The sequence below is a fragment of the Dermacentor variabilis genome, chromosome 3, assembly GCF_050947875.1.
Source record: "Dermacentor variabilis isolate Ectoservices chromosome 3, ASM5094787v1, whole genome shotgun sequence".
NCBI lineage: Eukaryota > Metazoa > Arthropoda > Arachnida > Ixodida > Ixodidae > Dermacentor > Dermacentor variabilis.
Genome location: NC_134570.1, coordinates 222994841 through 223066929, shown reverse-complemented (window position 1 = coordinate 223066929; position 72089 = coordinate 222994841). Strand labels below are relative to the sequence as shown.

At 45.1% G+C, this 72089-nt stretch overlaps 1 protein-coding gene across 1 annotated transcript; it reads left to right on the top strand.

Moving 5' to 3' along the window:
• The first annotated feature begins 19209 nt into the window (after window positions 1–19209).
• LOC142576658 (prostamide/prostaglandin F synthase-like) lies at window positions 19210–68378 on the top strand. Its single transcript, XM_075686883.1, has 6 exons — window positions 19210–19653; window positions 21176–21380; window positions 30002–30053; window positions 32121–32184; window positions 52184–52262; window positions 65900–68378. The coding sequence occupies exons 1-6, from the start codon at window positions 19510–19512 to the stop codon at window positions 65992–65994; spliced, it is 639 nt and encodes a 212-aa protein (XP_075542998.1). The 5' UTR covers window positions 19210–19509; the 3' UTR covers window positions 65995–68378.
• The last annotated feature ends 3711 nt before the right edge of the window (window positions 68379–72089 follow it).

Genomic DNA, 72089 nt, shown 5'->3' with positions numbered 1-72089 from the left:
TTACTGCGCCCCGCGACTTTTTACAACATATGCAGCCCAGGCTCTACTACGCTCGCTACTAGATGCTCCCACAGAAACATCTGTGATGTTATTTACGATGTACATCGCCGTAAGGCGCGAGAAAGCTATGATCCGCCAAGACTGACTCGAGACAGAATCGAACAGACTGCGAGACAGTCTGTCCGACACAGCGATCGCCAAATCGGGCGTCAATGCCCGCTGCTTCACCTATTTTAACGCACGGCAGCCGGCAGCCGGCATCCGAGCGTACTCGACCCCACTCCGCAAAGCCGGCACGCCTAGACGACAAAGGCATACAACATAAGAAACCTCCTCCGTAGTGCCTAGGTAGAGTCATATATTCCAGGAGCAAAAGCCCCCAGATTTTCTCTCGCGCTCGCTCTTACTCGCGCCTGCGCAGAAACGGCTGGCAATCCTTCAAATGAACGTCTCGTTGGAGAGTTGTCAGGAGGAGGAGGAGGAGGGGGAATAAACTTTATTTGTGCACAGCAGATTTGACACCTAGGCCTCTCTGCCTAAATGACGGCCTCGAGCCCTTGGGCCCTGGCGGCATCTTCGGCCTGCTGGATTGCCTTGAGTTGGTCTTCCGGTGCACGGCTAAGCAACGCGGTCTCCCACTGCTCTCTGGTCTTAATTATTTTATTCTGTATGGGTGTACGAGGACAAGCCCAAACCATATGTTGTAGATCCGCCCTTTCTTCACAGAATCTACATCTATCCGTGTAAATGTCCGGGTAATAGCGGTGGTAGGCCACCGGGTTCGGATATGTATCTGTTTGTAAGAGGCGCCATGCCGTCGCTTGCCGTCTACTTAACGAGGAGTGTGCCGTGGGGAAATGGGCCCTTCCCAATTTATAGTGTTTGGTGATCTCGTTAAAGCTGGCCATCCGGTCTCCCTCCGTTCCCAGTATTTGTGGCGTGTCACCTGCTCGGCCTGTCAGTTCCCGAGGCAGGTTGTGCGCTATTTCGTTCCCGGGAAGGGAGGAGTACTGTGCGGGTGCCCATATAATGTGAATGTCGCGATCTTCAGGAAAGTTGCTTAAATTCTCAGTGCTTCCGGCGAGATTCTTCCTTTTGCATAGTTCTTGACGGCTGTCTTGAAGTCGCTTACTATGATGTTAGCTTTCGTGGAGGTTATTGCCAGTGCTAAGGCAGCTTCCTCCGCCACCTTTGCCTTCCATGTTTTTACCGACCAGCTAACTCTGCAGTCACCCTCTAGACTCGTAGCAACTATCGACATACTCTGTGCATTTGCGTACTCCGCCACGTCCACATAGACCACGTCCCTGGCACTACGGAATATTTCGTGGAGAGCTCTCGCTCTTGCGATTATTCGATCTTGGTGAAACTCCGGGCAGTGTTGCCACGACACATAAAACAATTGCAGTAGATTTTATCGCAAAAAATCAGTAGAAATCAGAGATATCTAATTTCGATTTTTGCACTCAGTTTCATCATCATCATCATCAGCCTAGTTACGCCCACTGCAGGGCAAAGGCCTCTCCCATACTTCTCCAACTACCCCGGTCATGTACTAATTGTGGCCATGTTGTCCCTGCAAACGTCTTAATGTCATCCGCCCCCCTAACTTTCTGCCGCCCCCTGCTACGCATCCCTTCCCTTGGAATCCAGTCCGTAACCGTTAGTGACCATCGGTTATCTTCCCTCCTCATTACATGTCCGGCCCATGCCCATTTCTTTTTCTTGATTTCAACTAAGATGTCGTTTACCCGCGTTTGTTGCCTCACCCAATCTGCTCTTTTCTTATCCCTTAACGTCACACCTATCATTCTTCTTTCCATAGCTCGTTACGTCGTCCTCAATTTCAGCAGAACCCTTTTCGTAAGCCTCCAGGTTTCTGCCCCATATGTGAGTACTGGTAACACACAGCTGTTATACACTTTCCTTTTGAGGGATAGTGGCAACCTGCTGTTCATGATTTGAGAATGCCTGCCAAACGCACCCCAGCCCATTCTTATTCTTCTGGTTATTTCAGTCTCATGATCCGGATCCGTGGTCACTACCTGCCCTAAGTAGATGTATTCCCTTACCCCTTCCAGTGCTTCGCTACCTATCGTAAACTGCTGTTCTCTTCCGAGCCTGTTAAACATTACTTTAGTTTTCTGCAGATTAATTTTCAGACCCACCCTTCTGCTTTGCCTCTCCAGGTCAGTGAGCATGCGTTGCAATTGGTCTCCTGAGTTACTAAGCAAGGCAATATCATCAGCGTATCGCAAGTTACTAAGGTATTCTCCATTAACTGTTATCCTCAATTCTTCCCACTCCAGACCTCTGAATACCTCCTGTAAACATGCTGTGAATAGCATTGGAGATATCGTATCTCCCTGTCTGACGCCTTTCTTTATAGGGATTTTGTTGCTTTCTTTGTGGAGGACTACGGTGGCTGTGGAGCTGCTATAGATATCTTCCAGTATCTTTACATATGGCTCATCTACACCCTGATTCCGTAATGCCTCCATGACTGCTGAGGTTTCGACTGAATCAAACGCTTTCTCGTAATCAATGAAAGCTATATATAAGGGTTGGTTATATTCTGCACATTTCTCTATCACTTGATTGATAGTGTGAATATGGTCTATTGTTGAGTAGCCTTTACGGAATCCTGCCTGGTCCTTTGGTTGACAGAAGTCTAAGGTGTTCCTGATTCTATTTGCGATTACCTTAGTAAATACTTCGTAGGCAACGGACAGTAAGCTGATCGGTCTGTAATTTTTCAAGTCTTTGGCGTCCCCTTTCTTATGGATTAGGATTATGTTAGCGTTCTTCCAAGATTCCGGTACGCTCGAGGTTATGAGGCATTGCGTATACAGGGTGGCCAGTTTCTCTAGAACAATCTGACCACCATCCTTCAACAAATCTGCTGTTACCTGATCGTCCCCAGCTGCCTTCCCCCTTTGCATAGCTCCTAAGGCTTTCTTTACTTCTTCTGGCGTTACCTGTGGGATTTCGAATTCCTCTAGGCTATTCTCTCTTCCACTATCGTCGTGGGTGCCACTGGTACTGTATAAATCTCTATAGAACTCCTCAGCCACTTGAACTATCTCATCCATATTAGTAACGATATTGCCGGCTTTGTCTCTTAACGCACACATCTGATTCTTGCCTATTCCTAGTTTCTTCTTCACTGTTTTTAGGCTTCCTCCGTTCCTGAGAGCCTGTTCAATTCTATCCATATTATAGTTCCTGATGTCCGCTGTCTTACGCTAGTTGATTAACTTAGAAAGTTCTGCCAGTTCTATTCTAGCTGTAGGGTTAGAGGCTTTCATACATTGGCATTTCTTGATCAGATCTTTCGTCTCCTGCGATAGCTTACTGGTTTCCTGTCTAACGGAGTTACCACCGACTTCTATTGCGCACTCCTTAATGGTTCCCATGAGATAGTCGTTCATGGGAACGTTCATGAGATAGTCGTTCATGGGCCCACAAATTCAGCGCTTATATTAGTACTCTGTTGTAGTACTGTAGCTTCTAAGAAAGAGTACAAAAATTGACCCCGAGATTCTTGGCGACACTTTTGAAAAACCCGGGGATCCAGAGAGCCATTGTCAAGAACGAATTAAAAAACAGTGAAGCCCTCCGATGGCCTATTCAAAGGCGTCAGATGGTAGTTAGTACCTGAAAGCTTTAGAGCATAGTATCTTCCAGACAGGGGTAATTGGAGATCGCTGGGAGAGGCCTCCGGGCTGCAGTGGACATAAAAATAGTTTGATCATGGTGATGATGATGGTGGTTTCGTAGTTGTGGGGTACGGTAGCGCACCCACTTTCACGGATTCACCGCCTCACCTTTTCCCATAGAGTTTCATATTATTTATTTAGAAACATTATGCCTTTTCCCCACTTCGCTCAAAGACAGAGGTAGCACCACGATTGAGAGTCTGGAAACGCAAGAATGTATGTTAACCTCGGTGCCTACCACGTTTTTTTTTCGCTCGCTAGGTGGCATCACATTAATATAAACTCTGCACTGAAAAAGTAGCAGCTTTTGCTCTCGTTTCAGTAGAAAAGCAAGAAAATCAGTAGATTCAAGCGCTTTATCACTGAATCAGCAGAAAAATTTAAAAATCAGTAGATCTACTGATAATGCAGCAGCCGTGGCATCACTGACTCCGGGTGCATGTTTCTGGGGATTGGGGGTATGGGGCTCTTGCATTGCCCAGGGGGCGCTGCGAAGGATGGATGGGGATGGATATTATGAGCGTCCCTTTGGAACGCGGCGGTGGATTGCGCCACCAAGCTCTTGCTACTATACTGCCTTATATACTATCTAGGTTAAACAAGAAAAAAAAACACTATGAACTACCACGCCCAAATTTTCTGATCCCCTATTGCGAACTGTGCTATTGTACGTCTCCGTCTTTTGTCGTTTCCCTACTTTTTTTCCACTAATTCTCCAGTCGCCTCTTACTAATGCTTATTGCGGACATGCTTGCTTTACCACTGCTCCCTCTGTACCCAAGGGCTTCAAGGAGGCCAGTGGTGCCTAAATCGACCGCTGGGTAGACGTCTTCACATTCTAATAAAACATGCTCTGTAGTTTCCCTAGCTATACCGCAGCAAGCACATGCTTCTTTATAGGTGCGTGTTTAAGGCATCCCGGTCTCGCTTCGAAAAGTAATGAGCTTCCCTTTGAGTTATCATACATGGTTTCTTTCCTGATTTCGTTTTTTCCTCTTAAGTAGTTACTCATGGCAGGTTTCTTTTCCATTGCCGCCACCCATGAGATTAATTCAGCCTCTCTGACTTTCCGCTTGACCTTCTTTGTTGCTGTGTTGTCCACCCTACAGGCCGCGTACTTGCTGGTAAGCTTCCTAGTTCTGTTCCTCCACTGTGAATCGATGTTTTTCCTGTACATATGCCTCAACACTCTCCCAGCCCATTTACTTTATTCCATATTCCTCAGCCGTTCTTCATATTCAATTTTACTGCGAACTTCCCTCACTTCAAAACTAGTCCAGCCCATATCACCCTGCACAGCTTCATTTCTAGTCTTCCCGTGAGCGCCCAATGCGAGGCGACCCACTGAGCTTTGGTTCCCGTCGAGTCCTGATTCTACCCCTGATTTATAGCAAACAACCGCATTTCCAAAAGTAAGTCCTGGAACCATTACACCTTTCCACATACCTCGGAGGACCTCGTACCTATTGTATCCCTATAGCGCTCTGTGCTTCATTATGGCTGCATTTCTCTTCCCATTGACTGTTATGGTTTTTTCGTGTGTTTCCATATATCCATTGCCTTCGTTTATCCATATACCAAGGTATTTATATTCTGTTACCCGAGGTATTTCTTGGCCCTGTATCTCCACTGTCTGTTCACTGTTTTCATTGAATACCATAATACCTGATTTTCTAACACTAAATTTCAAACCTAAATTGTTGCCTTCCTGTCCACAGATATTAGCCAGACGTTGCAAATCACTTTGCTTGTTAGCTAGCAACACAATGTCGTCCGCATAAGATAAACCTGGGAGTTGCTGCTCTATTACTGTACCCGCCTGTTTGTATGAGAGATTAAACCCGATATTACTTCCTTCTAGCGCCCTCTTCATCTTCACCATGTACATCATAAACAGCAGCGGGGATAAAGGGCACCCCTGCCTCAGTCCCTTGTTGATATGAACTTTCTCCTCGCTGCTCATCCCTTCCCATTCAACGCAAACGGTATTTTCTAGGTAAATCTCTCTCAAAAGCTGTAGACAATCGTTACCTAAGCCTTCCCCTTCCAGAATATCCCACAAAATGTTGCGGTCTACGTTGTCGTAGGCTCCTGTTATGTCCAAGAAGGCCACATACAACGGTCTGCTTTCTGCTTTTGATATTTCAATACACTGAGTAAGAACAAGCAAATTATCATTCAAACGCTTACCTATTCTGAAGCCATTCTGAAGCTCTCTCGAAATGCCATTATTCTCTGCCCATGCTTGAAGCTTTACTTTGATTGCCTGCATTGCTAGCCTCTATATTACCTATGTAATGGTGAACGGCCTATACGAGTGAATTCTGTCTTTCTCCCCCCTACCTTTACAAATTAAATTAATTCTACTTTGTCGCTAACTGTCTGGTATTCGCCTATCTTTTAAAGTTTTTTTCCACTGCTTTCACCAGAGCTTCCTTACTTTTTGGTCCTAGTTCATTTATCAGCCTAACGAGAACCTCGTCTCTTCCGCTTTCTTCCAATTTACAGCACCAGCTCCTTTTGCACCTGGGTCTTTTTCATGCTCTTTCTTTCTTCAAATACAACCTTGGAAAGATTCGGCTGTTGCTTTTCGGATGTAATTTATTGCCGCTTCTCCTTCCAGTCTGTTTTCATCTTCGTCTAGGATATGTTGTATTGTTGTTGACGGCCTGCCTAATAATTTTATGTGGTTCCAAAATATTCTAGGTGCGGCCTTCTTTTTCTCACGCATTTCTGACAACCAACGTTCACTTTCACCTTTTAATTTTGCTTGCACCATTATTTGAACCATAGACTTTTTCTCCCGGTATATTTCCCATTTACTGTTTACTTCATCCTGTGGCAACGGCGCCTTCCTTGCCTGTCTGTGCTCTCGAGATGATTTCTGTCGTTCGGCGATCGCTTCTCGTATCTCCTTCTTCCACCAGCTTTTCGGTTTCTTTTTTCTTTTCCAACGAACATGTTGTTTGTCTTTCCGTATTTCTGTCGTTATTACACTTAGAAGCTCACCATATTCCCGCTCTTTACTTGGCCATTTGCCAAGTTCTTCCTCAACCCTAGTGACCATATTTGCTATTTGTTCAGTGTTCAAATTTGGACTGGCCATTGTGATTTCCTTGCTCTCTTTCCCAACTACATATCCCATTTTCAAAATGATGCGTTTATGGTCACTCCCTATGCTGCTAAACCCTTCCTCATCGATGACCATTTCTCTCAACTTATCATGAATTCCTTCTGTCATCAGACAGTAATCAATGGTCGATTGCCGGTTTCCCACTTGCCACGTGATCTGTCCTTCACACTTAGGCGCTGTATTCACGATCACGAGGTTATGTTGCTCACAAAGGTCCAGCATTGACTTTCCGTTGTTGTCAGGATAGCCATCTAAATCCTGTGTGTGGGCATTCGTGTCACCTAATAGTAAAATTTCAGCACCACTCCTGAAACCCGTAATATCAGCGCTTATGCATTCTACTAACTCTTTATTCTTCTCTGTGCAATTTTTTTCCGGTCCACAAATACGTAACGCCCAGCCAAGTTTCTTTCCCACTCATTGTACCTGATAACCAAAGATGCTCTTGACATTGTGAATTTACTCTTTTCCATTTGGCTCCCTTATGAATGAGCGTTCCGACTCCCCCTCCCTTTCTTTTCGACTTAGTTCTGTTGCACCCCCTTCCCAAACATAATTCATGATAACTGGCGCCTCTTCTGAGTCTCTAAGGTGCGTTTCTGTAACCGCATACACCCCCATTTGTTCTCTGTGTAATTGCTCCTCGATCTCTGCCCACTTTTCCTTTCTTCTGCCGCCCTGCATGTTTATGTAGCCTATTGCATGGCGAGCTCTTTTTCTTGTTTTACTCCTTTTTCTGTTACCGACGGCGATGCTCTTCTGATGTTCCCCTAGGGGACATTCCTTATTACTATCTACTCTGACCTCCTGAGCGCCCGCGGGCCCCCTAAAAAAGCAACAGCGCGACCACCAAGTCGCCCGCCGACTTCTCGTGCTAGCCTGTAATTGAAGTGGATCCTGTCTCGTTTAAAACCACCACAACTTCTCACTTCCCTGTTTACTTCTACAACCTCGAAGCCTTTCTCTCGGCTCATTTTCCATACTGCCTCATTAGCAGCCCCTAAGGCTCTTTGTGCATGACTGTCACGCACAGGCACCTCCGGCACCGTGCACACCACGATCTGCACCTGAGGGGATAGCTCGCGCAAGTCGTCCACCGCCTTCGCCAAGCGCTGGGCTAGTCTTGGCCCTTTCCTGTTAAGGACGTCATTTAGGCCACCCTGCTACTATGACGAGGTCGCGCACGTGGGCATTTTCCGTGAGCTTTTCTTTTGCTCGCTCCATGACAGAACTCAGTGTCCGCCCTGGAAATGTCCCTACCGCCACTTTTTTGTCGCCTTTCACCCTCTCCACAATTGCTTTTGAGCACCCAGCCAGGTTTGAATCGCCAGCAATAATCACCCTTTCGCTCTGTCCTACATCTCCCTGCTTTCTTTTGTCATTTTCCCCGTGATTCGGACTCGACAAGGGGCACTGTCCCCTGGGCTCCTGCTTTTTCTGCGTGGGGGCCTCAAGGTAGGTGCCGCTCTTTCCAGCTAACCCTTCATCACCCTGCCTGCGTTCCACGCATTTCTCTGACCCTCCCGCGCCTGTCGCGTCGGGGGTCTGCGTTTCATTGTCACGCACATTCTCGGTCACAATGGCGGTCCTGTTCAGCTTTTCCTCGGCTGCTTCAAGTCTCTTTTCAACTCCCTTCCGTGCCTCACGCTCCCTGTTCAGCTCATTTTTGAGCTCTTGCACCTGTTTGAGTAGCTCTTCCTGGAAAGCCTCCATTTTCTGCAGCCAATATCGACATAACATTGTGTGCCGGTTGATTCGACACCCTCTCCATTCTCACCCGTCTCCTCATCTGCCTTGAGGGACCCCCCCCCCCCCGCCCCCCCTATGGTGCCTGCTTTACCGGCTTTCTCGCCATGTATTGCACGGCTTTTTGCAAATACTACAATACTATATCAATGTAGAGCACGTGCCTTTTAGAAAAAACCGATACGCACAGGATCCAAATCCTCAAAATGCCGCAAATCAACTCTCACCACTGTTTCATAAACAATCAATGCCGCGGAGACCGAAGGTATGACACGCTCTCGCACGCGCTCAACCACGCGGCCACGCTTTTACTTTTCTACCAAACACGCACAGTAAAACCACTAATAGCGTTTTGTCTTGCCACTTCCAAGCTACTATTTGAAGACTACAAACACTCAACGTCCCACCCGGCTGCACGTGTTGGAAAACGTGGCACGAAAGGACGCTCTAATCATCCTGAAAAACAAATGTACACGAAGCACACCCGCGCACCCGAAATACGAGAGACAAAGAAAGGAAAGAAAAGGAAAACCCCCTAATTGCTATTTAAATGCAAAAAAACAGCAAATAAAAACAGAAGCAAGCTCAAAGCATGCACAAAAACTTATGATTTCTTCGTCGCCACGGAGTCCCGAAAAGCACGTCCATTCGCCACAAAATCCAAACTCTTTAATGGATGGATGGATGGAGGGTAGGAGCGTCCCCTTTGGAACGGGGCGGTGGCAGTTGCCACCATGCTCAGATTTTTATTTTGCCTTTTATTTTTATCTGTGTTGTGTGTTATTGAATTTCTCGATTTTCTTTAAATACGTCTTTCTACCCTTTTAACCTTATGTCACCTCTCTGCTTTTGAGCCACCAATCCTCCAATCGCCTTTTGCTAATTTCCACCACATATTTATTTACATGACTATCATCTCTGAACCCTAGGGCCTCAGGAAGGGTGACTGTGGCCGCATCGACATCGGGATTGATACCATCACATTCTAGTATGAGGTGTTCCATCGTTTCTACATATTTACCACACACAGTACATGTGTCTTCTTCTTCGTTAAATTTCTTTTTATAGCTCCGCGTTCTAAGACATCCTGATCTAGCTTCAAAGAGTAGGGCACTGCCTCTTGAGTTATCATAAAACGCTTCCTTCCTGATCTGCTGTTTCCAGTATCGATATAGTTCTACACTATGCTTCTTTTCCATTGAATTTATCCAATTTTTACCTTCCGCATTTTAACCTGTCGTTTAATGCTCTGTCCTTTTTCGTCCTCGTGTCTGGCATACTTACTGGTTAGCTTCCTAGTTCTTTTCCGCCATTGTGAGTCAACGCTCTTTCTGTATAGGTATTTAAACACCTTAGCTGCCCACCTGTTATCATCCAATTTCCTCAGACGTTTTTCGTATAGGATTTTACTCTGAGCTTCCCGTGCTTCGAACGATGCCCAGCCCATATCTCCCTGTACTGCTTCGTTTGTGGTTTTCCCGTGGGCACCTAGTGCTAACCTTCCCACAGCTCTCTGATTTACTTCTAGTCTCGACTGAACCTCTGCCCTTAAACACAGGACCGCATTCCCGAAAGTAAGCCCCGGCACCATTACTCCCTTCCAAATGCCTCTCAGTACCTCATACCTGTTGTAACCCCACAATGCCTTATGTTTCATTATCCCGGCATCTCTTCGCCCTTTTGCTATGAGAGACTGTTCGTGCTTTTCCGTGTACATCTGCCCTTTGTTTATCCATATCCCGAGATATTCGTATTCGGCCACTCGGGGTATTTCATGGCCTTGTATTGTAAGCTCCTGATCAGTGGTATCGTTCAAAACATCCCACCGGACTTAGCTGCATTAAAACTGAAACCTAAACTGTCTCCTTCATCTCCACAGTAATTAACCAGAGTTTGCAAATCTTCCTAGCTATCTGCTTACAGTACAATATCGTCCGCATATATTAAACCCGGTAGTCGTTGCTCAACAACCTTTTCGCCTAATCTGTACGACAGATTATACCCTAGATTGCTTCGTTGTATCCTTCTTTCCACGCTTATCATATAAAACATGAACAGCAGCGGTGATAGAGGACAACTTTGCCTTAATCCTTTGTGAACCTCCACAGTTGACGTACTCTTAATTCCTTCCCATGTTATTTCAACATTATTTTCTCGATATAGTTCCTGTAGAAAATCAATTTGCTCATGACCGATACCTTCAGCTTTTAATATGTTCCATAGGAGTTCCCTGTTCACGTTGTCGTATGCATCACTTATGTCCAGGAAGACTAAATATAGAGGTCTATTTTCCGCCTTAGCTATTTCTATGCACTGGGTAAGCACGAACAGGCTATCATCTAAGCGCCTACCACTTCTGAACCCGTTCTGAAGTTCTCCGAGTATTCTCTTACTTTCTACCTATGACTGCACTTTTAATTTCACCGCCTGCATCGCCAGCCTATATATAACTGATCTTATCGTAATTGGTCGGAATGATTTTATGTTCTTCTCATCACCCTTTCCTTTATAAATCATATTCATTTTACTATGTTTCCAGCTGTGCGGAATTTGCTTATTTGTTATGACTGCCTCCAATGCTTTTATCAGCGTTTCCTTGCTTCTTGGGCCAAGTTCATTAATTAACTTGATTGGAATTTCGTCTATATCCGCGGACGTGCATTTTGAAACATATGCTTCCGCCTTTTCCCAGTTAAGATTGGTCAATTCTAAGCTGTTTTCTATTATGCTATTCTGTGTTGCTCCCTCATTTGGGGCGATTACCCTATCGTATTTCCTAAATGACTCTGCTATGACTGAACCAATGTAGTTCACAGCGTCATCTCCCTCTAAACAATTTCCTTCGGCATCGTGAATCTGTTCCTGTTTTCTGTGATTAGCTTTACCCAGCCAGCTTATATGGTTCCAGAATCTTCTTGACCCCCCTTTAGTTGCATCGCGAACTTCAGCCAGCCAGCGGTCAGAGGACTGCTTTATTTTAGCCTGGACGAGGACCTGCACTTGTTGTTTCTTTTGTCGATAATATTCCCATTTTTGGCCTATTTCCTCTTCAGATAACTGCGCCCTCTTTGCTTCTCTGTGTTCCCGAGATGCCCACCGTCGTTGTTCGATGGCCTCTCTAATTTCCTTATTCCACCAACTTCGTGGCTTCCTCTTTCCTCTCCAGCGGTTTACTCCTTTTACGTCTTTTATTTTTGTACTAATGAGTAGTTCTAACTGATTATAATCCCACCTTTCCATGGGATGTTTCTCTATTGCTTCCTCTATGCCAGCCGCTATTTGCGCTATTTGTTCGCCATTTAATTTTGCGTACTCTTTTTGACTTCCCTGCATTTCTCTTTTGAGTAGGGCTCCCAACTGAAGACTAATACGCTTATGATCACTTCCGAGGCTGTACTTCCCCTCTTCGTCTATTTCGATTATTGCGAGCTTGCTATACAACCCCTGCGACATTAAGCAGTAGTCAATGGTCGTTTGTCTGTTACGGGACTCCCACGTGATTTGTCCCTCACACTTAGTTTCTCTATTTACTATAACTAGGTTGTGTCGCTCACAGACGTCTAGCATCAACTTCCCATTACAATCTGTGTATCCATCCAGATCCTCGATGTGGTCATTCATGTCACTCAGCAGACAAATATCGGCACCTTCTCCAAACTGCTTTATATCGTCATCGAGACACTTCACTAGATCTTTGTTCTCTTGCCTGCATTTGTCCCCTGTCCCTAAATAAACTACTCCTATGTCTCTTTACCGGCAATTGTACCTGACACCCAGACATGTTCTTTGCAAGTTAACTTTATTCTTTGCCAATTTGTTCCTTGGTGTATGAGCATACCTACTCCTCCTCCCTTCCTCTCCGTTATTGTTCTATTGCTCCCTTCCCAGACGTAGCCTTCAATAAACGGTGGGTCTTCTAAATCCCTGAGATGTGTTTCGCATAGCGCGTATACACCTACTTCTTCGTCCTTTAACTGCTGTTCTATTTCTAACCACCTCGCTCTCTTTCTACCGCCTTGCATGTTTATGTACCTGATCCTGGTGTTAAATTTCTTTGTAGTTTTCTTCCTGGACCTCCTAGTGGCCATTTTATTGGCGTCAGCCTCTATTGTTGCACTTTCTACACTGTTTCTACCTACTCCTACACCCTGAGGCTCAGCGGACCCCCTAAAAAAGCTACTGCCCGACCTGCGAGGCGCCAACCGATCTCGGCTCCTGGCCTTCCATTAAAGTGGATGCCATCTCTTGTAAAGCCTCCGCCAAAGCCTGCTCTATGCACTTCTCTGTTTATGTCTGCCACTTCAAATCCTTTTTCCTGGCTTAGCTTTCTTATCTCACGATTAACAGCCACAACGTCCTTGGCAATTGCTCCGTTCCTTCCTTGCACCTCCGGCACTGTGCATACCACGATCTGGACTTGCTGTGCTATCGCCCTTAAATCGTCAACTCCCTCCGCTAATCTTTCCACTACTTTTGCAGCTTCACCATTCAACACATCATTTAGCCCCGCCGCTACCACTACCAAATTGCGCTCTGCAACATTCTCAGAAAGCACGCTTTCTGTTTCTCTCTGTACTGCGTCCATTGTCCTGCCTGGGAACGTCCCGACTGCTACCCGCTTATCACCCTTTGCACGCTCCATTATAGCTCTTTTGCACCTCCTCATATTTGAATCACCACCGATAAGTACTAGGGCATTCTTTCCCTCCCTCCTAACTTCCAGGTTGTGCTTATCATTGGCTACGAGCTCATTCCTTGGGGTTAGCTTGTTCCCCTCCTCTCCTCGCGCTCGCTGGCGCCCCTGTGGCTGCAGCGTCGCCTCGCTCGGGGCGTGTTGCGCTGCTTCACTATAACTACACCGATTCACCGGCGGCGAGCCGACTCCCGCTTGCTCTGGCTCCCTTCCTCCCACTTCGCCTGTAGGGTCTACCCTACTTTCTGTGCTTTTGCCACCGGCTGGGTGTCCCGCGGCCCATCATCCCCCGCTGCCCACGTGTCAAGCGCATCGAGCCGCCTATGCAGTTCTGCTCTCCTTTCCCTCTCTTCTCCAAGCTCGGCCACGCTTCTTACTAATTGCGCGGCCTGGACCGCTTCCACCTTGACCAACTCGTCGACTTTCGCCTGCAAGGCTACCCGCTTATCCCGCTCCTCCCTCAGGTCTGCTTTCAGCTCTTCGAACTTAGCTGTCCAATTTCCTTCCAGTTTTTGGACTGCTTCCCTGACCCCTTCGCACAGCCTGCACGTAAAGCTAGACCCCTCCGCGTCTGCTAAGCTCTGGAAACTGGTCTCGTCGAGGGAGCACCAGCGCAGGCACTCGTCGCACTGCACTTGCTCCGCGTCCCCCGCGGCCTTCCCTTTCTTTGGTTTCATCGCTAGGCCTACGTCCTTAGGCTCAACGAGCACGTCCGCCAAATCACTTCGAAGAGCTAGCTGAGATAGTTAAATAGGCCTATCAAATAGGTCCCGCCTAGCACCTAGGCCTAACGAGGGAAACCGCCAGACCTAGACAAAGCCGGTACGTTTACCATGCTTACCACGAATTCAAAATTTGCGCTCCTGCTCCATGCAAAAGAAAACACTTCAAAAACAATAGTTAATAAAGAGAAAAGAAGAGTACTTAGCTACGAACGAAGTCGCTGAAGCCTCGACACAGGAGCGTCCGCGGCATAAAATGGTGCTAAAAAGCGCCCTCTGTCCTGAACTGGGTAGTACCAAGCTCGGTCGTCTGCTTCGGAAAGCACGCTGACACCACTTTGACCCGCCACTTTCGGTTTTGTTGTACCATGGCTTGCAGCGAATATCGGGCGCCGAAGATTTTTTCAGGGGTGGCACGCTGCGTGAAGGCAATAAATTATGCAACGCCGAATACGTGTGCGCCGTTCCAGAAATAATCGGTGAAGTTTTAGCGCGGTGTCAATCGCAAGTGAAGCGAGTCGCGTACGAAGTTGAACTTCAGGTAAGGTTTGTACGCTGCTAGATTCAGGCGCACAAACGCGAGGACATGCTTGCTATAAATGAATTCACAGCAGCGATAAGCAGACATGTTTACGGGACTGCTCTAGCGCACGACGGTACGCGCCGCGACGGCAGCGGTCTTTCGACATGCCGCGAAACGGCAGGCCTCCTGCAATCTTTGTTGACTGCATGCTAGACAAGTAGTTATGCTTGCACTGTAGTAGCGGTCATCTGTCCCTTTAGCAACTGATAAACAAGTGATGCAATGCATATGAGCTCGCAGTAACGTACGTGCGAATCGCGCTTGCAGCGCGAGCTCGGGCGCTGCTCGCTTGATGGTAACAATAAAATTCAAACAGCGCTAAACCACAGGACCAGAATGATCGAGGAGACAAACACGCCGCAGCCTGTGTTTGTCTCCTCCTCATTCTGGTCGTGTCGTTTAGCGCTGTTTGAATTTTATTGTTACCATGCAACACCAACTCGCCCAATCCGCTGCCCTTTTGCAGTTCATCGCTTGATGTAGCTTTTAATGACAGCGCTCGAACATCAATGTGCTGCAATCAATACTACCTTGCTGCGCTGCCTCAACGTGCTGGCTTGAGGTCAAGGATGAGCACATCTAACTCTTTAACCTGTGCTGCTTGCAGTGGTGTAGTGAATTGTCACCGTATCAGCCCGACCATTTGTGGTCATTTGTGCACACACCTGGACACTTCACCACTTCGCACCAGTCGAATTGTTAGTTCTCGCTGTGGCCGCCGCGGGTCTCGAATCGTGAATCACCAGTCATGCCTGCTGCTATGTCGGTCTGCCGTCGGGACTGTAGGTGCAAAAGACTGAATTTTATAACACAGACAATCAAGCAAGCTTCAAGTCAGGCGAAGCAGTCAGCATATGGCGCGAAGTTTCGCTTAATTACCCAGCGCCACGAACTGCAGCTATCCGTGCGCTCCCGACGCTCCGCTTCCTGAGGCCTTGAAAGAAAACGGTAGAATCTGATGTTGGGATTCAGGCCTTCTTGTTCATGGCAGCCCACGACGCAGAAGTAACGACGGTGACGCTTTTTTAAGGCTGACCTAGGTCTCTCCGGATCGGCGTCGCCGATTCCTTCTGCTTCCAGCATATTACGTCTCACGGAGAGTCCGTTTCCGTTAAACTATGGGCTGCGGCTAGCTCGCAGCGTGGTCGGCGTGGTCTGTGAGAAGTGACGAGCCTTTTCGCACTCGCAACGGGGCAGAACGAAAGTGTGAATCGACGCAAAACTCGGGCTAGAAACGTGCTTCGCCACAGCCAGGGCTCAATACTACCCAAGCCGGTACTTTCCTTGGGATGTCTCTCCGCACTCAGTGCTGTGCTTTGTAGGTTATTCCAATGTCATCTAAGATGTGTCTCCCCGTCAAACTCTGTGTAAGCCTTTCATACTGTGCTACTCTCTGTCAGTCCCTGTAAGTTCCCTCTGGTTCCCGCCATAGAGCTTCATATAATATTGTCGGAAACTGCATGTTTCACGCGCTCTCTTGCTTCCCATGGCGTCATACAAGGCGTCAGTGAGGTAATGATGATGATGGGGGGGGGGGGGGGGGACCTTGATGAGTGGCGCATACCCACTCACGCATAGAGTTTCTCACTACGTTACCTAGAGGGAAATCTGGCGCTGCTGCGCTGTGGTATGCATGGGAATGCCGGTATGTTGTGACTTCGGGTTGGCATCGTTCTCGTAGAGGCAGGACACCTTGAACACGCGCTTAGCAAGTACCGTTCCGTCTGTCACAATGATTCATTTTCTACTAAAACAGCACGTAAAAAGCTGTTTTAGCTTTATTATTACGCGAAAACATGTTTTGTTTAACTATGAGAACTTGTTATTGTGTGTACGACTACATGTTACGTAAAAAGTATCAGCGGGCCGCTAAATTGAAGGACAGACGACAAGGTTTGCGCTCGCTTTGAAACAGTTGGTCGTCTGTTCTTGCTTTTCTTCGCTTGGTCATGCATTGTGGGTGAGTAATTGAAATTGAAATTGAAATTGATTTTATTCATTATAGATTACAGGTTGTAAAAACAAATAATATACAGAAGGAGGTCCCATAGTCAACGACTGTATCGGGACCTGCGAAAAGATGTAATATGGGTGAATGGAAACATTTTATGAAGATTTTACTTTGAGAACGCGTTATTTGCGTAGCCATATCCACGTTTTAGACGAAGCCTCTTACAACACCAGCCAGCACGAGCTTCTAGAAGGGGGTAGCGGGCTCAGGAGCCGGAGCGCCCTATGCATTGCAGCGAGGCGGCGAGTGTGGACGGGACGCGGATTTCGGTGGCGGCGCTGTAGTCGCGTGGGCTGGCTCCCTCCGCTGCTTCGCCATAGAATAAAGTGCTTCGCGCGCTTGTTCATGCGGGCTTGATTCGCGACGTTGACTGTTTTTTGGTGTTTTAACCTACCGTTCGAGTCTGTTTCGCGCGCAGTCGGCCGAACACGTGAGCAGTAGGAAGGTCGAAACGTCAACGACAGCGACCCTGCTTCGCTCCCGGCTGTGAAACAGGATATAAGTGGAAAAAAGAAAAGCAGCCGTCGTTCACCGCGCCGAAAGATTAATAAACAGCGAATTTGGGAACGCAACTTGCACCGCCAAGACAAAAAACTCGACGAAACATGTGCGGTTTGTGTGCGAAACACGCTAAAAGAGTAGGTGGATTTTTAAGCGATTCAAGTGCAGATGGCCTAAGGGTGACGATATCTAGCACATTATCACTGCTGGATTATCTTGCCAGCCAGGGATTTAGGTATGTTATGACATACAGGTTAAGCCAGGATTCGCTGGAAAACTTTTTCGGTATAGTCAGGCAATCATGTGGGTCCAGTGGCGTAGCAACAGGGGGTCCGGGGGGCCGTGGGCCCCGGGTGCAAGGGGCCAGTGGGGAGGGGGGGGGGGGTGTCATATACGTCTGAAGACACCCTTTCCGCCGGCTACATCCGGGGCGGGGGTGACAGAAGACCTATGGGCCCCGGGTGCCAGACGACCTAGCTACGCCACTGTGTGGGTCTAATGTCCACCCAACACCAACGCAGTTTCTAATTGTCGTTAGTTGCCTATCCTTTTATAACCTTGCGAAAATAGTACGCTCAGGCAATGCTGACCTTAATGGAGCTAGTGGAGAAATGAGTTCTCTCCTGAGTGCGCAAGATGGTCCAGCTCAATAAGCCAGGGCTGCTGCAATCGACCATCTCATTGAGGAAGGAAACCTAGCTTCAGCCGAGCGCATGCTTCGTAGTATTCCTGCTGAGCACAGAGAGTTGGTGGAGCAGAAGAGCGACGACCGTCTAATGCATTACATGGCAGGATATGTTGCTCGAAAGTTTCTGGTGTTATGACTGCATGTCTTGCAAGGCCTTTCTTATGGAACACCCCCCCCCCCCCCTTTACGGAAAGCAGAAACTCTGAGTTCACTGTGACATGCGACTAGGGAGGGTTGTTATATCCTTCGCTGGAGCTTTTCAGGGCAGTGAAGAAGTTGGAGGACATCTTCACTGTGTTCTTCAGCCGAGAGAAACTCTGCAGTGACAGCATAGTGGATGTAATGTTGCTAGTGAAGGAGAACTTCGGCTATGCCTTAGGCTGCAGCCAGCACTAAGATGCGCTCACAAGAGTTGACGAAGTTCTATGTGCTGACCAGGCTGCACTTCTATGTAAAACGGATCAACCAATCGCGACAGGAACGGCGTAAAAAGAAATTGCACGCGAAGATAAGCCGTTCCTCATAGTGCCTCTCTCGTAGCAGCTATGCACTTTGAGAAAGGAGTAGCTGCCCATCTTTTGTACCAATAAAGAGTTGTTTGTGGCTACCACGAGTTCCCTTTATTTTGCTGTGTTACGAAATTTCTCTATCCCTGGTAACCACTACGATCGCATAATAGTGGCATCACCATAGGATTAACTCCCTAGCTTTCAGTGGATATATGCTTTCGTAAACAAAATCGCAGTTAAAGGAATAAAACCTCATCATATCTGGCCTCTGTTCCGAATGTGTTAGTACACGCGCCGCAATTGTTTGGCTCACTTGAACTTGGTAATGCAATTGGGTCCTGACCTGTATAAAAAGTGTTAATGGCAAATGAATTAAGCAATTTACCCATTCACATATTTACGTCTTCTGCGGTGTTCGCGAGCTTTTAGTTTAGAATTCAGTCGCATCGTTGTGCGGCCGTTAGTCTGCACTCGTTGGGTCGGCTTTATTTTCACGCAAGCTTGAAGAACGTCCGTCTTTTCACCTTTCTCTGTGCCTTGTCTTAATTTCAGATGAAGTTTTCAGAAAACATGCTACGGAGCTGCGCGCTTTCTTTTTTCGGCGTGACACGAAGCGCTTACGGCTTTCTCTACGTTGAAAATGCTCAGTTTCGCGTTCCGTACAGCCCATGCTCTAGTGGCGCCATCTGGCGGCGTCGACGTGAGATGCCACACCCGCGGGCTCTCCCTGACCCCACTACCCACTTTTAGTTCACTATACATATACCGTCATTCCCATGAAGGCACGGTGCCCCCATAGACGGTGGCGCCAGATTACCCTTTAAACTCTATGCACTCACGGGGATTTGCCAAGAGGTATTCCAGGCGCTGAGGAGGGAAATGAGTTATTTTCTTCCTCCGTATGCTTTCGAGCTTGATTTCAGTGCTTTTATATCCATTTTGTTACTCCTATGGCGTAAACACGGTGTAATTAAATCGTGTTTTATTATGTGCGCAACGCCGCACTCTGCTATTTGCGCGTCTACTACTCTCGCAGTTCGTAGGCTTCTTCACGCTAATCGAAACCGAAATAAAAAAGAGCGCTTGGCGATATGTCCCTGGGGCCGCGTGCCTCGCGACGACGGTCCGTGTTTACGTTCTCGCCGGTATAGCTTATTTCCTGGTGCGTAGCAGACAACGTAAGCGAGCGGGAAAGAGAGAAGGTATGGCCTTCGCAATGAGGTTGTCATTCCCTTTCATCTACCGAGGCCTGATCCTCTTCGCCGACGTGTCGAAGGCGCCTGACGAAGAGATGAACGCAGCGCAGCTGATCGGCAAGTTCACCATCAAGGAAGTCAGCTCTGGCAAGGTGACAACCTGAACTACTCAAAGTTCATATTCTCCATTAGCAGCCAAAGACGCGTATATTCGAGCGTGTACGCGCAGCTCGCTTACGCAGCCGGGCGCTGTGCCGTTCGGCGAACTACCCCCCGGATGGCCGCCTGGGCCGAGAGGAAAGTCTTTAATTTTTTCTGCATCATTCGGCATCTGAGAGCTTTTTGGTCCTGACTACGCTGTGAACATGCTTTTGAAGTGCGAGCTGACGTGCCAATTTAGTTAGGTCCTACAAGATGTTATTCATAGCCGACAATCGATCGACAGCTAGCTAGCTGACGTGCCTGGGCTCGCACTGTAGGTTGATCGTGTGTAATACAGGTGTCGCTAGGCATACGTACTTTCGATCCCGATAGAGCCCGATCGGGATCGAATTTCTAGGTCGCGATTGGCTCGCATCGTTTGCGTAGACTGAGGGAGGGAGTCAATCGCAGTCGTGAATTTCGAACCGGATCGGGCTCGGACGCGGTCGAAAGTGACCGTGCGACACCGGTATAAAGTTGTGGTGAAATTAGTGATAGACCTCCCGCTTTTCCATGTAAAATTGTTCGTCATTTACCTGTCGGCTAGGATGTCAGATATGTTACGGCTGGTTAAATGGCAGCACGTATACTTTATCCTGTGCGAAAAAAAGAAAGAATTGAAAAGAACCTAGCATGCATGGTCATTTAATTCAGTATGGCCATGTCATAAAACCAAGCATAATTAAATGCATTATATCTAGTTCCCAGTTAAGCTTACTTAAAAATGCAGTACACCTTTACATACAAAAAAAAAGAACAGAAAACGAAAACCTGCTTGTAGTATTGTGCAGACATGCAAGAAGGACGAACAAAAATCTAACAGTAAAACGGTATAGAATCCAGTTGCCCTCCCCCCAACCAAGTAGGTCAAATTCATGTGTGTGCAGCACCATCTGCGGGAATGCTGCTACAGCTGTCATCTTGCTAAGTGCAATTTATGTGAAAAGCCTTCTGCTGTGTGTGTGGGTGTGTGTGAATGAAATGCCACATCCAAGTTAGTGGTGCCCTTCAAAGATGGGAAATGTTCCCCGAGATGCACACGACATGAAGGACACTACATTTATTTTATCAAATGCACCAGGGACTATGTAGGCATAAACAATTAAGGGGCATAAAATGACTGTGGCTGTCCATTCTGTATAATGTAACTGGTCCTGAATCCAGAATTCTAACTGAAATACTTGTACGTGTGCTAGCATGTGCTCACTACTACTGTCTCAAACACAGCATAAAGGTTTAGCAACAAAGGGCACCTTTCTGAAGGCTGCCAACTAATTACCACTACTTAGTGGTTGGCAATTAGGACTTGTGCTGTTGGCCCACATTTTCATTGCATCGATTGTTGCGTCAGTCAATCTGTATGTCCTCTTTTGTGAGTGATTGCATTTCAAGGCATCCTTGATGTATGAATGGTCATTAGCGCAATTTTGTCCCCAAACTCGTTCCTCTTTGACTTGCATGCTTGTGCCGCAGAGCGTGACGGTGGAGTCGCTGTGGCGTGAGCAGACATGCGTGCTCATGTTCTTCCGCCGTTGGGCGTGCCCCTTCTGCCGCCTGGACGCTGTTCGCCTCAGCCGCATCAAGCCGCAACTGGATGCCGCTGGTGTGCGCCTTGTTGGCATTGGCCATGAGAACATTGGCCTCGATGATTTTCGCCAAGGCGAATACTTTAAAGGAGGTACACCCACTCGCTGCTTGCATGGCTAATACTGTCCGCTTCCTCTGGACAAAAAGCAACTAACCAAAATGTGGTGGAGCTCGACAGTTTCCAACAATGAAATCTTTCACACCAGTAAACATTACAATGTGTACTATTGCAATCCAGAGGGAAAACCTGGTGGTGGCACATTGATTGCTGTATCAAAAGAAATTCCATCATTTGAAGTACACATGGTGTCACATTTTGAAGGTCCATGTGGGGGTTTCTTTATAAATAAAGAGATGATACTAAGAGTATATTTCCTGCACGGTCATTCTCTTAGGGGATTTCAATTTCCCAGGTATGGTCCGGTGTTTTTCCTATAATAAGCTCATCTTCCACCCAGTGCCAGTCAGTTCTTAGATATGTCCAACCATTGCTTCCATTTCACGCAGCTTGTGAGACAACTGATAAGGATTACAAATGAATCCTAGAAAACCTTGGACTTAATTTTTTCATACACACCCAGAATTAATTTCTCCTATATCATACCACCCTGGTTTGAGTGATTATTTTCTCATGCACTTTATTCATTTATTTATTTATTTGAATACCCTCGGGGCCCAAAAGGCATTATAGAGGGGCGTAAACTGTGTTCTTACAATTGTAATAACTGAAACAACATTGTTATATATGAAATAAAATAGAAAACTAATAATTGACTGAGCAGGTTATTCTGACAGAGGTCAGTAACAGAGGTCTTTAATGACAATACCATAAGCAACAGTATTGTACATATATAAGAGGAAACAGGATTAACAAATAGCAGCACAGGTTATTCCAAGAAGTGTTCAACGACGGTGGCCTTTAACTGTGCATCTTCAATGTTGGTGATGGTGCTAGGAAGGTGGTTCCATACTGAATGGGTCTCGGGTATAAATGAATCCTGAAACAGGTTAGTATGGCAAAAACAAATGGTGACTTTATACCGGTGATAAGTGTGGGATGGCAAATATGATGGCTGTGATAAAAGTTCTCATTTCAATGACTGGTTCAAGAAAAAAACTTAATGGGAGACAAAGACGTAATATTTTTCTTCCTAAGAGCAAGTTAGGAAGGCCAAGATTAGGTTTCATCAGTGAAACACTGGCAGTACGGGAATAGTTTGATACAATAAAGCAAGCTGAAACAATTCCTGAACAGATTCTATTGTATCTGCAAGGCTACTTAAGCCCAGATGCCAGACAGCAGATGCATACTCGAGTTTAGGTCTAATCTGTGTTTGATACAGTAATAATATTAAATGCCTTGGTGCTTCAGAAAAATTGTGGCATAGGTATACTAGTGCGCAATTAATGATAATTAATTAATGATATACTTAATGCGAGTATGCCATGAGAGGTCGTTTGGTATCTGCACACAAACATACCTATAAGAAGTAACATGCTCTAGTAATGTGCCATCAATTTTATAAGCAAGAAATGCACTGGGGTTAGAACGGCGAGAGAATGTCATACTCTTGCATTTATTAGTATTGAGACTGATGAACCATTTGCTGCACCAGTTCGAAATATTGTCTAAGTCAGAGTGGAGGACAGAGTAGTCAGATTCGTTAGTTATTTCACGACAAACAACACAGTCGTCAGCAAACAACTTTATATTGGAAGTAACAGTGTCGGGAAGGTCATTTATATTGTAATGCACAGTTGAGTGACCGTACTTTAATCACTTTACGTTGGGTGAACTTGTGCCCGACAAACAGCTAAGCGAGAGCCTCGCTACAATGTCCACAGTTTTTTCACAAGAGTCCCGCACCTCTTCTTCTTCCCTTGTGTCTCGCACTGATGACACGTTGCTCCGATTGCGCATGCCTTGTGAGCCAGTGTTGCCCGCTTCACTGCCGCTATCTTTCGCAGGTAACAGTAAACAACTGAACAGACGCAAGAGGCAACTCGTGCGCATAATTTTAAATCATCTTGTGTCATTGTCCCCCTTGCATCGTCCCAATGCTCATACAGAAGGCGGTGGTTTCTAGGCTGTCATTTGCAATGCTTTTAGGCGGATGCAGTTATTGTCTGTCGTAGTATGGTTTCATTTGGACTACATGAACGATTTCTGTTCGATGCCGCCGTCGTGATGAGGTTACTTGACCTTCTGGAGCAACTTCATAGTTCAAGGGACTAATTCGGCGAATTATCCTATACGGGCCAAAGTAACGACGAAGAAGCTTCTCAGATAGGCCGCGCATAAGTACGGGAGTCCATACCCATACTCTGTCTCCAGGTGCGTACTGGACGTCTCTTCGTTGCAAGTTGTGTCGATCTGCATTGGTTTGCTGTTGCTGCTGAATACGGTGTCGCGCCAGCTGCCGTGCTTCTTCAGCTCTTTGTGTGAAGTCGCTGATGTCATGGTCATTTTCGGAGGTCTCATCTACAGGTAGCATTGCATCTAAAATTGTGGTGACGGTCCGGCCAAAAACGAGTTGGAAAGGTGTCATTTGAGTCGTCTCTTGCACAGCGGTATTGTATGCGAACATTGCGTACGGTAGTATCCTGTCCCATGTTTAGAGCTCCATGTCCACATATATTGACAACATATCAGTCAGTGTTCTGTTAAGTCTTTCAGACAGTCCATTTGTCTGCGGATGATATGGGGTGGTTTTTCGGTGACTGGTGTGCGTCAATTTCATGATGGACTGCGTCAAATGGGCAGTAAATATGGTTCCTCGGTCCATGATGATAACTTTAGGAGCGCCATGCCGTAGTACTATGTTAGTTACGAAAAAATGAGCTACTTCACTGGCTGTTCCCTTGGCAAGAGAATGTCTCGGTATATCGAGTTAGGTAGTCAGTTGCAACTACGATCCAATGCTTTCCTGATGACGATGTGGGAAAGGGGCCAAGTAAGTCCATTCCCACTTGTGTGAATGGAGTTTCCGGAGGCTGTATTGGTTATAAGAGACCTGCTGGCTTGAATGGTGGTATGTTACGTCTTTGGCAGTCCCAGCAGGTTCTTACGTAGTGTTGCACAGAATTCAATCACTTTGGCCAGTAATACTTCATGCGGATGCGTGCGAATGTTCTGCTCACTCCTAAATGTCCTGCTGATGGGTCATCGTGGCATGCTTCCAATATCTCGAGTCGTAACTTTGAAGGTACGACGAGCAGAAATGTCTCTGCACTATGTTCAAAATTTCTTTTGTACAGGACATTATTTCTCAGGACGAACGACGACAAGCTACGGACAAAAGCTCATGGAATGTTGACAGGGTGTCCTTCTAGGTAATCAATGAGCAGGCGTAACTCCGCGTCAGATCACTGATACTGAGCCATTTGCGATGTTGTCACAGCTCCTAGGAACAGGCAATCCTGTTTATTTTCCCTAAGCGTAGATTCCGTGTATTGAATCGGTGCACGTGACAAGCAATCAGCATCACTGTGCTTGCGACCAGACTTGTGTACGACCGTTATATCGTATTCCTGCAGCTGCAGACTCCATCTTGCCAGCCGTCCAGATGGGTCTTTGAGATTCGCCAGCCAGCACAATGAATGATGGTTGCTGATAGCTTGGGATGGTCGGCCATATAAGTGTGGTCTAAACTTGCTGATGGCCCATATCACCGCGAGGCATTCTTTTTCTATTGCTGAGCAGTTCACCTCAGCCTTCGAAAGTGTTCAACTAGCATATGCAATGACTCATTCTTCTCTGTTTTGCGACTGAAGGAGTACGGCACCGAGGCCTAAATTGCTTGCGTCTGTGTGAATATCAGTTTCGGCTTCCTCGTCGAAATGAGCAAGAACTGGGTGGTTCTGAAGATGCTTTCGGAGCTCATTGAAAGCATTCTCCTCCTAATTCAACCAGACGAAAGGCGCGTCTTCCTTTGTTAGCCGCGTTAGTGGTTCGGCGATCCTTGAAAAATTTTTGGCAAAGCGTATGTAGTAGGCGCAAAGTCCTAAGAATCGCCTAACAGCCTTTTTGTTCTTCTGAACTGACGAGATGGCCGAGGAAAAGAAGCTCGCAAAAGCCGAAATGACGTTTCTGTGGTCTTATCGTCAGACCTGCTGATCTAATAGCTTTCATCACAGCCCGCTGTCGTTCTACATGTTGCTCGAAGGTGGTAGAAAAAACCAAGACATCATCAAGATAAATGAGACAGGTTTGCCATTTGAGACCGGTGAGCACAGTGTCCATCATCCGCTGAAATGTGGCAGGTGCGGAATAAAGGCCGAATGGAAACACTTTGAACTTGTACGGTTCATCTGGCGTCACAAACGCGGTCTTTTTACGATCTCGTTTGTTCACTTCTATCTGCCAGTAGCCGCTTTTGAGGTCCAGGGAGGAAAAGAATTTAGCATCTCGAAGTCTATCTAGGGTGTCATGGACTCTTGGAAGTGGGTACACATCCGACTTTGTGATGGCGTTCAGCTTTCAGTAATCAATGCAGAACTGCAAGGTCTGGTCCTTTTTTCTTACAAGTACCGCAGGCGATGCCCATGGATTTGCCAACGGCTGAATTACGTCGTCTTTAAGAATTTCCTAACTTGACTTCCGATGGCTTCTCTCTCTTTTGGTGACACTCAGTAGGGATGCTGGCAACTAGGCCTCACTGATTCGTCGACAATTATACAATGTTTGGCAATAGATGTCCGCCAGACTTTGGATGACACTGAAAAACATTCGGCGAATTCTCTTACGAGGGTCTCTATTTGCTCCTTCTGTCTGGGCGATAGACCTGGCTCGATGTCGATGGCTGCAAGGACAGAATCCACATCTTGGAAATTCAATGGTGAAGTTTCTGGAATGCTGAGATCTGTAACTTGGACAAAGTTATTAAGGCTGGCAATAACAGTTCCTTTCGTGACATCTTGCACCTAATTTCCAAAATTAGGGAGGAAAACGTTGGCACATCCGCCATGCAGCTGAACAATGCCTCTTGCCATGCAGACCCCTTTTACGAGTAGGAGACTGGTGTTGCTATCTGCAATTCCTTTGTAGTCACTGAACGCGTCGCTTCTTACTGCAACGGCTACGCTGGATCTCCGAGGAAGCATCACGTCGTTATCGGCTATGTAAAGGGCATCAAACCTTTCTTCCGTATTGAATGCTGCGACAGCATACTTTGAAAAGGAAACACATGATTTCCGCAAGTTGACTACAGCACCATTATCCTGCAAGAAGTCCATGCCAATAATCAAGTATCTTGAGCACTCGTATTCCTATTCTAGCCGTGCACTTGCCCTTTGGGTCGATGAGGTTTCCTCCTGCAGTGTGAACTTGTGGTCCTTTCCAAGGAGTCAGCACTTTCTTCATTTTCCTGGTGAGCTCACTACATATTACCGAGTAATCTGCATGTGTATCCACTAACGTGTCTACTTCGTAACCGTCAACAAACACACGTAAGTCGGAAGCAACGTCGCTCTTACGGCACTGGTTTCTGAGTCCCTCATTGTCGTTCGGAGTCATCGATGGAGGTTCTTCTCTTTTCACGTTGGCAGCGGCCTTACCTCCCGAGGTCGCTAACTCTAGTTTTCCCGACGCGGGCTCTGTGAACGGCGTCTTGGGGAGCTTGATGACGGGCGGGGGCTCGGTGACCAATGCCTCAACGGCGCTGTTGATCGAGGTTGGTGTTGCTGGTAGGCGTATGGGGAGCTTTGACGAGTAGACAGGTACTCTTCGATTTCAAATGGATGCTCACCATTTCGAGGGCAAGGTGCGTTCACCGGAAAACCTCGAAGCCCTGCCTGGTGATAGTAGCACATTCTGTACAGGTGGCCAGATACCACTGTGGTACCTCTCTGGTACCACAGTGGTACCAGACAGGTATTTAGTCAGGAGTGCGCCATACGTCAGCCTTCCTAAATCTTCTCTCGGGTGGTGGCAGTATATTTCAAGGCATCGAGCTATTTATAGAGGAAGTGGCTGTGATGTCAGCACCTCCGGGAGTTTGCCGCAGCACATCGGCATACGAGACCCTCAGCTGGCGCAGTAGTAGTGCTTGGGGCTGCGCACTGCGCTGTGGTTCTTGGACCACCTGTCTGACCTCTTCGCGAATCACGTCTGCCAGCGAAGAGAGCGTTGGAGCGTTGCGGTCAAGCCGTAGCCTCTGAAGCTCTTGTCACACTACAGATCGCACGAGCTCCCACATGACCTCCACGCTGTTTCCAATGATGGCTGGAACTGCGTCTACAGAGGTGATGTTCACTTCTCAGCTGTACATCCTTGATCACTGTTGCAACATGCTTTCCATTGTTGTCGCCTCAGAACGAAACTCAGCGACGGTGCGCGGCGGGCTCCGAACCAACCCTGCGGACAGTTCCTGTTTTACGCCCCGCATTAGATGGCATAGTTTCTTGTCCTCGCTCATGTTCGGATCAGCAGTATCAGTATCCTAGGAAAAGCATCCTGTATAGTTGAAGCATAGATGCCACGGATGTGCCCCACATTTTACCAGCAAGAAACCTTAGTATACGGACGATAGAGGTAAGCCTATTCTTCAAATATGAGCTGTAGGGGCTCTGTGAAAGGCCTCTGTCGATAATATATTAACGCCTAGGAATCGGTGAGATAGTGCATATGAAATTGTTTGGTGGTCAACAGAAATGGGGTACCAGGTGGGTAAAAGCTTGTGGGTAAAAGTGACTAAGGGGCACTTGTCGGTCGAAATGCTGAGGCCTTGAGCACGCAGGTACAATGATGTTAGGGTCACTGCTTTTTGGAGTCGTGCACGCACCTGGGGACTTATAACTGCTGAGGCCCATATGCATATGTCATCAGCATATATGGAAAGGTTGACAGTATGTGGTAGAAGGTCAGCAAGTCCAAGGATTGCAATGTTGAACAAAGTTGGGCTAAGAACCCCGCCCTGCGGGATGCCACGGCAAGTGTAATGGTCAGCATTTCGGCCATCTGCACTTTGCACAGAGAAGGATCCTTTGAACAGATAGCTCTGAATCCACCGAAACATTCGTCCACCAATTTCATTATCTTCCAGAGGATGGAAAATGAACATAGGACAACATAGGGAAAATCACTTGTACTTAATAAATTAAATAAAAAAAACGATAAATTAATGGAAATGAAAGTGGATAAAAAAACAACTTGCTGTAGGTGAGGAACAATCCCACAACCTTCGAGCGAAGGTTGTGTTGTTCTTGGTGTCAGTGTTTGTTGGCTTCTTATGATATGACAAATAAAAAATCTGGCCCGTCAGTTAACCCCCTTTCTTCTCATTTATTACATAATGAGGGTCTCGAATCCAGCAACATGCGTTCAGGTAGCATGTGTGGGTTTATTGACCGGTTGCCTTCACCCAAAAAGATCACATTCTCGTGACGCCTGCGGCAGAAAGGATGTTCCACGTCTGCCGCCAAGGTTTGTGAGTGGTGGCACTGGCTAACAGTCCCAGGGTTCTACTAGGACACATAAATACCCAAGAAAGTGGATGGGGAAGCGGTGCCACGGTAGCTCAATTGGTAGAGCATCGCACGCGAAATGCGAAGGTTGTGGGTTCGGCTCCCACCTGCGGCAAGTTGTTTTTTCATCCACTTTAATTTCCGCTAATTTATCGTTTCTTTATTTCATTTATTCAGCACAAGTAATTTCCCCTATGTTGCCCTTGGTGTCAGTGTTTGTTGGCTTCTTATGATATGACTAATAAAAAATTGGGCCCCTTGGTTAACCTCCGTTTTTCTAGTTCTTTGCTGCCATGAAGTCACACCTCAAGGGAAAATTCCCATATAATTCACACCCAGCTCTTACAGTTAATTTTTCGAATTCTCGGTGTGGATTATACGCATAAAAGTACAGTACTGCCTTATCTGCCAAGGTTTGTGAGTTGCTACAATTTTAGTTGCTATCTAAAATCTGGATCACTGGAAATGTGGCACTGCCGCCTGGATATTCAAGTAGTAACTGAATTTATCAGCCTTGCATTTATGCCGGGAGGTGACTTCACAGCTAAGGATTCTGGGGAAACACCTCGCCTCGTATTTGAATAAATATGGTAGCTACTATTTTGGCTAAAGGCCTTGATACATCCTACACCTTTTCCCAGTAGGCTTGCAATGGCACTGGTCCTGATACTGGATGCAGATAGTATTGCTCTATTTTTTAAACATGTGCAAATGATAAGGTAGAATGTTGCACACTAGTCATTAAAGATCTCTGGTTTAAGCAGTTCTTCAAAACCTAACGATGGCTTTCCAGTGAATAATTATAACCTGGTTTAAATATGGGTTTCAGCTTTGCTATTTTTCAATCTGTGGGCAGCATGCCTGATTGTCTGAAGTTGTGGAACAGAATCGGGCCAGACACAGAAATGGTGTTTTTGATAATTTTAGAATTGGTGCCGTCGACACCACAGGATGTAGATAGCTTAAGGTTATTTAAAAGACATGCGACAGCTTCAACTGTGATTTTTGTAGGTGCAGTGTGTGCTCTAAGCATAAATTCTATGTTGAACAGAACTAAGCACACCATAGTACCTTTATCACTGCTGACGAAAATGTGAGAGCTTAAGCATGGCTTTTTTTTTTTAGGAAACAGAAAGCTTTTGTGACATTGCATCACCCATTTAGAACATACTGTGCCATGTGTCCAGCATGGTGGGCACACATGCTGCTGCTTGCGTCCTCTCAGTGCTTTTACATTGTTTCCTTTAGAACTCTACGTTGATGAAGAGAGGAATGCATACAAGGCCCTTCAGTACAAGAGGTGAGCTGTGTTTGCATTATTCCAGATGAAACACCTGTTGTCTGCCACATGCAAAAGCAGTGAGGGAGTTCGTGCAGGAGAATTATCGTGGCACATGACTGATATGTTGAGTGTCCGATTTCTGAAGGCCTTGTCCTCCCCTACACCATAGCCTCCTACACTATTGCAGCAACAGCCTTTTGAATCCTTAGTTTCAAACAGCAGCAGCCGTTCAAGAGGCACACATGTGTTTTGTAGACCTGTGCAAAATCGGGAGAATGATAAAGACCTGGTAAAGCTAGCACCCCGCAAATGCTGCACAATAATGAATAATAATTTGAACTGAAATCTCTGTGCACTTGCTTTGTCCATAAGGTTGACATTATAAGGTGTCATATTGCAGAAGAGTAGTCACAGCAACAATAACTTGTTGTCGTATAGGCTTGTTGGCTTCTTATGATATGGCTAATAAATAAGACCTTATTTAGACCTAATAAGACCTAATAAATAAGACCTAACAAATAAGACCTTATTGTCACGGTCTCAGGGTGGTAAACACGACACAAGGAACATTTAAGTCAGGAGAAGCCTTTATGGGGCATGAGCATAAGAAAAATACATATATCCAGAAAGCACCTGTTGCCAACCCAATGGCAAAACCCTGACATACGAGAAACTATACAAAGCTAGTTAATTGAAAATATTGTCTTAAGTCCTCGCACACGACGTAATATGAAGTTGAAAATATTTACGTAAAGTCTATCGACGTGTCCAAGTCACCTCGTCGTTGCTGCTTCCGACGACACGCCGTTGGGCCCGCCGATGTGTCGTAGACTCGACGTCGCTGTGTCCGACGTTTGGTCCGCGGTTGGCCTGGTCAGGGGGTCAGAAGGTTGGAGTGCCCTAGGCGCCTGATCGCCCGGTCAACTCCGCAAGCTGCAGATTGTAGCTGCAGGGAATCCAGTAAACGGTGCCGTCAGCTTGTAGCTGCTGCTTCCGGTGGGAGGTCCACTCAGCTCGCGGGTCGTGGCTTCGGCAGCTGAAGAACTGCTTTCACTGGGTTTTGGCCCTCTCCACGATCCACCCATCCTGTTCGGCCTCCAGCCCCTTCTCCTCGCCTTCGTCCCATAGCGTAGCTGGGCCGCTCTCTTCGGCTATGTGTCCCTTCTCCCATTGGCCACGTAGCTGCGCGTGCACTTTTGCGCTTCTTCTTCTTTCATATTGTATTTCTTTTTATTCGTACGCTCCTATTTTCTATCTTCTTTTTCTTTATTTTAGCCATCGACTCCTCGTGTCTTATCTTCTGCTTTTTTCTTCTTTCTTTCTTCCTTTATTGGCTCATGACACTTATGATGACCTTGCAATAAATCTGCATGTCTTTGTTCAGTTACATTCAATGCCTACTGCTCCATACTGTGTCACTGTCAGCCGGGGTAGTAGGTTTGTAATCATCACACTACATCCTTCCGAGTAAAAAAAAGTAGCCTCCCTGCCACTGTAAGAGTTTCGTAAAAAGTAGGAGCTCCTTCGAGTTAATGTATCGTCACTTTCACTGTGTCTTCACAGGGTAAAAGTATGTTATTTGGACGTCTGTTTATAGTTTGAGTTGCTGTATCTTTTACAGTTCGTGTAAGTTGTGCATTTCATTAGTAACAATCACGGGAGGCAAACGTGCAATGAAGCCAGAGAATGCATAGGAAAAATGAAGGGTCTTTTTAACTGAAGTATAGAAATTATAAGAAAAAGGGAAATTAAAGTGGACAAAAGGACAACTTGCTTCCAGTGGAAGCCAATCCCACAACCTCTGCATAATGTGTACTGTGCTGTAGTAATTGTCTCTTGGGAATTCATATGGTTTTTGATGACAGAATATTGTGCCCTTTGTTACCCGATTATTTTCATGCTTTATGCATTTCGTGAAACCCCATTGGTTATTGCTTGTTTTCTCTTTTTCTGTACCGATTCCTCTTTGTGCTGTTGCTTCCAGGTGAAATGCAAACTTTTTCACTGATACGTCCTTCTCAGACAGCAGTGCTGCTATTATGTCTGCAAGCTTCCACCTGCAGTGCCATTGTGTTTACCATGCAGGTTCAGCTGGTTCACCATCATTCCTGCAATCCTAACATCTTCATCAAGAGCCAAAGCTGCTGAGGTGTGTTGACTGTCCTTTTGTTTGGCATAATTTGTCTCTTTGGTTTAAATTTTTTTTCTTACACTCACAAAGTATGTATGAGTATATATGAGTGTGTAGCATGTCCTGTTGCTAACCTGCATGAGTGTGCAATTCATGTTTTGGAGAGACATTTAGGAAAATGAAACACTAAACTCCAGCATCATTTTATTCCATATTATGATGAAGGCTTCGGTTTCTCTGATTATGGAGATGGTTAATATAAGCCTCTTTTGTACTAAAGAGAGATTAAAAGTAACACACACCCGCAAAAATAAACTTTGGCTTTATTACTAAATTGCATTCCTTCAATAGCAAAGTCTGCACTCCTGTTGTGAGAGGCGGCTCAGCTGACCAGAAGACGTGTAAATGGAAAGCGGGTGGTGACACTGCCCTGAAGCTCTAGCGCCAGCTTGGCATGACATTGCAGATATCGACACGTCTCTGAGCCTAACTTGAGTCTGACCCAAAGATCTCAAGTTGGCCCAACCGAACATTTCACTTGTGCCAACCCCAAATTTGTAGCATTTGCTACGAACGGGTGGATGTACGATTTTCCTTTTATTAATTACTTCTCTCAACCCTGTGGGTTTCCACAGAACTGTTACCCCAAATTTCAAGTAGGGCCTCCCCAAAATTGAAGTTGGCCCACCCCTAAATGTAAGTTGGCCAGCCCCCAAATTTCAGTTTGGCCACTCTTGCCCCCAAACTTCGTTGACCCACCCTCTCAATTTAAGTTGGCCCACATGCCAATTTCAAGCTGGCCCACCCCCAGATTTCAACTTGGCCTATCCCCAAATTTAAGTAAGCCTACCCCCAAACTTCATTTTGACCAATCCCCAAGTTTAAGTTGACACACCCCCGAATTAAGTTGGGCCACCCTCAAATTTGAAGTTTGCCCACCGTGTAACTTAAGAGGAAGCTTTAGCTCGAGTGCTCCTATTTAAATACATGTAAAAGGAGAATTCGTTTTTCTCGGCAACCACTGCACCAAATTTGACGAGGTTTGTTGCATTTAAAAGACAAACTTAAAATCTAGTGACTGTTGGTTTCGAATTTTTGAGTTAGATTGTCAATTTTTTATTAAAAATTGGCAAAAATCGGAAATTTTCAAAAAACGAAACTATCAAGTTTACAACTCTGTAACTTAACCACTAAATATGGTAATACAATTCTGTGAATTGCATCTAATAGTACATCTAAAGCGGACAAAATTGATATGTTACACATGAATATCGAAAAAAATTTAATCATAGGGAAATACAACTTTTGCAAAACCGTTGTAACCAACGTAACAAATTCACGTAAGATGTAAAATGACATATTGAATTTGTCCGCTTTGAATGATCTAATGAATGCCATTTACAGAACCACGATATCAGTTCTTGATGCAGAGCTATGAATTTGTAAACTTCGTGATTCTATTTTTTTCAAACGGTCAAATATTTGAAAATCGTTTCAAGAAAATTCAAGCCCTAAATCGAAATTCCGCTTCCAACAGTCACTAGAATTTAACTTTCTCTTTCAAATGCGACAAATTTCATCAAAATAGGTCCAGGGGTTATCTCATAAAAACGTTTTTGCGTTTTACATGTATTTGAATAGGCCGCGTTGGAGTTGGGCCCGAGCTAAAGCTTCCTCTTAAGTTAGCCCACCAACAAATTTCAAGTTGGCTCACAGCCAAATTTAAATTCGTCCAACTGCAAAGTTCAAGTTAACCCAACCCAAATTTCAAGTTGGCTTACCCCAAAATTTCACTTGGCCCACCCTTACTACATAAACTTCCCGATGCATTTTCTAAGGAGCCCTGTGTATCTATGGGTATTATTGTTTTATTTTATTTGCTTGCTTTAAATTGTTCCTTTTTGCTTAAAAGCAACCAGTCATCTAGATTTACACTATCATAATGATTAAATGTCTTATTAACTTTGCAAATTATGCATTTTTGTGCAGATACAAGGCATTATACTTTTTGCATGACAGGGCTGGGGAGCTCATCAAAGAATGCTTAGGCATTAATATTCTCTTTTTAGTGTCCCTCCTGAACCACCCCCCGGGCTTAGCAAAAAACGTTAGGCAGCATGTTGCACTCCTCTAACGCGTGAAGGTGAAAGCCTGCTGCACACTTGGCAACGTGCCATCTAGCATAGTTGCGTTGCTGCCTTAGCGGTTCGGATTCTTCGGCTTGTTTTTGACGCTTAGCTGCGGCTTCACATGCTCGTATAGCGGGTTCAGACTCACGCCAACGACGTTTCTGTTCAACTTCATGTTGCATCCTCTTAGCCCTACAGGGTGTGCCCGACGTACACGAGGCTAGAGCAGTTGATGTGTACCTCGGATGCAGGTCCGACAATGAGTGCGTTCACGCACAGGCTAAAGTGGCCGGTAAGATGCATGTCGAAATGGGCAGTTTATTCCATGTGATACTGCTTGCTCGAGGCAAGCCCTACATGGTCACATTCAACATCGACATGAAGGACGGACTTGTGAACGGTGCCATCAGTGTACTTCGAGAGATAGAGTACAGGGAAGGTGACGCGCGCAATGCAGTGTGCATTTGGATTAAACTTGATGTGCCACATACTGGCCAGCTGGCTCAGATCAAAGCCAAGCCCCTCGTGCATCTTGCTCAGAGATGGGGGGATCAAGATCATGGCCGAATGGGTGCCCATCGAGTTGCGCACCTTCACCCTGGATAGAAAGGCTAGACTGAGCTGCTGACGACAGTTTCTGACGAAGACAGTCATCCGCCTTCACAGAGTGGAATGGCTGTCAATTTTTTGTACAACTCAACTAGATGCTGCATTTCTGTACATTGTATGCCTGCTTCCAACGAATCTAGGAACTGTACGCTTCACTTTACTAGGTGCTTGTTGCCTCATCAGCATGAGAGGGATGAGTCATTGCATTTTTACTTACTCAAGGGGGTGCGAGCCATTGCTGATGGTAGTTTTTGTACCATTGGACTGGATGATGTGTTTTTTTTTTTTTCAAGGTCATCAGGGGTATGAGCCACATAAGGTTTCCGCCTTAAAATGCAGTCCGCAGATAGCATGCCCTGCTGTGAACATCTCAACCAAATTTGACAGTCATGCACTGATCGTGGAGCTTACAGGCGGAGCTTGAGTAAACTTTTTCTCAAGCACTCTCCTTTCAAACAAAGCCATCTCCTCACCCTTTTCAAAGCTGCCTCCAGCTGCCATAGTTCGTCATTTAGCAGATTCTGATAGACAGCTGCTATTGGCCAATAGCTGACATCAATGAACAAAGGTATTTGGATCAGTGCGCTTCTTCCTACTCTTATTGTGCATATTTATTGTCGCAGTTTACTAAACGGGCTCAAGTAAGCGCAAATCTGCATTTCGAATTTCGATAAGAATTGCATACTTGTGGAAGAAGCCAGCTATGATCTGCTCACGTTCGGCCACAGCTGCTCGCGCAAGAATGAACCTTTGGTCGCACTACTTAACAGTGTCATAGCCATTAAGTCTTGCTATTTTCAATAAGTTTTGAACCCTCAACGAGGCTTCAACCACCCTAACCACACTGTATGTGACCTCTGTAGGTGGCATGGCTCCAGGTGTGGGTAAAGTCCCTCAATAATTCCAAAGTACAGAAAGGCTTTGATCCAGCCGACGATGCCAGCGATAGGCTGATCGGTGACATGTGACCTTGCTCCGCCCCTTTGCCGCCATGAAAGTTCCTGCGCACCGGGCGATTCTGCGCGTTTTGCCTGTTGTGCTATGCACATTGCTGCGATAATTTCGTTCCGGGAGGGCTGAAATGCCTTGTTGCTGTGCGGCTGGGTGCCGAAACCGGACGAAGGATGGCAGGAAGTTATTTTGCATCCTGCGCAGCAACCAGAAGAATAGTATACTTGCACAGAATTGGATGGAAGGACCTTGAACTGCTGGTAACGTCACGACTATGCGACGCAAGTAACACAGAACGATACAAAGGTACCATAGAAAGTATATATGTGCGTGCATCGAGCTCTGATAGTATTTCACTCACGCGCATGAATGTTGATGGCCGATGTTTGTGGAGATTATTTATTTTAGTTGATTATGAGCCCGGCGGGTGCCGAGATCAGACGGAGGACGGCCAGAAGTTATATTGCATCTCGCGTGGCAAACAAAACTTAACCAGAAGATAAAAGTGGTCTCATAGAATTGGACGGAAAGACAGAACCGTCAGTAATTGCACGACTATGCAAGGAAAGTAACGTAGAGCGATACAAAGGTGCGAGAGAAATTATACACGTGCGTGTGCAGAGCTGCGATAGTATTTCATTCAAGTGCATGAATTTTAATGGCCGAAGTTTGTGGAGATTACTGATTTCAGTGAATTATGAGCCTGTTCACTTAGCAAGTGCAGTATGACCTAGCATGAAAGTAAATAGTGCGGCAGAAGCGCATTAACTCGCTGACAAGTATCCGCATTGCGTTACGTGTGATAAAAAATCCCAAATTTCAGCAGCGAATTCTACTTTCACACTTTCCTGTTTTTGTGTGTGCGTTGTTAACTGCGCTTTACAATATGTCCAAAAAGTCATTTCCAACTCTGCATATCCTAATCGTATTTTGTGCATTGCATATGTGAATATATTCCTAAGTGCCTGCATTAATCTGCTTTTAAAAACAAATACCACTGCATATCCACTGCTACTGGCCATCAAATAATAAAGTATAATACAATATATCAAAGTACATTACATACAGCTGCGAGCTCGTTCCTTCCAAGCTTCCCTTACACTCGAAGATGTTTCAGTAATCCGCGATGCCATTTTACTGATGAAAAACACACAACTGCAAATGAACATAAGAAAAACGCCAGAAGCGATACATGGATCGCCAGCAAAGCACAGTGCAGTAATAGCTAGGCCAATCCGCGTGCGTTTCGTATAAGGGCCCTCTAATTATTACGGGGCTTTAGGGTTGCACGGAGGCGAAAAAGCATAAACACAACAATGCACATCATGATTCAAGTTTACGTGGTGATGTCGCATGGTTCACGAGAACAGACAACCGCCTTCACACACGTGCACACACTACGCTCGATGTTGGTGTGCCGCGAGATTATATCGCTCCGGCAGGCCGAACACGATCGAGGAGACTCGCTGACATGATCCATACCGCCGCTTCAGAATGTCACGACAGTTGCACTGGCCCGTAGCACTGAACCACAAAACACAACATTTGTTGTGTAATCGCTACATGACCGACACTCTCAGCGGCGAGGAGACTGTTGACCCCCACTCCTTTCCACACACACAGGATGTTGTTTAGTTGCCGTGAGGGTCGCACGTTTCCGACGTTATGTCGAAAGTTTTCGGTCCAAGCGACTGTTAGCCTTTTTTTTTACACGAATTCTTCGTTCGCAGTAATCGCTATATGTACGCAGCACACTTAGAAGCAAAAGAATTCACAGAGCAAACTGGATCAAGCGCAAGCAATCACCAAGGCTCGCGCGGTAATTGAGCGCAAATGAATGAAATGTAAACATGCGGAATCGAGGCGATCAAGCCCTAATTCCGCTCTCTTGAGCATTTTTTCTTTCAGTGCTCATTTGAAATTAAAGGACTAGATTTAGCAGTTCTGGCCCTCCTTTTGTTTTTCACCACAGCCAGGCACCAGTAGCGTTTTACTTCCGCACGTGTGCAGATATTTTTTCACCTCATGAATGCCACGGCGCCACGGTTTAGCTTGGGCGCCGTCTGCTACAGGAACTTCCTAGGTGGCGCGCGCGGCAGATGTCGCTACCTTGTTATAGAGGGACCTTAGGTGTGGGGCGAGCTGGCCCGACTGCCAGCATCTGCCTGGAATAAGTTGTCCCCTTCCGGAATTGCGCACCTTCGAGGTGTGTCACCATCATGGTCGAAGCTCATTACATTAGGAATCTTTTCAATGGGAATCTCACCCAATGTGGGCACTGCTGATGTACGAGTGAGCACAAAGACAATGTATCATTCAACCTTCGGAAACTGTGTGATTGCTGTAGAGGTAAGTGCAAAAAGAAATGTGCTACTTGCCACTCAGTGCAAAAAAACACAGCCGTGTGTAACACAGCACAGCAAAGGGATGGGACACCATGAACTCAACCATAAGTTGAGGGATATGCTCAAGTTTGGCATGTCATAGGTGCCAAAATCAGGAAGTAGTGGCACCTACATGAATTAGAGAAGGCATTTGGGTTAATTGATGCTTATCCGAGACTTGAAACGTCATTAACTAGCACTAAAAAGGACATCAGATGATAGCAAGAAGCATACAGGAAACAATGCTAGACTTCAACTCAATTTTTACTGCTGAGAAACATAGGATTCATGGGATGCGCAGAATCTCGACGCAAAGAAGCAACATTCATTTTTTGTTTCCTCTTCCCCGCTTTGACACAGAAGCGATACGTGTAGTGCACCACCTATAAAGGCGCCACTGATAGCCACTTAGCCGGCGCTTCCAAAAGGGCGCTCGGGAGCAGTGGCAGAGGACAACCCTTTGCAGCAAGGACGGCTGAAGTTCGCGGCTGTGATTTCTCCTTTATTCGGGTGCCAGACTGCTTCTTCTGTGGAGACAGCTGCACAAAAGACGCTAGCCTTTATGGGAATATGTTACCGGTGTTTGGGACTACCCAGTCCACATACGTGCGAGGTGTGTCCCGCAGACAAGCGCAGTTACACGAAGTAGAGCTCATGTTAACTAGCTGCTTGGTTTTATTGAATAATGCAATGTCTTGATCGTCTTTTTTTAGTTCTATCCTTGTGGTAATACTGCTTCTGTACCTTAATAATAGGCACACATCGTTACTGCAGACATATACAGTGAAACCTTGTTAAACTGTAGTTGGCCGGAGCTTGGAAGAAGTATGTACTAAACGGTAGTACTGCCTAACCGAAATAGCATGAGATTGCCCACTTACCTGTCAAAAATGGAACTCAGAGAGAGTGCGATGAAAGGGGAAAAAGACATGCAGTATTTATTCACTTTGTGCGACAAAAGTGTTATTCTCGTCTGATGCCACGGTGGGCTAGCAGCGATGACAGCAGCCTCAAACTTACTGAAGCTGCAAGCCTGCTTTTCAGTCAGCCCCCTCTTCTCGGCAAACACTCGCATGACAGATTCCTCATTGCCGTTGCATGTTCTCCATGCACGTGGGCGGTAGCGCTGCAGAAGTTATGGGGCGCCTTCATTGAGTGGTGCTGTTCTCGTCGCGACGATTGCATTCATGAGGCTGACGTAACGCGCAGCTTCTGCCACTGTTGGGTCTGAATCACCCGTGCTATCGCTTCCTGTGTCTTCCTCATCACTGTTGCTAGTTGACACTTCGACCACAACAGAGGCAACGATGGCGAAAACTCGAACCTCGTAGCCGACATCTCTTTGCGGTTGCAGTAGTGCTGCCGAACAACCTCTTCGCATTCCAAATGCCACACACTGCAGTCAACAGTAGATCCCTGTCGCTTGCCAGCACCAACTTCTTCCTGTTACGTTCGATAGCATGAATCGTGTCTAATTTTTCTTCTATACTGAGCACCCAGCATCCTTTTTATCCGAGCTTCGGCATGACAAAAATCTTTGTTTGCACGACGCCACAACGCTCTCTGGCATGGCGCCGAAATGATGTTGATGTTGATGTGACTTCACGTGCAAAGGCACAGGGCGTTTGGAAGCTGTTGTTATGACCTCTGACGCTTGTTGTTCTGCCGGGCCGCCCGATGGAGACGATGCATTGCCGTGTTTCTGTGATGAAAAGTGGAAACACTACGTGCTCATCTATACGTACGCAATAAGCTGGTACGGTTTATGAGGATACAAGATACGTTATGTTCAATGGTCACTGAGTCGGGAATTTGACTTTACTACTTTTAAAACGAAACTACTGTTTAAGTGGGGTTTTTTAGCGCACGAAAAGGGATGAAGGACAGTGGCAAGACGCGGACACAGCCTTTTCGTGCGCTAAAAAACCTCAGTTATGAACCAACACGCCCTAACCTACGCTCTTTCATGTTTAAGTGGGTACAGTTTAATGAGGTTTTATACTGTATCTTTACTGTATCTTTACTGTATCCACACAGTGCAATGTCTCCGCATGTAGTGATCATTCTGCCGATGAATATATGTGATATTACCGAACAAGTGCCTTGAATGTCACCTCAAGAAGAGTAATTGCGAATTTATTAATTGAAATGCGTGCACTAGTCAACGAAGTCGCCAAATGCCAAACGCATGGGGGAATAAAAGTGCAAGTTAGCGCTGTATTGCCAATGCAATTCTGCTGCATATGCCGATGAACTGCCATTCCTGCTGCAATTTTTGCAATTTGAAACTCTCTTAGCTGGAGAGCACTTGGAGATGTGCAAGGCTTAATTCTGGCTACCCTTTCAGTTGATCTTTTTTATCGAATGTTACGGAGGAGAGATGAAACATAATATATTTAAAGGCAGAGCAGTGCCAGCCAATGTAGACGGGCGCTGGCGGCAAGGCTTTGGTTTAGTCCTCTGCAGCGAAGCATTGCACTCTTACGCCACAAAAGATAAGAAAGAATTCAGTTGAATACAAAACACGCTTGCAAAAAGGGACTATGTTGTGAAACAAAGAAATCACTCGGCTTGGTAAGTCTATTCAGACAGCATCGAGGTGTAAAAACTTCCCAAACGTGACACAAGCTTTTCAGCAAAAATGGAACAGCAATACCGTATGCAGCAGCTATCAGCAATTCTTGCCCTTAACTACTGCTTTTCTTAGCACATTTCCGAAGAAACCACAAAATCAAAAATGTGTTCAGGTGAAAAAAGACAGATGTTAACGAAGCACTTGCCTGTTATCATTCTGATAAGACATAGCATGGTTTAGGCCCTTTACAAACGAGGCAAAGTGAAAACCTTGCACTTAAAAAGAAAAACAGTTCTGCATGAAGCAACTAGGTGCAATAACATGAAATGTGCTACAGCTGGTGCAACGATTTACCAGACTGCATAAAACCAACAATTTCAGTTCTTGCAAGCTCCAGTAGCTTTAACATACAACATGATGCCCTCATGCAGTTGTGATGCATAGCTAAAGCAACACAATAAAGAAGTGGCAAACGGTAGAAGCAGCAAGTGACATTCAGAAATTTAGCAAAATGCTTTTAAACTGCATGCTGCACTGCGGACGAACCGAACAAAACATGGGCAGGCTGCGACCACCTTCATTGTTTATCCGTGTAATATGATCTAGTAAAAAGAAAACACTGATATGGCAAAAGAAAGCGCGAGAACACAAGAAATTTCTTGCCGAATGATGGCGATCGATCGCTACTGTTGCTGCTGCTGATGAGACTTTGCGGGGAATGATAGAATTGTGTCATCGGCATGTTTTGGCCCATATTTGAGCACCCTACCATGCAATAATTCTCCTTAGGCACGCCTTGAAGCTTTGGCCACCACACACATGGGATGGGTGTTGCTTATTTTGCTCTGAAAACGTGAATCATACAGAAGCACGATCAACGATGCAAAAAAACTACGGCACACGGCTGCCTCCTTTCCCGAACGCACTCTGCAAAGCCACCACCAGTGGCACGACCATCGGCGCACACTCCGCGTATTGGAACAAATCCATGTACAGGTTACTTTCCAGATACGAACACTCTTGATGAGAGCTAGGGATGGGGTGCTTACACACCTATCACCTGCTTTTTTGATACAGAATGCTTTGAATAATTCTCAGTTGACCTGCCTCTAGAGCCGTCTGAGCAGAGGAGTGCTTTGAAGCTGTGTGGTGCACGAGAAAATACGGCAATGATCAGCCAGATGGCCACCAGCTGCCAAGGAACTGACAGCTGCCCTGTGTCCCCCCGAGTGATGGTTCAAACACCGACTCCAGTATAGTACTTGCCACACTACACCTACAATAAAACTTGAACTGCATGCCACGATGACATTCATTAGGTGGAGCATTGTAGGCTTTGAAGAAGGAGCACCACACAGGGGATCAGAGGCAATCTTTGATTGCCAATAACTCTGCTTCTGCATTTCTGCTAGTATGTATTTCTGAAATTGTCTATTTTAACTTAAAATGCATTTCTCAATTTCAATAAAAAGTGTTTCGGGACCCTTTAGCCCTTTAATGACAGCATATATAAATACCAGAAAAAACTTTTCGTTTTTATCTAAATGTGCAAAACACATCTAAAATAAGGATAATCTATGAAAATAAAAAAAAAATATTTTGCTGAAAATTTACAGCAATAGGGGAAAAACACTAAGCAAAAAAATGGACGTGGGCTTCATCCCACGCCACCTAAGGCTTCGTTTTCAATTTGTATAGACACTCACATCTGAAACGTAGGTGTACATTTCATTTGCTTTGCATTACGTGTGTGACGCCACTGCTGTTGGAGCTCTTGTGTTGGTCTGACCATGCTTTATAGAAAGCGAATCGTGTGCCAAACTTTTTTCTCATCCTGTGTTCCTGCTCTAATCCAACAAATGATGCGTGCTGCCTGTCATTCTGTTTTGTCCAAACAAATTTGGCCAGAAGCTTCACGCTCAACACTGAAACTCACTGAGCATGTGTTGGTGGGCTAGTTGGTTAAGCATGATTACAAAGACGGCGCCGAATAAAACAACACATGAAGAAAGGGGACACGAGACAAGCACATAGGCGCTGAATCACTGAAATCACTAAAACTTAGCAAGAAAAAAAATGTTTTCTGGTATATTGCCTGTTGGCAACACTCGTCAATAAAGAGTTAAAGGATCCCTCACTACGTTTGGAGATTTTAAGCAGACAAGCATAGCGTATACATCACACGCTTACAATTGTATCTGCAAAATAATACTGCGCTGCGCGCTGTGAAAACAGCTGAAATTTAAATCCAAACACCGCTCGCTGTCCCTCTTGAGGAAGCTTCGTCTCGGCCAGAAAGCCAAGGTCACACACACAAATGCCTCTATGTAAAACACTGCTAGTACGTCACTAACTGCGGCATGTAACTTTGATTAACCATTCAATGTGGAAGGTGCAGTGCTACCTCCGTAAATGTGTCGCGCAGCAGGACAAAGGAGGCGGGGCTCGACGCATGAACATGACATGGTCCCTCTGCTCTAGCATGGAAGAACGCAAGGAAGGAAGGCTGCTTGCAGGCACTAGTCAACACAAAGGTCTCCATTGGCAGTGATGATCACTTCCTGGCAACATAGTAAGAGGCCAGTTAATTTCTTTGATCTCCTCCAATAATGAACCAAGCTAAAAAATTATTTTGGTAAAATATTCCTTAGATGCCATTTTACAACTTCCAGTTGTCTAACCAAAATCGACAGTGGCCCTTTAAATATTTCTGGCATTATATGTACACACATTTGATATGATAATGAATAACAAACCAATAGCTCTAACAATTTAATTTTTGCTCCCCCTTTAACTTCATTTTAATGGGGTTTTACTGTAGCTTCCAATATATTCAAACGTTCCTGTCTGTCCAGTGCCATGCAGCCTTGCCTTACCTGGGCTGGGAACTTGTGCTACCACAACTCCTTGGCCAACCATTTATTTGAAGACCACAGAATATGTTGCTAATTCTTGTGGAGAAGCAAACCTGTGGTCATATTTTGTAGCCATTCATTTTGTGCTTTATTCTTTTCGTCGTCATTCATTGTTACCTTGAGCAGCACGGTTTTGTCCCAGGAAGGTCCACATCTACTGCTGTCCTGACTCTATCCTAAACCATTGACTCTGCTTTTAAACACCAAATGATTGTTATAGGAATTTTCATCGATATAAAGAAGGCGTTTGATACCATCTGTCACTTGCCACTATTAGAAAAACTAAAGTGCTATGGTATTGCTGGTGGCTTTCACGACCTTTTTCTACTCATTTAAATTGTGAAAGCGAAAGGTACGAATTGAATTAGTTTCTATCCGCATCAAGAAACGTCGCATGTGGTGTGCCGCTAGGGTTGGGTCCCATTTTGTTCTCTTTATATGTTAACAATTTCCCGCAAGTATTGCAGTCGTTCAATGCTTTAATGTATGCAGATGATACTGCGATAATATTTACAGGAAGTACACTTGAATCTCTGCAACACACTGTGTTCGACGAACTGCCAGCAGTTTCAAGGTGGTTTCGTGGCTATCAACTATTACTAAATGCTGAGAAGACTCAATACATTATTTTCTATTCACGAATGAAAAACCTTAATTACACTTCAGTTAATATATCACTAAACAATCGAACAATTGAACCCACTCACAGCATTAAATATCTGGGAATTATATTTTATAGCAATCTTCATGAAAAAGATCAAATCCATGCCGTTTCTAAAAAGTTGTCCTTCAGCTGTTATACTCTCATACATGCACGACAATTCTTTGAATTGACTTTGCTACAATCTTTGTATTTTAGCCTATTTCACTGCCTCCTTAGTTATTGCTGCGAATCGTAGAGCCAAACATATGCAACTTGCCTACACCGTTACTCTGTTTACAAAAGCGGGCTGTGCATATCATTACTTTTTTCCCCGGTGCACCATCCCAGTAGTACTCTCTTTGAGAGACTATGTGTGCTGTCGTTTATTGCTATGCAAACCACAAGATCTCCTGCTTAGTAATCAAGATAATAGAGTCGAACCTGACTATATCGAACCCGTTTAAATCGAATTACTCTATATATCGAACAATTTCTGGACACGTTATAGTTACAGTGAGTATATATAGCAAGAATTATGCTTATATGGAACAAAAATAGCAGCGACTCCTGATATATCGAACGTCAAGCGGCGAAAAAGTGCCCCCAGAAGTTGGCTTTTTCTTGCGGGTAAACCCGGCGGCGCGGCTCCATCCAACCGCTCTCCCTATCGTGACCACTCTGCCTCAGACAAGCCGTCGATACCCCCCCTGCAAAAAAATTATTCTGGCCCGCCCGCAGTGCTTGCTCAGACAGCCAATCAGGGGCTCTTGTGCCCTCATCGTGCAAGATGGCGAAGGTCTCGCTCTTTTTCTAGTTCATTGTATTTACACCTTGTAGGCCTTCTCCCTCAGTGTTGCCATGATGAAGCGGTAGAAATCGCATTTCGTGGTGAAGCTCGAACTCATAAATCGGGTCGAACGCGGTGGGAAGTCGGATGTCCCCGCAGCGTACAAGATTCTGAGGAGCACTCTCAGCACGATCTTGAAGAATAAGGGGTAGATTAGGGTGGCCAAACTCGCGACCCGGTGCCCGTGGCGCCCGACGCGTACGCGCGGCCGTGTACGAGTGGTTCATCCGATATTGCTTCAGCCGTGCCGGCTTCCGCGTGCTCAGTGATGACTGTAAATTCTGATGAATGTGATGAAGCCATTACCGGTGTTGCCGAAGTTTGGAGCGAGCTGTCAGAATTTCCGGAAGCTGTTGACGAATGAGCGGTGGACGAGTTTGTGAGTGCAAATGATGGCGTCGCGACCATGGGAGAGCCCGAAGACGAAAACTACATTGCCGACATCGTACCGAGCACAAGTGAAAGTGGGCACATCCTCCGAAGTGATTGGTGCGCTCGCACCAGTTCGGTGCTTCTATGCAAATGCAGAAGGTTGCGGCCTCAGCTGCTCCAGCTCCTTAGACAATGTGGGGAAGTGCATGTGTCGTAAGCAGCGAACTCGCCCAAGCAGAAGAAAATGCAGGACTATTTCATGCGAAACTAAGCTAGTTTCATCAACGAAGTGATTTTATAAATGGTATGTGCTTTTATGACATCCAGTTATTTAGCAGGCTTATATTGAATAATGCTCTACAGTGAAACCTTGTTAAACCGTAATGGCCGGAGCTCGGAAAAAGTACTTACTAAACGGTAGTACTGTTTAGCTGAAATAGCACGAGATCGTGCCCACTTACCTGTCAAAAACGGAACACGGAACTTGGAGAGAGTGCGATCACAAAGTTACTGATGCTCTTCACTTCTATTTGTAAGCATTCCATATTTTTGTACTGTGCTACTGAATTAGTCTTTGACCGTGTGTGCTTCGGGTAACTGGTAAATTGAAATTTATGTTAGTAGAGTATCTATTATTTCGTGTAGGAATCACAAACATACTAAATGACAGTGAGTGATTGCGACATAATATATTATTCGCTAAAATAGCAACTTTCATTTTGGGGGATAACGTAAAAGGAAGTGCTTTCTACCTGCAAAATAAAGGACTGCTGTATTGGAATGGTTCGAAAAACGTCATTATCCGCACCACTATCGATTCTAAGCGTACAATTTGATCCTAATATGTTTTAAAAGCGGAAGACCATGATTCGCAACTGTCTGTGATATGGCAACGAAAAATAGAAAAGTAAACTATTTTCAGTGCCGCAATATCGAAACATGCCTTTGCCTTTAAGAGCCCATAGCACACTGATGCTAGTTTCGAGCATACGTTATCAATGTGTGGCTTCCACTTCAAACGATTGTCTAGTCTAATGCCCAAATATTTAAAGGGACGCTAAGGGCAAATACTAAGTTGACGTGGACTGTTTAAATACCATTCCAGAAACCTCGAAACACTTGTTTCATGCCAAGAAAATACTTAGTTTACGAGAAAATTGCATCTGAAGGGTCCGAATACCTTTATCGCAATTCAAATCTCCTGCCACTCAACTGCGGTGGTGACGAGTCATACACCATCACCCCCCTTTGCTGCTGTCGGTGAGTAAAGTGGCGCCCGACAGACGGCAGTACCGAGCCAGGACAGAGTGGCGGATTCACCGCTGCAGCTGGGAGACGGTTTTTGGCACACACTTGAGTTCGAGAGAGGAGGTGGAGCGGGAAGGGAAAAAAAAATGAAACTACCAGATGTGACGACAATCTTACGTCAAAATATCGCGGCAGCTCGGTGGACGCGTATTAGAAGCTTCGTCTGCAGTCGACATCATTGAACATCATTTTGTGATTAATCGAGCACGTATTGTTGGCTGTGTGTGTACTATTTGACTTTATCGTCACTACGTTAGCCCTTTTTCGTGTGTGCATATGCTCAAGCCGTAGATACAAATGTTTGTAATGTACAAACAGATGTTTCCTTTCGTGCAGTAGTGCTGCTGGTGCAAAGCATGCTCATGCTACCGAGCCCAGTGAACATCTCGTTCGCACGTTCTTATTTGCGCGGTTTATCACGTTAATGAAGCGATAAAGTTTATGCGGTTTTCCATATTATAAACCAGTTCATGTGAACCATGCCTATGTTTATGCAGTCCTTCTTGATTTTCCCACTTTCATGCCTACACATACTTACTGATATATGATGATACAAATTAATAATTCACCTTCAAGTAGCATTATGATCCTGCTGCTTCTAAATATTTTATTATATAGGTATTTTTGTGCTAGAACTGCCTGGTTATGCAGAACATTCAAACTACTTCAACTCACATTTCTAGATGAATTGAATTTTTCTTGTTGCGCATAGCATCTAAGAAGTGCAGACCACATAATTATATTAGTGCTCACTGCAAAAGTCAAATGCCATTGTTCTGCTTGCTTTATGTAAACATTGACATGCTCGGCATTTATCTTGAAGTCTGGCCGAGAACATTTCTATGATATTGATGTGCATTCTGGCTATACAACTTTTTCCCCTGTCTAATTGGAGTTTTCTTTCTTTTGGCAAAGGTATAGCTGCATCCCAGTCACAATCGGTGCTTGTCTGCACATTAGAAATACATGAAAACAGCCTCCTACTGTCACAACTTAAATATAATTTTGTTTGACATATTTAATAATCATTTAATCGTTACAGGTATTACACAAACACAGTGCATAGTTAATCTTTTTAAAGTGCATAATTCGGTTTTAGACATCAGAGGAACTTTGTCGCTTTATTAACATGGTTGACCGCGTGAATAAGAATGTCCTAACGGGATGTTCACTAGACTCGGAAGCATGAGCGGTCCTTCACCAAAAGCATCACTGCATAAAGTTAACTTCACTAAAGTACATTTTGTTATGTGGTGAAGCATAATGAAAATAGAAAGGTTCATTTATTAAAAAAATATGCGACATCCTCAACTATATATATATATATATATATATATATATATTTTCGCGCATTCTCATCTTGCTCACAATGTTTGTCTGCTAAGGTGAACGATGGCCTGTGCGCACGACTAGCCATGTCAGTGACATGGTTCCAATTGACTGAATTTATCGGCTGAATTTACGCACCTAATGGTGGAGGAGTGCGCAAAAAAGGATGAACGCCTAAAAAGGGGACCACCAAAGGGGACTCAACCTTTGCCCTGAGAGCGCATCTGTGGAGAATGTGCTAAAGTTGAGCTCCAGCCTGTCTCTTATCTGGTTAATCTTTCCCGAACCCTTCCTTCCGAGCGTCCGATGCGATCGCTTTGTCGGCAGGTAAACTTCTTTGCATTTGAGACGTTGGTCAGTCTCGTGTTCATGCAGCCCTTGGCTTGACCCTTGCCATGACGATTACGCTGACTTCTAATATGAGGAGTCATTGCTCCTCTAGTCAAAAGCTATTCTGTGTTAATTTTGTAATCCTAGCCACTGGTATGTTCTATACAGTTCTAGAAAGTTAACTGCAGATGCCTCTCAAACTTCCTTGAGAGACCTCTGCATGCTGTTAATTGGCAAGCTCACAACAACATCACCATAGACAGTTTGTGCGCTAATTCCATGACATATAATGAGCTTTTGTTAAAGGAATAAGTAAGACGTCAGAACAGTTCACAATGCAATCGATAAAATAAAGGCACAAAAGCAATATATGTGCCATTGTAAATTCATTTTCTCATTATAAGCTGAAATGAACATCCTTGTTTTCTGTCGAAGCTATAGAGATGGACGCACTGCAATGAACTCGCTCCAGGCAGACCTTTCCTACTCTTTATTTTACCATCGCACTGACGAAGTTATTCAGGTACAGTCATGGCGCCATGTGAACACAGCACTGATATAACCCACTGCATCTACATTAACGGCTGCCCTCGCGCCACCTGTGTTGCCTCTCCACTCCAAGGGCAATCCGTTATGCGCATTCCTTTAATTTAAAGGCCTATTTTAAAGCACCCGCGCCTTCAAACATCATGTGGGTGTTGAATCGCGTGACTTCCAGTTAGCTATTGGCATTTTTCTTTTCTTTTTTCTCCTTCCTTCTTCTTTTAACCTCAAGTGTGTCCCAAAAACGGTCTCCCGCTGCAGCTGCTCTTTGGTGAAGTGGTGTAGACCGTTCGGGCATCCTGTAACATCACATGGAAGTTAAATTCTCTGATATTTGCAGTTTGTGCAAGTTTTTCAAGCCAGCAAAGCCAGTGCAGCACTATGTGATAACTATTGAAATGCGAAAGCGTGGGCAGTGTGGAGTCGAGCGAAAACAAAACCTTTCGACCGTCCGCGTAGTTGTCAGGGTTATTTCAATGAGTTCCTTTTTCTAAAAGTGAAATAGGACTGGAGAAGTAGTATTTTATTTCATCTTATAATACAAGGATGTTTTGTGCAACGAGTGGTTAAGTACTAGCGACAGAATTTAACAACTGAGGAGTGCTTTCGTCATCGAGCAAGTACTTCAATGCCCCTGGGGAGTCTCTAATCATGTCCTGCATTTACCTCAACAATTAAGGCTCTGTTTGTGATAATATTGGCGCCTTAAAGATTCTCGAGGACTAATCTATCACTTTAGCTTGACTTAATATAATTATAATTGTGTTCACCTGCCATCATCAAGACATATTGGCAGAGATGCACTGTTAACACGACTATGCCTAGAATGAAAAAGCATGTAGTGAGTTCTTGCTTTGTTGAGGGTAATCTTATTTGCTCCAAACCATGATGAAATGCTGATTAATTCTGTATTAGCCATTTGCATTACTTCATGAAGTGATTGGCCTGTAAACACTAGTGCATACATCTGCATACATGACAGCTTTGACAGATCTGAGAGCTGAAGGAAAGTTTCAACGTATAAAGAAATGGGTGCTAGGACAGATCCCGCAGGCACACCAGTTTTAACTGAAGAATACGAAGATGTCAAGTTAATAATTTTAACAGACTTGGTTAAGTAACTAGAAAATAAGTTGAAAGTACTGGCACTGAAACTGTAGTATTCAGATTTCTTTAGTAGTATGGAATGAATAACTGTCTAAAGCCTTCTTGAGGTCTAAAAATATTACAAAGGCCAATTCATTATTATGGAGTGATTTGTTTATATGTTGCGATAACTATAGTACTGCTGATGACGTAGAGTGACCAGTTCTGAAGCCATGCTGAGATTCATTTAATGTGTCGTCCGCGCTCAGGTACTCTTTTAATTCAATAGGAATAACCTTCTCAAACACACTATTAATAACACTCAGTATCGAAATTGGTCGAATTGCTTCCATAGTCATTATTTTCACCGCTTTTATATATAGGAGATACTTTAGCAATCTTTAGAGTTTTAGAGTATGTAGTACCATGTTCTATATTATGATTGAATATTGTTGTAAGAACAGGACAGGGAAGGCCAACATTATCTCTTAAAGCGTTAACAGTAATGCCATCATGACGAGCCACCTCGTTAGCATTCATATCGGTTAATACATATTGTACTGTAGTATCTTCTATCGGTTTAAGGCAAAATGTGCTGCATACTAACGGATAATTAGCACCACATGACTGATGAGGTATACAGTCAGCTAGAACTGGCCCAACGTTAGTGAAGTATGCATTAAACTAATCAAATTTTTTGGTGTCAATGCAGCTAGGAGCAGTTTGTCTTTTCATAGCTGTACTAATGACATTGCTAATAATATCCCACATCCTTTTAGAATTACCCTGAGCCTTACTGATCAGTTGCGCATTGAACTCTTTTTTTCCTGTTATGAATGATTGCAATGACAGAATTGTGGGAGCTACGAAACTGCTGTAAATAATACTTTTTTTGTTTTTGCTTTTTCCACTTCTAATAGTGTCTTTTTCTTTAATGCCGCTTAATATAGCCTTTGTCATCCATGGACATAACAGCTGCTCGTACCTCCGGTGATTGCTTGTAGTGCATTCAGAAATGACACTGGAGAGGGTTTTCACAAGTTTGTCGCATTCAGCATTGTTGTCTGCACTGAGTATATCAGAGAAATTTATTTTCTTAATTTTATTGCGAAGCAGCGGCTAATTTATTCAACCTTTGCGTGGATGTAATTCATTCCTGGTTACATTTCCATCTTTAGGTATGAATGCGAAGACAGGAGAATGATCTGTTATAGTCGTATTGTATACACCTGCGAGGATATTATGATTGCATGGGATATAGTCGATGATAGTGGCTGAGGTCTTGATCTCCCTGTATGCTTCAGTGTGTACGGTGAAAGGCTAATAGAATTTTCTGGTGCTAAAATGTGGAATGACTTACCTCTTGAAATAAAACTTGCAACAAATTTCGACATAATATGTAAGCGCTACTTCCTCTGTAATCAAGTATTGTCTTCACCTTTTGCCGATGTACTTTTCATTTTGTGTTCTGCCTTTAGTTCGTTTATTATATATATTCTTTTCTTGCATGTGTGTTTTGTCATTGATGTAGATTGTTATGTGGTTGTTCATGTAAAGATATAGCTGCTTTCTAATTAGTATCTATGTATAGCAATTATCTGTATTTACGACCAGTAACAGTTTCTACAAGATTGCTAATTATTTTTGTATTAGACCGTTCGCTAGCCATTTAGGCTATTGGTCCAAATTTTGCTGTATTAACTTTTCCTAATCATGTAATAGTGTTCTTTTTGATTTGATTTTGATTTTGACTGGTATTTGTCACGACAGTTGATAAAATGGGCCGAGTATGGATAGGACATTTTCAAAGTAGGGCCTCTGACCTTTTTGTAAACACAGCTATGGTAGCTAGCACTTGTCTTTGTGAGTGGTTGCTCTCATTAGCATGCCCTTTGTGATTACAAAAGGGCTTTAGGTGTGTGGCAGTAATTGTGACAGTGTTTGGCGAGTTGTGAAAGTGGCAAGCTCTTCAGGCATGCGCTGCTGTTGCATGCAGGCCAAATCTGAGAAAGTGGGAGGTGACCTGACCACTGGAGATGGCCTGCTCATGGGTGGCACACTCGTTGTGGAAAAAGGTGAGCAGTGCAGGGCGCTCATGTGACGTGGTGTTCAAAATCAGAGTCCTTCATTTGTGCTGCTGTGGAGCGAGGAATTGATGCCTTCCCATGGATGCAACCTGGGACTACCTGTGCCATCTGCTGATCTGGGGAGGAAAGGAGGGCATTCTACTGCGGCAGCTGCTGCACATGGCACGGCTGCATGGGCCCTATCTTGAAAGCGATCTGTGATGAACAGTGTAGGTTCGCCGGGCACTCCTAGTTTCGTATGTGCTGTGTTCTCGCCACTTCGATTGTGTTGAAGCAAGAGGCAGCATGGAAGTCAATTAACTTGCTGCTGGTGCCGCTCTTCCTGACACGATCGTTTGGTTAGCGAGTGCCCACGCTCATCGAGTGAAATGTGTTTGTTTGCCTGCACATGCATAATGCCATGCTTGTTAATTTAGTTAGTAAATGAATGTTTACAAGTTTATTTTTCCAATAAAGCTACTATACTTAATTCGTATAGCTGTCGACTAATTTTCTATCGATGCTTAATCTTTCGGGCAAAACTGCGACTTTTACCAAATATTCAGTGTTAAGACCCACGCAGTGCCACAGATCGCAGAAACATTTTGTTTTTTCATCCTGCATTTGCTGCGGGATGACAAGCAGGCGGCTGCCGCTGTCAGTGCGAGACACTAGAGTGTACTAGATAGGACACCAAAACAAATATGGCGGCCGGCGGAGCGAACGCATGGAATGCGATTATTTTTCTTCTCGTGAGTACATTTAGCGTATTGGAACAGTTTCTTCTGTACCAGTAATGAATAATATCGTTAATATCGGCAAGTTTGCGACAACGAAGCCATGTCCACTTGGAGGGGACAGAAGCAGAGATGGGCGCGCTTAGGTGCCAGTGACATAGAAACACATGGCAGGCATGCTGCGGAAACTGCAGCATTTGTCTTCAATGCTATCCTAATACGGCACATTTCCGCTAAGGGTGCTGCGTTTCAAGCGTGGGCATATGAATAGGGTACACTTCTAATTTATCAGTGTAAACATGGCCACTGTTGTTGCTGCTTGTGATTTGTTGCGTGCCTACGAGTGCAGACGAGAAGAATCGAAAGGCGCCCTTTATGTTGTTGTTGACCAAAACCATTATGAAGCCTACAAATAATAAAGCCGAGGCAAGTTTGGTTGCAGCATTTTTTTTTTTTCATGGAAGTGTGGAAAGTGATGAAAAGAATGAAATGGGGCATCTGCTTAAGAATGTTGGGTGCGTGCAGACCGCTTGGTATGCATTCGACAGCATTCGACAGATGGTAAGCGCAATCATCATTAGCTAGACTTCGCACACGACACATCGCTGCGACAAATTCAGGGTGCGATCATTACACGAGAAAGAAAAAAAAATTGAATTTTTATGACAGAATTCAGGGGTGTGATCATTACGCAAGTGCGATCATTATGCGAGTAAATACAGTAATTCCTAACCAGATGAGCTGTTGTCAAGCCCTTGATTTCATACCACTGTAATATTGCACAAATACCAAATTGATAATCACTTAAAGGAGTAATAAGTACCGTGCAACAAAATACTTTTTGTCAATACATTTCATTTCATTCATTTTCATTTTATTTTATTACCTTAAAGACCCCAGTCAGGGTATTAGATAAGGGGTGGTTAACATGTGGACACAAGAAAACGCAGGCATTACTTTGAAATACAAGTTTGAAGTTTCCATAAATTGTGAATGACATGTGATGGCAGCGACATTGAAGGGTAGGTCATTCCAGTCCTTGGCAGCTCGAGGAAAAAATGAAAATTGAAAAGTGACAGTTCGTGTTCGAGGACGAGAAACTTGGAGTTGATGGCTGGTGCGCTGTGACATGCGTGAAGATGATGGCGGGACGTAAGGTGGGTGGCTTAGTCAGCTGTAAAAAAATGTGTGATAAAGAGAGAGTGTGGCGATGTGGCAACGAAAAGCAAGAGATGTCAGGCTAGATTGTGCTTTTAAGTGTGAAATACTTTATATGAATATGAAGAACGGATGAATCTAGTCGCACGATTCTGAACTGACTCGAGTGCATTGATGATATATGTTTGATGAGGGTTCCAGATGGCGGCGGCATATTCCATTTGTGGTCTGACAAATGATTTGTATGCGAGCAGTTTGACGTGCTGTAGAGCATGACGAAGGTGACGCCTCATGAACCCAAGGGTCTTGTTTGCTGACGAAGTTACGTTAGTCTCATGCGCATTCCAGGAAAGGTCGTGGGACAGGGTTACGCCTAAGTACTTATAGGCTAGAACTGATTCTACTGGGACATTTGCAATTGTGTAAGTAGAGAAATAAGGATTACGAGGGCGGGAAATCGAAATAAATGTGCACTTGTTAGGGTTCAGGGCCATTTACCAACGGTTGCACCAGTCCTGCACGTTATTAAGGTCATTCTGGAGAGATGCTTGGTCAGAGATGTTAGTCACAGCACGATAAATCACACATTCGTCAGCGAACATGCGAATAGGACAAGATACATGCAGCAGAAGATCATTAATGTATATTAGGAAAAGAAGCAGTCCTAAGACTGAGCCTTGAGGGACACCTGAAGTGACAGGGAGGGGTTCGGAGAAGACATTATTGACAAGGACGAACTGGGAACGATTAGTAATAATTCTTTTATCCATCGTATTATGTGAGGATCCAAGTTTAATCTGGATAATTTTATTAGCAAGCGGTTATGAGGCACTGTGTCAAAAGCTTTAGAGTAGTTTAGAAAGATGGCATCGGTTTGAACGTTGTTATCAAGATTAATATGGAGATCATTAAGGAAGATAGCTAGTTGTGTTTCACATGAAAGCCCTTTACGAAAACCATGTTGAGAAGGATGAAAGAAGTTTACTGAGGCTAAAAAATTCATGATATGCGAGTATATGACGCGTTCCATGATTTTCCAGGGAACACTAGTTAACGAAATGGGGCGGTAGTTTAAGGGGGAGTTTTTGTTACCTGTTTTGAATACTGGAACGACCTTTCCCACTTTCCGATCATCCGGTAAAGCATCTGCAGACAATGATTGCGAGAACAACAGAGTGAAACATGCCGCGGATATATACTTAGTATTCATTAGGATCTTTGAGTTTATTTCGTCTACACCAGAAGTAGTACATAATTTGTTTTTTTCAATGATTGATAGTATACCATCTATCAAAAATACAATGGGTAGCATATGCGATGTTATTTTAGTAGGTAGTGGAAAGTCTGGAGTGGTAGTCTCTTTTGTAAACACGGAAAAAAATGCTGTGTTGAATATATCAGCGCACTCGGCATCCGTGGTGGTGTCGCCTGCTGCATTCGTCACGCTGATAGTACGAGCTTCTTGGGGATTTAAAATGCGCCAGAACTGCCGAGGATTTTAAGTAAGTAGCTGGGCTAGGTCGACGTTATAAAAAGAATTTTTAGCAGTGCGCGAAGGGCATTCAGGTAGGCATTCTCTGCCATGTAGTATTTGACCATGCCTCGGTGCTTCCAAGATGCGTGGCTAGCTTGAAGCGACATTTCTTTTGGTTTTCAAGTTTCTTTAGAGCTCTGGTGAACCATGGCTTATTTTGATTGGTGTGCATAGTTATTCTTGATAGATGTTTGTTTACGAGTTCATTAATTTTGTTTTTAAATAGTGTCCAGTCTTCTTGAGGCGAGTGCATATATAATGTCTCAAAAGTTGAAAAGTCGCCTAACTCATCATTAATAGCTTCGTAGTTCCCTTTATCATATAGGCATATAGTTTTGTTGGATTTTTGTTGTCGCATGGGTTGAAAGGTGAAGGTGGCATGGAGGAGGAAGTAAACATTATTGCTCTACAGAGTGTCTACCAACTGGGAAAACCAAGAATTCTCAGTGAATTTGAATAGTCTGGAAATACTCAGGGAAAACTCAGGGAATTTTTGCTTCTATCAGAGAGAATTATCTGTACTTTTATTGAAAGGGAACGAAAGTCGTGTTAATGCTGGCTCCAGTAACAGACGAATTGCAACGAATCGTCGTTGACGCCGTGTCATCGGCACAAGGTATTGCCAGACTCGTTAACGACCGATTTTCCAGAAGCCCGATTTTTCGAACATGCCTTATAATTCGCGCGGCTTCGCGGCACCACCACGTACTCTATAGAACCAATGTATATTGCCCTGACTGCATGTCTGAAATGGAATTAATCAAAGCCACCACCGCCGCCATTTCGATTGTGAGGGTGGTGATGAACTTTAATAAATATTGAGCCATATCTTAAGCTATTCCTGGGTTGGCCCTTGGTCTCGTGAAGTGGCCGGCAGTCGGTGACGTCCGGCGACTTCCGAAGCCCAGCCCACCAGCTGCTTTTGGACAGCTGGGTCGGAGCTGGGCACCACGACCTCCCATCGCTTGAGGTCAGTGAGTTGCCAGTTGTCTCGCCGCCTCGAACCGGTGCTCTCGCACGCCGATCCGCTGGCAGCCGTAGCCACCACTGCACAATGTTAGGCCTAGCTGCTTCTACGTTTGCTAGCTTCTTGCCGTGCGTTGCCATGTTTTTCATTGAAAGAATTCGCCACTGTCAGCAATGGGACTGACTCCACCTTTGTAACCCTCGCGATTGGCTTCGAAGCTCGCAAAGCACAGTGCATTGTGCAATGCCAGTCTCTAAAGTTAGCTTTGCCTCAATAGAAAAATGTTACGTTGTGAAGCATAAACATAGAAAAGGGCAATTGTCACGGGAAACATTATGTATTAATTATACACGCGTGCACCCTGGTCTCCTGTCACAGTACGAGCACCGATATGCCTAATAAGTGTACTGGCAGGCTTTAAGAGCTTTTTCGAACGTGCTTGTGGCAATTTGAGCCCGTAACTCTTTCGTTACCGTGAGAAAATAGTAGTTTTTTATAGGTCTCGGAAAAAAATATTTACCACTACAAATAATATTCCAGCAACATAGCGTGTTGTGCATAATAAAATGTTCTTTCCAAAAACATACATTACCAAACAAAAACATTTTAGGTAAAACAAAAATTCTAGAAAGCACTATTTTTGCTGCCAGTTGATAAAAACAATCAAAAAATGATATCTGCTAAAAAATTAATATCAAACGAAATTCCAAATATACATTTCAAATATAAATAACCGAGGAATAGTGTCTGAAAAAATAAATGCTCAGTACACCGTCATTCTTCAGATAAAAAAAAAAAAAGAAACTAAGACCAGTCCATCGCTCATGGCATGCGGTGAAGCAGTTCCTGGATATTGTGAAGCATAGGAACACTCTGCATTTTCCCCACAAATTGTCTGGTATTTGTTCATCTTTGCAGTCCTTGTAACACATTTTGCAGTTACGTGTTTTTGGCATCTTCTGAGGATGGTCCGATGAGGAGCCCATGGAACGCACTTCACCAGTTCGTCTAGAGCCATGCACCTCTTTCAGGACCAATCGCTCTCAGCATAGCTGGGCAACTACAAGATTATGCATCCAAGCATATCTGTTTGCATGTTTTGCAGATTGTCTTTATCACTTCTGCAGAGAAGAGTAAAAAGAAATCCCACGCCGTTGCAAACTGTCTTGCGCTGATCTGCAGTGCTGGGTCGAGATGTGCTAAAGGTGGCCATCTTGGCGTGAATGGAAGTTTCTTTGCTGCCGATGGCAGCACATAACCAAGCGAAGTATACACCCTGAAGACAATCAGGAGAGCTCTCAGGTCATGCAAGAAGATTGGCAGATAAGTGCGCACAAGGAAGGAGACTGCTCAATGCCGGAATGAAAACTCACCGGCAAACAGTTGCGGATGTCCCATGCTGATTCAAAACACTGTCGTCGTCAGAGCTTGGATCTGCTTTTCTGTCATCTTCAGAATCATAACTTGAGTCCTCGTCCCTAAATGGAAGAGCAGGTGCAGTATAGTTTCAAGCACGGCACTTTTCTTGCGACCAAGCCGCGTGGGTTGATGCTGTCGGAGCCAGTTTCGATAACTGCGCAGTGACATCAGCAGCGCCCCTTGCCTGCATTTTACGAGAGGAGTGAAACCGATACTCTTGGAAACTGGTTGAAAATGCCAGGTCCACATGCTAGACATGCGGCAGTCCTTCATAAATAAACTTTGGTTGAATAAAACGACTCGGACTCCAAACCAAAGCTCATTAGTGAACAGCTGACGTCATTTTCGGTTAATTTTCACCGCTCAGCACTGACGGACGGCAAAGCCGGCGATATAATTTAATTCTTCACTTACTGGGAGCCATTTTATTACAAAATTTTGATGCTAGTGCAGTGCAATCGCGAGCGACATGATTTTTTCTGAAGCGCGGCAGGTGATGGCCACGCCTCTTTTTGCTACAACATGCGCTCATTCGTTCGCAAAAAGGTCCATCGAAAATCACAACATCACTGGAGCATGAAAATTTTAACTGATTCTGAAAGTTAAGTGCCTGTACTAACTACTGGATGGCCTTAAGTGGATAAAACGGCTCCAACATGTCGAGATCTGTGATCTAAATTGTTGATGACCGGGGATCGATTTTAATATGCGTGGCAACAATAGAGTTAAAGACATGCATTCATATTTTTTGGACTACCTGATATTTTGGATGTTTTTCGCAGCACCTAGGGAGTTCGAAAAATCGATCGTTGACTGTACAACTGACGAAGAGGCTGCTTCAAATGATCCATGGGCGAACGCATGATGGAAGGATGAGAACAGAAAGGACCGATGCACTGAGGAATTAACAAGAAAGGAAGCGTGCCACTACCTCTTTTAAGTAGCTTGAGCTCAAGAAAACAATGTGTTGGCTGATGCCGAGATGCAGCTGTCCCTCATCCAAACCAAAATAAACCCTTTAAAGCAGTGAAACTCAACACTGAGATATTGTGTACAGGCTGAGAGTACGTCGGGACAGTTGAGCTTGACTTCCCAGCTGCTGAGAGAGAATCTTAGTTGTGACAAAGTTCAGACCTCATACTGATGAGCTTGCCATCAGTTGATAGAAATAGCTCATATTCGAAAATATTTACTTCTGTACGCATCTCCCTTTCATTCATATTTGAAAATGTTAGACTTGATTCGGAATGAGTTTTACTACCACCTTCTTTCTGTTCTCTTTTTGAATAAAATAGATATTACTGCTTACTATTCAAACTGGATTAAATTGTTTTTTTGTTTTTTTCCGCATGCTTACTAGAGAGTGACAGCATCGGGCAATATGGTGTCAGCCCGTCTTGACATAAAACAAAGTTCTGGCTCATTAAGGGAATTTTGCAAAGGTGCTCAGGGAAAACCTGGAAAACTCAGGGAATTTGGAAATGTCAACTTAGTAGACACCCTGCTCTAGAAAGAGTAATGTCTTCATCTTCTATTGGTTGATGACGATCTCCGGCCTGCATGGTTGGCGCCCCTACTCCAGGGCACCACTGAGCGTGGCTGCTCGTTGGGCACGATCCGCCAGCCTCCGTTGGAGGCTAGGCTTGCCGCTGGAGAGCACGCTCTCCCACTGCTCCATACTCGGATTTTCTATTTTGTGGAATGCCTTATTCGTATTGCACTCCCATGTGGTGTGATAAAGTGTAGGTATTGCGCCACACCACGGGCATGTGTCCCTGTATTGACTTGGGAACATTTTGCTTAATATATGCAAATTTGGGAAAGTTCCTGTCTGCAGCTTTCGCCAGTAAACTGCCTGTTATTGAGTGAGTGTATTGTGGGGTGGGGGGATATCTGAACCTCGTCCCTCTATGGTAATTTAGCATGTCAGAGTACGTTGGGATCACTGTCATGAAATCCTCAGGATCTCTGTTTAGGTCCGCTCAGTTTGTATGCTCGCGAGCGATCCTATCAACCCTTTGGTTGCCCTCAGTCTCAGTGTGCCCCGGCACCCAAAAGATGGTGTGTCTAATGCATTTATTCTGTCGGCCAGCGCGGAGGAAGATTTGGAGTGCTTTTTGACCGATTCTGCCGTTAATGTAGTTTCGGCGTGTTTCCTTGGAGTCTGTTAGAATTATAAGGGATTATAATTATAAAGGTAGCCCTCCACAGCTGCTAGAGCAACATGATTACTTTATGATCACTTGCCTCACGGAGGTAAGTTATGGATGATAGACTGTCAGGATGGCTGCTTAGTATAAGGTCGAGTACATTAGATGTGTCTTTTGTAACCCGCGTAGGCTAGCACAAGTTAAGTTAGACTGAAATTAAAACACACATTAACAAATTCTTTAGCAGCTTCATTGGCTATGATTAAAGCACTATTGTTAGTCCAGTTGATTTGTGGAAAATTAAAGTCACCAAAAAGCAGGATCTATGCGTTAAGGTGTTTTTCACTAAGTTCACTCGAGATCTTATTAAGTCTATGCAAAAAATCAGGAGTGTTATGCGGTGGTCTGTAATAAAAACGCCTAAGAGAACAGTCTGCGGTGAAGCGCGGTAGATTAACCATGTTATTTCCAAGTCAGTCTCAATGGTTGCAAGAGTGCACGATAAATGGTGATGTGGGAGGATTAGCACACCACCACCTCGTGAGATTTTGCAGTCTTTTCAGTAAAGGCACAAATTTGGCAAGTCAGCAAGAACCTCAGTATCGGTAATATCATCAGTCAGCCAGGTTTCAGTTATTATCAGCAAATTACTGTTAGACGACAACACGAAGTTAGACAGAATATCGCGTTTAGGGAGGAAGCTGCGTGTGTTGGTAAAGATTATGGAAAAGTAAAGGTTAGCTCGTGTCGATACCGTAGGGCAAGAGGCTTTCCCAGGCCGATTTGGCTGCTATCGCAATTCTTTCACACTCTGTGTGCGTTCATCCTAAACATAGCGCTTATTACCCATAAACAGAGCTTTAAAGGGCAGGGAATAAGGTGCCAATTTGCTTTTTGCAAATGAAACAAGGTATCTGTGGGCCAATTGAACAGGACGTGTAAAATCCTCGCCAACGCTGAAATTCGTTTCTTTAAATTTACGGCCGCTAGAAGGAACAAGATCTTTTGTTTTATGAAAGGTGAACTTCACAATTATGGGGCGGTTACGATTAGCTGCACGATTGCCCAAGCGGTGCGCGCGTTCAATTTCTTTTGGGTCAAGCGTGATGCTCATGTGTTTGCGACAGTGGTCAATGAGAACATCCTCTGATTGCGTGAACGAATCTGACCCTGAACTTTCATCAACACCATAAAAAATTAGATTGTTGTGCCAAGAATGGTTCTCGGCATCAAGACGCACTTCCAGCCTCTGTATTGTGTGTGCTGCGCGGGCAGCATCACTCTTTACGCTTTCTATATCTGAACGCAAGGGGTCTAGGTTCTGATAGTGGGTCTCCAGATTAGTCATGCGCACGCTCAGATCGGATATTGCTTTGTCAGTCAGACTTGAGGCTTTGAATCTCGGTGATCAGTTGGAATTGACCTGCGGATAGGCTCTTAAGTTCTTTTAGTATGGCTTGACTATCAGGTCCAGGGTTAGTTTCGATGTCACCCGCCAGCAACAATAACGAGCGAATAACATTGCAAAACTGAACAACAATAGAAAGTCAGCATTGTGGGCCCAGCAGCTGCAGTTGAAAGTAATTATTTGAACGCTTTGTAAAAAGGCTGTATGATTTACTAACCTGCATGAAGAACATCAGCGGATTAGTGTCCTGTGTGGAAGCACAGCAGCTTGGCCCACAAAATGCCTTCGTGCGCGCCGGCTCTTTTATAACTGATGGATGAATTGATGTCGGTGGCGACAGGTATTCCTGTCGCAAGTCGAGTGACGTTGCTTGGAACAGTGATGCTGCCAGACACTTGAACGGTGTCAACGGTCTGGAAGTGATGCTGGCATTCATGGGGTGGTAGAAAACAGTTCTGTAGTAGTCGATGTGCCAGCCAGGATACGGTTGGGGTACATATAGAAAAACCGTAGCCAGGGCAGGGAACAGAACGTGGACGATCTTGGGAAGTGACACTTGCATGAAGAACATCAGCGGATTAGCGTGCTGTGTGGAAGCACAGCAGCTTGGCCCACAAAATGCCTCCGTGCGCGCCGGCTTTTTTATAACTAATGGACGAATTGATGTCGGTGGCGATAGGTATTCCTGTCGCAAGTCGAGTGACGTTGCTGGGAACAGTGAAGCTGCCAGACACAAGAACGGTGTCAACGATCTGGAAGTGATGCTGGCATTCATGGGGTGGTAGAAGTGGGTGGCATTCATGGGGTGGTAGAAGATCCTGAGGAGCACTCTCAGCACAATCTTGAAGATTAAGGGGGAGATTAGGGCTAAAGCGGTCAAACTCGCGACCCGATGCCCGTGGCGCCCGACGCATACATACGGCCGTGTACAAGTGGTTCATCTGAAATTGCTTCAGACGTGCCGGTTCCGCGTGCCTGATGATTACTGCAAATTCTGATGAATGTGATGAAGCCGTTGCCGGTGTTGCCAAAGTTTGGAGTGAGCTGTCAGAATTTCCGGAAGCTGTTCACGAATCAACAGTCAACGAGTTTGTGAGTGCAGATGATGGTGTCGCGACCATGGGAGAGCCTGAAAATGAAGGCTACATTACCGACATCGTACCACGCACAAGTGAAAGTGGGCACAATGAGGAAAGCAACGACGGTCCTATGCCGACATCCTCCGAGGTGATTGGTGCACTCGCACTAGTCCGGTGCTTCTGCGCGAATGCGGAAGGTTGCGGCCTCATCTGCTCCGACTCCTTGACAATGTGGACAAGTGCGTGCGTCGCAGGCAGTTAAATTGCCCAAGGAGAAGAAAATACAGGACTACTCCATGGGAAACTAATCTAGTTTCATCAATAAAGTGATCTTATAAATGGTATGTGCTTTTGTGACATCCAATTCTTTAGCAGGCTTATATCAAATAATGGCCTATATCGAACTGCCGAGTTTGACTGTATTGCAGAAAGAAGATATGCCATTTCCATGACCGAATATAACCAATAAATGCCACTATCACCTCAGGTAAACTTCACTCTAAACGATTACATGTAGTACTAATGGTATGGTAGCAGAACTGAGTGGAAGTGTGTGGAGAGTGCATTTCAAGGAAGATGCAGAAAGCCTGTTTGATGTCTCTGCACAGACACAACTTTGCATAATTATTATGGCTCATAGATGCTTAAGGGAGCAGTCAAAGATGCAGTTTATTTCATAAATACAAATGTGATTCAGTATGGTTGCTATGAATATGACTAATAGAGCGGGTACGTAGTAAATGCAACTTCTTTACAGACAACTTATAAATCTTAGTTGTCAGCACAGTGAAAAATAAAAATGCCTTAGTTAAAATGGTAATCCAAATGTTTACACATCTGGCCCAGGGACCAATTAGGGGTTTTTTTTTTTAGAGCATCACTTAATGTAGTAGACCTTATCTTCAAATTAAGCAAACAGTGTGGCAAAAGAACAGGCCATGACTTGGACGGAATTGTAAGCTTAAAAGACAGCAAAGGTGCATTCAAAATTTTCTTGAATATAGTTTTCTAGCAACCAATGTTCTAAGACCTATTTCGCCTAAATCACAGCTGCAAAAACTATACCGCTGTCACACTACACACACACACGCGTGCAAAACTGATTTGTGGTATTTTCAAAAGTTGCCAATTGTAATCGCAACTGAACTGCGGCTGGCCTACCACAAAGAGCTCGTTGTGGGCCCTGCATTCATGTTTTGATTAAGAGGCCCACCAGTTTTGCTAACCAGAAGGCTTGATTTTTGCCTTGGGGTACTTTGTCGCAATTTTCTACCGACAACCAGGACTTTCATGCAGAAAGTTGGTCGTTGTGATCACAGCTACAGAACTTTTCTTTTTGCCTGCTCAGGGAAAGATGCAGTAGCTTACCCAGGGTTTGGCGGGCTCCATTGTTTCTAGTATTCTGCATGGGTTTAAAGAAGACATCAACAGTGTAAAACAAATTCTGCATCAAAATTATTAACTCTCTCATAAAATTAACCAATGCACCTGGGATAATTAAGGGAATGCTGACATAAAAATTTTGTGCCCGACTTCTGTGCTTTTTATTGCGATAGTAATTATATGGATACCCAGCATTTCTGCCGTCGCCATGAGGTTCCGCATAAAGTCCAAGAGCGATAACATTTTTGCCGCAGACCCTACATATATGTGCGAGTGAAATTGTACAAGCGGAGCCGACGATCGCAGCTCAGTCTCGTCCGCATGAAAGGGGCGAATGCAAAGAAGATCACCGTCTTCCCTCGCACGCGAGCCACCCAATTTTGCGAGACGCAAGGAAGAGATGGGGGGGGGGGGGGGGGGCTGCGTTCTCTCCGGCTGCAACTGTGCATGTGGAGGCTGTGTGCGGCCGTATCTCGAGAGCAATCTGCATTGGGGGCAGAGTCTAGGTACATCGGCGGCTCGTTGCTTTGTGCGTGCTGTATGTCCTCGGCGCTCGCTTTGCGTTGAAGTGATAGCTAGACAGCCCGAATGTAACTTCGCTTACGGCTGCTGCCGCGTTTCCTCATGCCAGCGTTCTGACAGCGAGTTTCCGCAGTCATAGAGCGTGATGTGTTCACGTTTGCTGTGCGTGCTGACACCACGCTTAATTAGTTAGCAAATGAATGTTTACAATTTGATACGGCCGATAAAAGTGCTATCCTTACTTCATATGGCTGTCTGCTGATTTGCTATCGCAATCTATGCTTTGCCTTTTGGGCGAAACTGCGTCTTTCTTTTGTGTACCGTATTTACTTGCATAATGATCGCACCCCTGAATTTTGTCATCAAAATTAGATTTTTTCCCTTTCCCGTGTAATGATCGCACCCCGAACTTGCCACAGTGATATGTCGTGTGCCAAGTTTAGCTAATGATCGTGCTTACCATCTGTTGAATGCTGTCGAATGCTCTGCGAACGACTCAAGACATACCAAGCGGTCTGCACGCGCGAACATTCTAAGCAGATGCCCCATTTCATTCCTTTCATCACTTTCCGCACTTCCATGAAAAAAATAAAAAGAGCTACAACCAAACTCGCTTTGGCTTTATTATTTGTAGGCTTTATAACGGTTGTCGTCAACAATAAAAAAGGTCCTTTTCGATTCTTCTTGTCTGCATTCGTGGGCACGCAACAAATCGCGAGCGGCAACGATAGTAGCCACGTTTACAGTGGTACATTAGAAGTGTACCCTATTCATACGCGGACGCTTGTAACACAGCTAAGATATTCGCCCGCACTTAGTGGAAACGTGCTATATTAGGATAGTAGTGAAGACAAATGCCTCAGTTTCCGTAGCGTCTCAACCATGGGTTTCTGTTCCTGGCAGCTAAGCGCGCCCATCTCTGTTTATGTCCCCTCGAAGTGGTCATGGCAACGTTATTGCCACAAACTTGCCGATAGTAACAATATTATGCAGGACTGATCCGGAAGAAACTGTTTCAATGCGCGTAATGTACTCACGAGAAGAAAAAACAGTGTTCGGTGCGTTTAATTCGCTTGTTCTGCCGGCCGCCATTTTTTGTTTTGGCGTCCTGCACTGTTACAGCGGCAGCCGTCTATTTGTTGACCTGTTGTCATCCTGCAGCAAATGCGGGATGCGGGATTTCTGGTTGGGTACTCTGCCTGGGAGACTTTGGTAGGCCTGAACAATTAATTAATACAAGATGTGCTAAACAAACTGTCATTAAAAGGGTACTGCTGTTCATGATGCAGGCGGCAACAAGGTGCTCCTCAACTACCAGCAGGAGGTGCCCGAGGGCTTTGTCGGCAACAGTGCCATCCTGGATGCCCTGGGCATTTCACGCTGACTTTAATGGCTTGGATGCCCCTGCAGGCGTGAAGGCCTTTGGTTGCATAAATTGTCCTCTGCTATAAATATCCCATTGTGTGGTGCATTTTGGCTGGTTTTGGACTCTGAGCCAACTGCACGTGCTGCTTGGCAATCAAACGGTCCATATGCCAAGACAAATCCTGCATCAGCACGCATCTTTTACTATGAATGGTGGCAAATTGCCTTTGTTGATATGTTATTTTGTGATGGACAACTAGAAGTATATAAAATTGTAACCTCCACACTGCATTCAGTTATAATATAGCTTCACACCTACCAGCTACTTCTAAATGTTGAGGCACATGAACGTGTGCATGGCAAGGCAGCAGTGCTGTCTTGCATGTGTTTAGCATATGAACTTATGTGCCAGCAGTGTACCCAGAAGCTGATCGCAATCTTTGCTTTTCTGTTAGTGTGCATAAATTACCTCTTCTGCGTGTTTTGTATTCAATAGCACAGGTGCAGGCTTGTTTTTCATGACTTGCAAGTGTCATACTGACAAAGTCCATGTTATGGTTGTGGTTCCAGCTTTCAATTTTGTTTTCTGTTTTCCTGATGGAAAATACACAATATGGTTACACTTAGTCAGTTGGCTAGCCGGTGGTTAAGTACCTGCAAATTTAATTAATGCAAGAACAAAATGTTTCATAAGTACGCAAATGAACGCAAGCATTGCTTGTGCCACATGCACCGTAGAGTCAATCTGTAAGAACGTCTGAAATATTGGGCGTAAAAACGCTTGGCCGTCCGATTTACCCCACTTTTTGCCATGACCGCAGATCTGAAATGGCTTTATATCGAAGCCACCACTGCCGCCATTTCGATGATCTCGACGCCTCGAACAGGCGCTTTCGCACGCGGTAACGATAAGCCTACCTGGGGCGCGATTGGAGATGATTCGAAACGCGCGTTGTTGAGCCTCACGCGATTGGTTTAGGCTGCGCCGGGTCGTCAGCCGCGCCCGTGCTTCGACGTTGCTGTCCGGTGCCGTGTTTTTCATTATTCACCGCTGTCAGCAGTGGTGCCGACTCCGCCTTTGTAATCTTCGCCAATGGCATCGAAGCTCGGAAAGAAGCGGGCGTTTCATGATGGTTTCCCATAGTCAGCTTCGCCTTAGTACATGAGTGTTACGCAGTGAAGCATAACGAAGGGGCAGTTGTCACGCGGCACAGTATGTATTCCGTAATTATGCGCGCCTGCACCCGCTTCTCCTGTCACAGTACGAGTACCGGTACACCTAATAAGTGTGCTGGTAGACCTCCAGCTATTTCGAACGTGCCTGTGGTGATTTGAGCTCTTGGAGGCAGTAAGAGGCATGCGTTCATTTTTTCGGACGAACGTTTTCGTGGCCCCCAGGGAGGCCGAAAAATTGTACGTTGACTGTATAGCATTCACTGGACAGTAGCACGAAGCTACATTCTGGTGGGATGCAATATATATTTTTTTGTGAATAAGCCTCCACGTTGCAGATTTGCACTGAATTCATAAAGAATGTACAGTTTTGTACTTTATATTCGTCTACACTCTAAGAACAGTTGGAGTGCCCCTCCTGCCACACGATAATCGTCATCTGCCTTGATGCGTTTCCTTTAACGCTGCGAGCCCGTTACTTTCCAGTAACGAACGGCACGCGCGTTATCAGCATGATAGCATTGCTGACAGGAAATGCTATCGTGCTGATAACACGCGTGCCGTTCGTTACTGGAAAGTACCGGGCTCTCAGCGTTAAAGGAAACGCATCAAGGCAGATGACGATTATCGTTGTGTGGCAGAAGGGGCACTCCAAAGGGTGTAAACTGTTCTTAGAGTGTATTCGCAGTAGGGTTGTTTCACCTGCATCACGATGTCCTCGAGTGCATTTTTACGTGTGTGAACTCTTTTGATACCTTTGGAAGCTAGCGTTGCGCTGCTGAGCCTGAGGTTCGGGGTTCAGCTCTGGCAGTTGTGGCCGCATTAGGAGCGAAATGGAAAAACGCTTGTGTACTTATATTGAGTTCACGTTAAATAACTTCAGGTTGTCAAAATTAATACGGAGTCCCGCACTACGGTGTGCCTAGCTCGTAATCACATTGTGGCTTTGGCACATAAAGCCCCAAAATTAAACTTTTTTAAAAAATCTTTCGACGCCATATCGTAGCACAGGCTGAAATTTTTATTCCGAAGTTTGCTTTATGATGATGTGCAATCTCAGTTGTACAGTGCTACATAGAAAAGCAGCTGTGTTTTTTGCAGGCTGTGCACATTTTTTGTAGTGCACATTCATATTGGCGGTTTCCCGTGGCCTTTTCTGGTGATGCTTTGCTACCTGACATGCTGTGATAGTGACGTCGAAGTATCTGAAATAAATACTATCCTTCCTTGCTTCGGTGATTTATTGCTCTCACAAATGGCAAATACGCCATATTTGCTCGCATATATAATGATCGCACTTTCTTTTCCAAAAAATTCGCAAAGTTGGGGTGTGCGTTCACTATGCGGTGTAAAATGTTTAATGATTTTTTCCGCGGCCACTGCTAAGAAGTAGGAGACACGGTACGATTCGACGTCCAATACGGCGTCCGGTACCGAATTGTACCACGTCTACTTTTCACACGCTGAATACCCGATCCGGCGCCGGAACCGGATCCGAGGCGTCTGATGTGCGACAAAAGACGAGACGTTCATATGAGGGATCGCCAGCCGTTTGTGCGCAGGCGCGAGTAAGCGCGGGCGTGAGAGAGAAAATCTGGGTAGTCTGGGGGCTTTTGCTCCTTCAATATATGACTCTGCCTAGGCACTACGGAGGAGGTTTCTTAGCGCGTGTTGTAGGCGTTTGTCCTTAGGTGCGCCGGCATTGCGGAGTGGGCTTGTTTACGCTCGGACGCTGGCTACCGGAGCGGTGAAGCAGCGGGCGGCCGATTTTGGCGACCGTTGTGTCGGAGACTCTCGCACCTACGGCGCTCGGGCTAAGTCAGTCGTGGCGGATCATGGCTTTCTCGCGCCTTACGGCGATGTACTTTGTAAAAAAAAAAACATCACACATGTTTCTGTGGGAGCAGTAGCGGCAATGGTAGAGCCTGGGCCGCATATATAGAAAATCTAGAAGGCAGAGCGCCTTAGCAGCTGCAATTGAATGCAAGTGGAATGCAAGTGGTGACGATGACTGACTCAGCCCCAGCGCGGCAAGCGCGAGAAAGTCTGTCCTACGTACCTTCAGAGGCAAAGTTCTGACTGGTGTTGCAGAAGTCGCGGGTTGCGGTAGTGCTGAACTTAGCGTCACAAGTTGGCGGCTGGACGTAATTATATATCTATTCAATCGTGTTTTTTTCTAACAACGTGTCATTATTTCGCATTATTGGCGGCGCCTCCAGGACACCAAAGCTAGAACCCGGACGGGTCCGTGGCTTGGGCTCGCAGAGGCCTGCGCGTGCCAGGTGTGTATGAGATCGCCTTTTATGCGTTGCATATTGCAATCACTCAGTTCAGCGCTTGGGCGCGGCCGGGCAGCCACCATTCACCTTTAGCGCAACCACGTGACGTGACGTCACGACAACCGGAGGAAAAGCTGGGCGACCGCGCGAGTTGGGACTCGCGCGGTCGCGCGCGGCCGCAGCCACCACCTGACTCCCGCTCTGCTTTTATGTGAACACCCCCTGGCACGTTTCGGCCTCCACGGCCCCAACCCACGGGCTGCCCTGCTTCCAGTTTTGATCCTCGCGCTACCCCTTGCCAACTAAACACACATTGGTCTACAAGACGTCTTGAAAATCAAACGTTTACAATGAATATTCAAGACGTCTTGGCAAGATATTTAAGGCTTCTTGAAGACGCCTTACGAAAACTGTCGAATGTCTTAAAACGTCTTGTAGCCGTCGTGGAGACCGTATAATGTACCTCCAAATGAGGCATTTTGCAAGACATTTTGTGACCGTTTTAAAAATGGTTATAAGACATTTTGTAGCCGTTTCGGAAACGGCTGTGATGCCTTGCAAAATGTCTTATAGCCGTTTTAAAAAGGGCCGTATGAAATTTTGCGAGACGTGTAGCCGTTCTAAAAATGTTTCCCAACAGACTAAACAAACTTGGCGAGCAAGGTACGATACCTTCGATTCAATATTTGTGTAACGTAGCCCTATAATTTGTAAAGCAATTTGTTCAGTGACAGGTCATTTAAGACCCCAAGCTAATGAATGTACAAACCATTCAAAATCTTAAAAAAGTGGGGGCACTTCTAGTCAGGAATACTTAACATTCATTGCAGGCATCAGCGCCTTAAAACTCGAAAAGTACCACTTCATTGGGCTAGGGAGTATTTGCAAAATGACAGCAAGACCTACAAACCTGTAAATTTACATTGGGAACACTATTGCCAGGGGAAGCTCTAGCACAAAGGTGACATTTTAAGTCTCTTAACGCTAAAATTCAGTCATAACATTGCAATTCAGTGTCGGTTTCTTTCCAGATCAACTGTCGAACGAAATGGTGCCGAGATTCAGTGATCTGGATAGAAAGGGCATACACTGCGCATATGCGGTGGTCTGGCAACACTCAAGATAATTTTCCTTACCTTGTCAACATTGTTCGAGATTTGCGAATGGAATAATATCAAGGGACTCCAGCAATACTATCACAGTTTTTCTTTCATGGATGTTTGGCACACACATGAATTTAGGAGCACAATGTACCCTTCCACTATAGCATTAACTATAAAGAAATTGAGTGGCTCCTTACAGGCTAATGGAAAATCAATGGGAATGTTCCTAATCCTCGCAATATTGAAAAGTTTGGCTGCACCGGCACCAATGCTTATGGCCCATTTCTTAACCAACCATAGCACCAATGAAATATTGGCAAGGCCACAAAAGTGACCCATGTTAAAGCCACGCTTAACATAAAGAGTGATTGATGACACAAATGAAGCACTGAAGTGGTCAAATGTTTTAAAAATTTTAATAAATCAAATCAATAACACCACTACAAAAGTAAAATGTTTCTGATGCACCTTCTAGAGATTTGCTTTGTAAATATTATTCCACATTTGGGGGGGGGGGGGGGGGGTCACTTCATGATTCAGGGAGCTGGCTTAGTTCCACAGGCTGATGCACCTGCACACAATGTAGCTTGTTCCTAATGTTGCTCGAACTAAGATTTGTCACCTGTAATTAGAATGTAAGACAGGGTATTAACAAACACGTTACAGTGAAAGTTCTTTAGAACGAAACGGTACATAATGATTATTGGATGTAACAAACTGAAATCCTCGTCGAAATCTCTGTAGATATACATGTTTTAAAACCTTCTTTCAACGAAGTAAAATTATCCTGCCACTAGATTTGCCGAAGAATGAATGATTTGCCTCCGAAATGCAAACTTGATTTGTCTCCGAAACAAGAAATTTCCGGCGTTTGCAGGCTCAATCGCATTCCGCGGGGTTCGGCACACATTCGGTGCCAAAATTTTTAACACTTCCTTCTCACCTGCACGTAGCTGCGCGTAAGCAGAGGCTGAGAATCGCCATCGCAATTTCTCCAACTGCGGCACCACGTAGGCTAGCACAGCTGGCGAGTCCATTGTGCCGATCTCAGAAACGACGCCTCCCTGTGTGGCACGTGCTGCTCGAACGCGACAAACGTTGTTGGCGTCGCAGCGTGCAACCTATTCCACCGCGCTGCCATTTCGCGATGTCATGCCAATTGAAAGCGGAAACGAAAGACCATGACATTGAAACAGAAGGCAGCTATCGTAAACGCAATCGTGTCAGATGCTAAGAAGTTGTGTTGAGGACGCCGAAATTTGCTGTTTTCTGTTCGGCGCACGTGGCCATGTAGCGGTTCTACTGAGAGCAAGGCCGTCTTCTATGCAAGTTAAAATTTGTGTACTTCGTAACGTATGCAATGTAGTGAACGGCAGTAATGAATAACATGAATTTCGGCTCCCCTTCAACGTAGTTATGAAGAGATTTGATAGCATGTGTCTGATAAGAGCTGCCACTCATTTATACGGAAGCTTTGCCAACACTAAGTGCTAGAAAGTCGACCAAGGCATCTTGCGCACGCTTACGGAATAATGCCATTGCTGCGATTCAGCTTTTTG

Bases quoted from the DNA above. Each gene is read 5' to 3' on its own strand.
- LOC142576658 (XM_075686883.1), top strand. From the start codon at position 19,510: ATGGCCTTCGCAATGAGGTTGTCATTCCCTTTCATCTACCGAGGCCTG. The intron at 19,654-21,175 runs GTGACAACCTGA...CTTGTGCCGCAG, and splicing joins AGGAAGTCAGCTCTGGCAAG to AGCGTGACGGTGGAGTCGCT. The intron at 30,054-32,120 runs GTGAGCTGTGTT...TTTACCATGCAG, and splicing joins AAGGCCCTTCAGTACAAGAG to GTTCAGCTGGTTCACCATCA.